A 72,089-nucleotide genomic window follows, 5' to 3' on the forward strand; every position below is an offset into this window, starting at 1 on the left:
GTGGTGACTGAAGAGCATTTATACTGACAGACATGTCAGTACGAATCTATCAATTCATCGCCTGACGTTTTGAGGAATTCCTCACGCACCAAGTCAAATTCCTTGTGTGTGTAACGTACTTGGCAATAAATCGATTCTGATTCTGACCACGTCGGTCAGGACCTTCAGCTCGTTGTCTGAACATTTAATTTTCCTCTCTGCCATTGTTCTGCCGACTGTGTTCTTTAACATTTACACTTACCACATGCATAAATGCAGTAAGAGGCAGAAAAATGGCAAATTGCAAAACTTTTTTGCACTTTAATACCATTAGCACAATATCTTTAGTGAATCGGATCTTGCGAGTGAGGCACAATTCATTGTGCTGTCAGCAGAATTCACCCCTTCGTCTTTCTTATTTTACCATTTTACCAGATTTCTGTGAGTTACTGGAGTGGGACTTGCTCTGATTTGCATGTAGCATGGGAAAACAAAGATGGATGCCATCAGATTTGTACTGTAATATGTAGTGTATGTAAGCAGAAGTCTGAATTTTAACTTGTATTGTATTTCTCTTTCCCAAAAGGTCCATACAGATGGATGTCCCCCTTAATGATATATATTATTGAGTCTCTTTTCAAATGTTAATTTCCATTTTTGGGCATAATTTTTGTCTTGTACTCGTGTTCACTATTTTCCTCTGTGCCTTATGTGTTCGATCATTCCCCCGCTAAACTTACAGTATTTACATTGACTTTATTTACTTTACTAAATAGTCTTAGCAGGTACAGATTAGCTCAGTCTCTGTATTTAACGTGTATACTGCACGACGTACTTCCATTTGTCAGAAAAGCACATTATCATGAAAAGGACGAGCCCCTTAAAGCACCAAACGTCAAAACAACTGTTCCCAGAATGTCTCTATGCCTGTAATGGAACAGGTTCAAGGAAAGAGGAGCTGCTAACGGGAGCTATAGGTCATCTGAAAAAAAACACAATCATTTGTCACTGTAGGATCCGCTCAAAGACCTCAGCACAATGTTTGTGAGAAAAGGCTGTTCTGACGATCACAATCTACACACTTCAGTCTGAGTAACTGTGTGTGTGCTGGGGGGGACTTTACAACCTTTGGTAAGAAAAAGAAAAAAGTAGGTTTGACCTGTTGTACGTTTCTGTAAGTTAAAGGAAAGTAGTTCAGTTAACACTAAAAACCAACCGTTGAGACAACCTTACTCTGGTTACCGTAGTTACACAGTAACCGTGCCAAACCGTCACCGTGTCATTGTGAAGAGAAAACCGCTCAGAAGAGGCAGAAACCATCAACACATTTACATTTACATGGTGAATTATGTCCTGAGAGTTTGTTGTTTGTTGGGGGGAGGGACGCCTTGAATCGGCAGCTCGCGTTAACGTAAAGTTTAATGGTGTTATGATGATGATGGTTCCTTAATAAAAGAAAATCTCGTCAATTTGCTTAAACTCAAAGAATATTCAAGTTTATTTCCTTAAAAAAACTCCTTAAAAGTGTTTTTTTCTTTACAATCTCAGATAATATTCAAGTTGTTGTTGCAAATTTGCAACTTTAATTTTGAAAATTCAGAGTTTTTTTTCTGAATATTACTTACTCCCCCGGCTCAGTATTTTTTATTAATTTTTTTACCTGCAATGGCCCTAATATGCAACCATACCACATCCGTCAGTGTTGGAGAAAAAGTAACGGGATGAAACACAGAAACAGATGATGACACAGTACAAACTATGCAATGATTTAATTAAAGTAGTTTCAGTCCAACAAAACAGGAACACAGCTGGACTCCAGCAAACAGGAACAGAAGTCCAAAAGCAGAACTGAAGACAAAGTGACCAGGAACAAAGGAACTGTTCTGGTAGTCGTGACTGACTAACGGAGAAGTGGGAACAGGTGAGCAGGAGGTCTGGAGGCTGACGAGAGACAGGTGAACTCTAATCAGGGCAGACAACCAATGCCAGCAAGTAGAAACCAGACATGACACAAGGGGAACTTTCAAAGTAAAAGCAGGAAACAAGGAACAAAAAACAAACAGAAGACCCAAAAACTATAATACAAAATGTTCTTGTTGTGCACAGGAAAATGATTTGGTTCCTAAATATATTGGTTTTAATTTGAATTATTCCTTGAATTCAGAGTGTTTCCCCGTCTGCTGATCAAGTGGAGCTGTGGATGTGTTTCCTGACCTGTTTACAGCCCTCCACATGCATTTAATTCTGCAACGCTGGTCATTCTGACTTTGCGGTTCAGTCAATGTAGAGAAAGGCCAACTTAAAGCCTCAGTGGTTCCCATGGACCGGGACACATTAACCCTTCATGCTCATTAGCCACGTGAGCAGGGTCTGAATAGGTGGACAGGCCTCTGGTTGGAAGAAGAGGAAGGGTGGTGGTGGTGGTGGGGAGAGTAAATCAAAATCCACTCGGCTCTTGGCAGCGGCCGTGTCAACTGCTGTGTTGTTGTGCAAAGCAGATAATGTGATTTCCGGCCCACAGCGAGGTAAAACTCCTTAAGATGAACTCCCAAGAGGGGCGATTTTCTAAAAGACACTGGACTGAAAAAAGCTCCCATTCAATAGAGCTCTGATCCGTTCAGGATGCGACAGGCGCCGTCCAGGTCCATTAAAGTGGCAAAAGACTCAAACAAGTGAAGACACAGGAGAAGACACTGTGCTTCTCTTTTAAAGATGGTGTGAGGAGATGAAATGTTGTAGGCCAGTGGAACCGAACAGCACTGACCGAAGTGGGTTGATTCAATTTCCATACACATTTTATAGATGTAGTGTCTTACAAGAAGCCTTACTTCAACCTGCTCGTGTGTGAATCACGGCTCAACATATTCCACCCTGCCACACCCGCAATTATATGAAACACGCAACTTTGCCACAGTTCTATATTTCAAGTTTAATTGAGATCGCAGAGTTTACAGAAATATCAAGATGTCAGGCACAATTACAAGCAGAGTTACTTTATAAAAATGTGCCATTTTCCATTTATTGTGATGGTACAACAATTTAAAACTGCCATCTTGTGTTTGAATATTTTGCTCAAGCTATGGTAGGCCAAAAATAAGAATATGATATTGTTTTACGGATTCAAAAAAGGTATTTGTGTGTATTTGAAGCAATGAAATGGGGGGAAAATAAGGCTATTAAGAGTTTTTAAGAGCTAATTTAACCAGAGGGTGATGTAGTGGCTGATTCACGTTCAGACGTTGGATGAACACACAACCATACCTCCTGATTTATCTCACTTTAACTTGAGTTGAGGTTGATGACGGAGCATTTGGGTTCAGTCTCAACCTTGTATCCAGCCAATCCAGTGGCCAGAAAAAAACACTGACATCAGCGCCTCTATAACTCACCGATTGTTAGATCATTGGTTATAATAACAGACGTTAGCTGTGGAGAGTGAGAGAGGATTCGTTCTGGTTTTAGACCTACTTTGTAAACGTTCGGTGTCTTTGTAATGTACAAGTAATGGACATTCATATACATTAATTATTGTCTGTGTTATCTGGGGTGTGCATGGCTTCCTAACTATTTTATTTATCTGTTACTGTTTGTATTTCTGTATCCTGTAGTCTGAAGAAGAAAAACGGTTATGTCCTGACAACGGAGAGCTTTGCACTCCGAATATGTCTGTGGTGTCTTGAACCGATGTAGAAACAATGTAAACGATACACATTTTTTGATCCTTTGATGACATATATGTTCATACCGCCCAGCCCGAACCTCAACCATGGAGGTGGCAGATCAAAAAACATACCATTAATGTATGAATGTGTGGTTTTTTTTAGGTACAAAGAGAAACTCGTCCACCCTGCATGCCATGCCGTGATGTAATTCAACCCATCACATGAGGCTTTTACTGAACAACCAGCAGTTATAAGATGTGACTTTGTTAAAAGTGCACACAGCCACGCTCACATTTACCAACCCGGCTAAAAAGAAAAAGATCAAACTCCGATGAGTCACTGCTGTTTGCAGACTGTTTCAATTAAAAAAACGTCTCTTTCTGTGGGTGGAGAAGCAGACACCACTATTCCATTTATGCTAATGTAGGTTTCTCTGATGCTTTGACTCAGGCTGACAACAGTGTTTTGGATAATGATCCCACTGCAGCTTTAGAAGAAAAGGCCTTTAGACGACTGGTAAATTGTGTTTGTGTTTTTAGCAATCTGCCCTCACACGCTGCCACGATAGACTCAACTTTCTCCATCAGATGTCGTCTATAAAAGCAAAAAAACACAAAGCACATCTGGTTTACTGGCTCGGCGGTTCTCAGGTGAGATCTGGTGGAATTTAAAACATGTGGATATTTGGTTTAGTTGAACATGAAGGCCTCAGACTGACAATCCTCCACTTTCATCGTCTACAAGCTGACATGCTAGGGGATAAAAGCTCAAAAGAGTTGGCCAACTAAAAGGCAAAAGACAGCATGCCAACTACTGTTGGTTCTAATTCATGTTGGTTTTGTCTTTCAATGACAATTGTTTGCATTAACAAAAACATATATGTTATCCTCAAAGCCGCCTTCCATGGTGTTAATGGGAATCTTCTGTCCTTGTGTTTTCACAAACGCACATTTTATGAGGTTCAAGTCTTGAAAACATCAACCACATTTTCCAAACATGCAACATCCAACAATGTGCGGTTTAGAAGCCTCGAGTTCGGTGATTTGGCAGTCGCCATTTTCGTTTTTGTCCGTCGCCATCTTCGTTTTTTGCAAGCCGGGAACGGAAGTTACCATATTTGGACTGTGAGGGAGGGACGTATCTATAAACTGTAAGAGTGGAAGTACTCGCTGTGTCGTCACTCGTTGGTTTGTGGACTGCGGTTTTAAAGCCTTGAGTTGAGCATTTTGGCCGTCGCCATCTTTTTTTGCAACCGGTGAACAGGAAGTGACCATATTTGGACTGAGGAGGAGTGACGTAGAGATGCCGTATACGTCCCTGGTAGAAACCTGTCAATAACAGTTTAGCCCCGCCCTAAAGCATCCCCTGCTTTATGGTCTGTTTGACTCTAAATGGACCATCATTTAATAAATGAACATCATGCTGTATTGAAGAAGACTTGAAACTAGAGATTGAGACCATAAACTCATGTTTACAATGTTTACTGAGGTAATAAATCAAGAGAGAAGTAGAGTCATTTTCTCATAGACTTCTATACAACCAGAGGAGTCGCCCCCTGGTGGACATTAGAGAGAATGCAGGTTGAAGACACTTCCGCAATGGCTTCATTTTTCAGAACCGAAGGTTGCCGTTGTCAGTGTGTGACAAGTTGGGATGAGAACGTGTTGCAAAGCCCCATGGGAGCTTATGGTTTTTAACTGACCTTGCCAACAAGAATCTGTGTGGAGTGCAAAGTGTGGAGTATGGACCTTCATATGGGTCAAATCCTTGGTCTGAGGGATGTCCGTCCAACAATGCATCGGGCTTTACTGGGCAGCTGCTGGCCAAACTGGGTGTGTTTTCACAGCACAGCTTGAGTCAGCAGAATACCAAAGTGGATGAATGAACGTGTTTTCATCTGCGGTCGGGCTTCGGTTGGAGAAGAGCTGAGGTTTCAAGACTGTCTCTTCTCATGTGATGGAAAGACTGCATGGGACAGCAGAAATCTGCTGGAGCAAAGGGAGACATTCAAGAGACAACAGATGTCCATCCAGTCCGTCATCCAAATATAATGAACAGACTGACAGTAGGAAAGTAACATTTCAATGTCTATACTGCTTGAAAACCTGAATCATGATTCAGCATATTCTTATATATATATATATATATACTTTATTTTATACAGCTAGATGAATGTATACATAGTATACAATACAAAACACAACTGATAAAAAATAACATCAACTGTACATGATGTGAAAAAAAAGAAAAACTAACTGTACAATCTTTTTAGACGGCAGAATTGGTCCTCTGAACAGAATCAGACAGGAAAGTAATTCAATTTTCTGTTGAAGGACGTGTTGCATTGTCGGTTTAAAAGGTTTAAAAATAGTTATCTAGTATTCCGCAGTGTCTGATGCATTGAAGTGTGAAATTGGAAGTGTTGAAGGTTTGGATCTCAAGAAATGTTGAATTGTCTTCTGTCAGTGAATTTGGTAAACATGTAAAATGGTCCAGACAGACTTCATTTTTAAGACTGCCGATGTGTTTTCTATGTAACAATGCTCATTAACCAAGTGCAGTAACCAATGGAAGGAAAACAATCCCATGATGCAAAGCACAGCAATACGTCTCTGATTGTGTTTCAGGGTGGATTTTCCCTTTAATTTCACCTCTGATGTGTTTCATAGAGAAGATTTCCGAAACAGCTCACTAAAAATGGATAACTACTGATGATTCTATAAATGAATGATGTGCATACAATGATATGCTGGCGCGATGCAGAATGTCTGCTCATTAAGGGTGAGGCGATGAAGCAGCTTCCCAGCAGAAGCCTGTGAGGGTTGAGGGAATAATACTAGCCAACATGTTTTTATCCAGCGAAACACAGCAAACACAAAGCGATACTCGAACAATCCATTTTAATGGCCTTAAAACTGTGTTTTAATTTAGCACTTTGAATGCCTAGATTATTGTGATTCAGACGAGAGTTAAACTGAAGTCGGGTATATCTGTGGAAATATTTAATTTATTTAAATATATTTTTGGTATGTATTTATGTATTATTGCCTATATGGCAGTATTTGAGTGCCTTAAAGGTTAAATAAGAATTATGGCCAACGAACAACTGTTGAAGGTTTTTCATTTTTTAAATTAATGAACAAAATAAGTAATTGTTTTGCATCAAATCAGCTTAAACTATCTTTGGTTTTTTATTTTCAAAAAACTAATACATTGTGTGTTCATGTTTGTAAGTTCTATAAGAAGGAGACTTTAGCCGGAAAGGTGATGTGGTTGTTTGTGGTTGAACGCTGACGTTTGTTTGATTTGTTTGTTTGAATGGTCTCCATCTAAAGAGGCGGATAGTTATCAGGATCAATCAAATTAATATAAAACTAGGGGGCGACATTATGACACCAAAAAAATATCAAATATTGATTTGTCCCCTTTTGGTTTTACAATTTTCCAAAGAAGACAGTGATTTACGGAGCACATGTTGTAGCAGACAGAAACCAGCTCAGAGAGGTGTCTCTCACCGTACGAAGGCTTTTCAAAAGTTATCATTCTTTGGCAACAGAGAACCAACAGCTGAGCGTTGGTCGGTTTTGTTTTTTTACTCAGAACAGACAAAGACGCAGTACGTTTGAACCACAGAAACATTCACTGAATACAATATGGAACATCTTAGGTCTGAACTATTTTTACACTTATAAAAACATTTCTACTTTTTTGGTCACAAGAAGTCATTAATATGGGCTGATCGAGTGCGAAGGATTTATTGTTAATTTTGGCTTTTTTTTCTACTTTTTTGATAATCGATTAATCTGTTACATTATTACTTTGATTAATTATTAATACATTACTTATCCCTTATATGTTTGTACAGTGTTCTTTTACTAGACATCCCCAACGCAGCCGTGCACTGAAAATCATTTGTATTATTCTTAATTTTTATTTATATTTTAGTGTCTACTGCTTTTTATTCTAGTCTATTTGAACTTGCTTATGTTTATTCAGTTGTGAAGATTTTAAGGATTCACTTCAGACTCCATAACGTCAACTCTATAGACCTTTACAACAAAATTGTATTGCTAGGCAACAGCTTGGGTCCATGTTTACTTCCTGTCCGCTGATGTCATTCACATAAAACTGCAACTGGGACACATTTGGAATGTTTTCTTCTAAATCTATGAAATGATACTCAAGTGTCTCTCCGACTTTATTTCAGTTAATAAGCGTTGGCTAAATCTCCGGCAGATTTGTCCATTTTGACGGACAAACACACGATTACAGGTTGTAAATCTAAAAAACACGTACTTTCTGTCTGTTGTTCTCTACATTTTGTGATGGACCAGTGAAGCCAGACGTTAGCTTTATCAGGGGTTAGCGTTACAACAGCATCATCAGTGATCCATCACAAAACGTAGAGAAAACTGAGTATATCTGTCCATTACTATGTTTTTTAAATTATAACTTGTAATCTTTGTGTTTGCCTCTGTACTTTTCAAATATTTACTCCAGAGATGGAGACGGCGTCATTTCCCATAATTCAGCACGTGAGCTACAAAAGCAGCGGCTGGTTGACTGCCCGACGGAGACGTTACCAAGGCGTGGATCGTTACATAGATCCAACTGATCAACGGCAAAATTTGCAATTAGTTGTTTGCAGCCCTAGATTATTCTGTATCAGAAAACCACCAATAGCACTGAATCAAGAACAAATAAAACAACAATACGATGTAGAAACTGCATGGACCCATCAGGTCTTGGATGTTGCTTGAGTGATACAGTACTGTGTTTCACATTTTGAGAAGTTTTTCAGTGAAAAATGTCAATTCACAGGTGAGATTCTGAGGTTATACCTCACCGCGCTTCCTCTGTTTTTTGTCCTGGACTTTCAGTTCTCTTTTGCTTTTGCGAGGTCATCCCATGCGAGTAACGATACCAATAAACCACGTTTGTTTGCAGACGTGTGTGATCACTGTCTCTGCATCTTTGCTCCTCCGTGACTCTGTACATGCTCAGGCATCTGTCCTGGTAGAGGTAGACCAACCGTGAGTCAAACCTGAGGCAGATGGTTTGACAGTTTACAAGAAGACAGCTCTCCTGTCTAAACAGATGTCTGTCTTTTTTAAACAATGGAGGGAGACCCTCTCCGTCTCCGTTGGATTTCTTCGGTGTAGCAGACGCCCCTTCGGGCAGCATTGGAGAGTGTTTCCAACCAACGCAGCCGTGGGATCATTATCACGCAGATTCAGGCGTGAAGGTTCGAGTCAAATCGTCAATTTGACAAAAATAAGTCCCTGGGCTGGTATCTGTGTCTGCTTTAACATGGCTTCAGATTGCAGAGGTCCAGCTCCTGAGGCTTCCTCCTCCCAGAGCAGTGGTCTCTGGGTAGATTCAGGCCGTTCTCTGTCAAGCAGCGCACCGGCCGCCTTTTGAAGCCCCTTCCGCATGACTTGGAGCAGTGAGACCAGGTCCCGACGTCCCACATGGGGCACGAATCCCCACACGTTCTCACCGTGACAGGCCTGTCGGTGCCGTCACAGTCCACCGCCGGACGCCCCTCCGTGCTCTGGCAGTGCACCTCTCTCTTCTGCAGACCGTTCCCGCAAGTCACTGTGCACGAGTCCCAACTTCCTGTCACCCAGTGACTGACCGGCCTCTTACTCATCATCTGCTTCTTGGCCTCCACCCTGTTGCTGTCTGCCAGGACGCTGTTGTGCGCCGCGTGGCTTTTATCCTCTTTCCGCAGAGTCTTTTCCTCCTTGCTCTCCTTGGCGATGTAGAAGGAGTAGCGCACCCTGGGAGGAGTCATCTTCCCCACAGACAGCACCTCCACAGTCAGAGGCTCCTGCAGCGGTCGGGTGGACTGAAGAATCTCAACGGATGTGGAGGTGCCGCTGTAGCGCATCAAGCTGCCCTTCACCAGCAGGTCGCGCTCCACGGCCGACACCACGTAGTTGCCGTTCAGCAGGTACTTGCCGTGGCGGTTCTTCACCGCTAAGTAGTTCTCATCGCTGACCATCCCTCGGTAGCCGCGCTGACGGACGTCGATGTTGGAAGCTCCGACGGGCAGCATCGCCACGAAGTTGTAGCCGTGACTAAAAAGAAAAGCGTGGAGATGAAGAGCATTAATGATGCTGAATGGCTACTCATTAGTCTTTCAAGACAATGGATGTAAATAGAACTTAAAATGTACTTAATGTATGGTTAAAGATCATCAATGTAAAGGATTCCAGAGACTAGGGATGCAACGATATCGGTATTGGGCCCGGTACTGTACTCATGTACTTGTCCTTGCAATACTACACCGATAGAACCGATACTACTATGGAAACACGACACCTCTTGTCAGTTGAGCTTAAAAAAGACACACGAGTGACAGATGTCAAAGAAACGCTTCTAAAAACTCTTGGGAATTGGATTTTAAAAAAGAAAACAATATCAGTCTCCTATTCATTGTCTATGGAGCAGCTCCAGTCTTTATACAAAAGGACATGAGACTTGGTGGTTTCTGGCTTCGAGTAGCTCATGTTCGGAAATATTGATTGAACTTTCTTAGACGATGGAAATAACGTATTGGAATTCTTAATTTAGAGCCAGATATAGTCAGCTAAACTTTCCTCAAACCATTTCTCATTAGCGTTCTGAATAAAGCAGATTTATTTCCATGAAAATATTGGGAATCACTGCATACTAAAAGAACACACTGCCGAAAGGGCCGATCACACCGAGATGAGCGGCTGCAAAACGACTGTTTTTCTTTTGTTTTTCAGGCGTTTTTTTGACGTGCATAAAAGTAAAAATATTTTTCAGCACCAGGCGCGTAGTCGCACCGCTCGTCTACGTCAAACTTTACCGGAGGCAGCCAACCAAATCAACCAAATCAAGCTTTACAACCTTACCACTGACTTCCTGTTTTGATACCGGTAGATCATTGATATTAGCGTTTTTTTATTACAATTAACTATATAATTTCTGCTTCACCAGCTCATCAGCTGTTTTGCCTCTCGGTGTGATCGGGGCCTACGTGTGACCTAAGTGTCGTCCATTTATACCTCTATACTTGTTGAGGGTGAAGATCACATTTAGTTATTTCTTCCTTTTCAGTAACACACAGACAGCAAAGACATCTCCATTGCAAACCTGATCACCGCAACATAAAGTTCACCTCTGCGTCGACCGAGACGCAACACTAAAGAGCGGTACGGCGGGTGCCGGCGTGCTACTTACACAGGTTTGGTGAACATTCCCGAGACCTTCTTGCAGCCCTGGTTGTCACCGCCACACACGCCGCACTTGTCAAACTTCCTGCTTGAGTCTAGCTTGCCATCGCAGCCCGCCTTGATGCATTTTCCTTGAACGCATACAGCCGAGGTGTCGGGAGAGCAGGGCGTCCCGTCCACCACCTGCAGGGTTTCAAGACATTACATCTTAAAGGTGAATAACATGTAAGCAAGAACAACAACAAGAGGGAAGGAAAGAGCGAGACTTGCCACATATGTGCTCCACCAAAAAATACTTTATTCTTCTAACTAAACAAACATAATGAACCAAAGTGGTACATAAATAGAAAGTGAAAAGTATCACCAGAGGGAGTGTACAGTGAACGTTAGTGTAAACGAGATGTTGGACAGCATCGCTGCTACAAGCTTGTTTCCTTTCTGGTTGCATAAATAGTTGCTGACAAGCCACAGCTGTGAGGTGATACTGTCCCTGCATATTTCCCTTTCTCACCACTCTCACCGCTCTCTATTAAGGCACCAACATATCACCTCTCACTTAGGAATAAAGGAACAAATCACACCAGGCAGTGACACGCCAAACCTTTGTGAACAGAGAGCTGCTTCTATGAAAGTTTCAACTACACCTCCTGTGAGCTTTTGACTCACGATGAGGTGTTCAGTGACAAAGAGTTCAGATTGCATTAGTGAGTACAACAGTTGATACACACTTAGCTCAGAATATAAATCCCGTCTCGGAGGCAACCTCCGGTTCTGAAAAGTGAAGCCAAAGCTTCATGTGTTAAAGCTGCATTCTCTCTAATGTCCACCAGGGGGCGACTCCTCTGGTTGTATAGAAGTCTATGAGAAAATGACTCTACTTCTCTCTTGATTTATTACCTCAGTAAACATTGTAAACATGAGTTTATGGTCTCAATCTCTAGTTTCAAGTCTTCTTCAATACAGCATGATGTTCATTTAGTAAATTATGGTCCATGTAGAGTCAAATAGACCTCTACCAGAGATGTATACAACGTCTCTACGTCACTCCTCCTCGATGGCCAAAATGCCAGACTCAATACTTCAAAACTGCAGTACACAAACCAATAAATGACATTGTGACAGTCTACGGTCTTAGCGTTATATACAGATCTAAGTGTGGCAGGACTTTGGTTTTCGCCCCCTGATGGACATTAGAGAGAATGCAGGTTTAAGACTCTGCAGCATTGGCTTCACCTTTCAGAACCGGAGGTATGTTTTATTCATAGCAATAAAAGCTAACAGCATTACTCTACGCATCGTCTACAGGCTGTAACAACGTGCACTGCAGCCAGCAGTTATCAAGTACTCAATAGCTTGTTTGGCTAGAAGTAGTTTCTGTACTTTCCTAATGCAAATATATGATAAATATGATCAAAATAATCTATGTTCTTGAACTTATTCCATGTTTTTCAATGATTAGAAAAAGAGTTCATTACTAAAACAGATTTGATGTTGTGGCCACTCTGAGGAATAGTTAACATATTAAATCAGCTACGTACCTTTGGAGCGAGGACGTAGAAGTACCCGGTCCCATTGGCGCGGCAGATAAGCTTGCATTTGTCCTTGGGAGAGATGCCCGAATATTTAGGAACCCAAACCACAGTGGAGCCCAGTCTGTTGGTGTTCAGGTTCAAACCATTGAACGCTTCACACTGCTCCTCGCGGAAACTCTGACCTGGAGAAGAAAAAAACCAAAAACCTCCCATTAGATTGACAACTCAACAACACTGTTGACCTCTTACAGGATGTGGTTGCAGTTTTGCAGTTGACCACTCACTTTGTTCTTTCTGTTCTTGCAGAACATTATGTACATTTTTCAAAGGTGATGGCGGCAGATTTGAAAATTTTGAAATTTTTCCCAAAAAACAGGTCCTTGAATTCAAACAGAGGTAGACAACAGCAACTTTTAGCTAGCGAGCTAATCAAGCTAACGTTAACTCTAAGAGTTGATGTCAAACACTGTTCTGGCAGACTGGCAAACGGGGTCCATAGCTCCATAGCTTACATAATTGTTCGCATTTTCAAACTTCACTTTTAACATTCATCCAGATCCAAATCCTCCAGCGGACGAGTCAGTCATGAAATGTGGCTTTTCTTGACATATCCTGGAACCCTTTGATTTAACTTTGTGGTTTGGAGGTAATGCTAGGTTACGTTACTACTATAGACCCTTTTACAGTTTGTAAACAATGATGACGTACGCAAGTGTCATCTGTGCTTATTATCTTAGAATAATACAGTAAGTTACTATGACAACCATGCATTTGGCTGAAACACCTGTTGCCCTGAAGCGGTCGTGATCGTTGTCTGAACTGTAGAACCGCTTTTGGAAGATTGATTCTGACAACCCAACATGCAACAAGCAGACATCTTGATGCTGGTAACAGTTTCAAATCAAATGTTTAAAGCTTGATAATTCATCTGGATGGCCGGGCCAAAACAACATTAAAGTTGATAACATGCACACGCTTATTTTAGATGATTGTTGGCTGTAAAAGGGTCTGCAGGTTGGAAGCTAGTTACCTTTTTTTTACATTAGGACCGATAGACACACAGTTTCATTCATTCCTTACAATTTTGCTCACTTGTTTTTGGTTGCTTCAACTTCTTCAAAGTTAATTGTACAATCACTGTTTGGGGAACATGTTTTTTGTTGAATGGTCACAGCCCTGAAAGTGTGTCTTGCTGTGTGAACGTACTCAAACAGAGACTAGTGTACCTGTTTCAGGACAAGTGTTGAGGTTACAGGAGCGATATTTGACGCGAAGGCCGTAGCAGTATTTGCCTCCATTCTCAGGAACGGGGTTGTCACACTCCCTCTTGGCCAGCTGAACTCCGCCACCACAGCTCCGGGAACAACCTCCGAATGCTCCCCACTTCCCCCACCGGCCATCCACCTGGGACAAAAGAAAAGACAGGCAAAACGGTACATCAATCTGTGATTAAGAAAAAAAACAACCACCATCAGGACCGGGCTCGCTCTCTGCACACAATCACCTTGATGTGCATGGTGTTGTTCTTATCCGTGCAGGCTCCTCGGTAGCAGACCTTGCCGTTGCCGCAGCCGGTGCCGTCCGCCCAGGGGAAGTGTCGGGTTTGGCAGACCAGCTGGCCGCGGGCCTTCCCGGTGCACCACAGCTTGGAGCAGGGCTGCATGTACGGGCAGGGCTTGGAGCCGGGGCCGAAGGCCAACTCACACTGGCGGTGCAGGCTGTAGCTGGAACCGGGCAGGTTGTCTGAGAGAGACAGCTGCTTTTGTGGCTGGTCCAGCAGACAGTCTCCTGAAGACACAAACCAACAATATTACAACCAATTAGACAGCATTCACATTGAAAACCTTAAAAGCACCAATTTATATTTTTGTATTTAATATGAAAGGTGTTGCTTGACGAACCCACAGCATATTGTCTCGTTTTGCCTCAGCTCTACATGTAGTTTGTGCAACTTTCAGCTCAATGTTTTGGTTTCAAGGCTCGCAACTTTACTTTGCTGCAGCTCGTTTCCAGCAGCAGGCAACTGTTTTCAGTGCAGAAGCTCATAAACCTGCTTATCGCTACATGTTTAGCACCAAACAGCAAACCAGCAGGTGGTAAAGATCCAGATACTTCCCTCGGGAGTTGAAGGAGAACGAAACCTACAGTAGCTAAAGGAAAGGGGATTATTGGAAACAAAATGCTGCTGTTTGCTAACCTGTTCGCCATATTAACTTAATAATGTGGTAATATGTCAATGTTTTGTTTACAGCTTGTTGCACTGCAGCCATGTGGCCAATAAATCAATAAATGTAGCATTAAGGAGAAATTAAACATCTAAATAAAACAATTAACTCAATTAACTCTACTACCACAGCATTTTGTGATTCACCCGTCCATAAATATTAAAGAATCTTAAAGAATATTAAAGCTTGGGTTGATGATGTTGAGGAATAACAAGAGTAAACTAGATTGTTTTAAATAATCCAACCTAAAAACCCAGCCCAGTGTTGCCAACTCTTCTCCAATGAAAGTAGCGAGCAGCACGAGCTTCAAAAGTTGTTAAATGTAGCGAGAACGTTGTTAGTCCATCCTGTCAGGCCTTCCTCTGAAGCCACTCCCCCCAAATTATGATATGAATGTAAACAACCAACATGGCTGCTGTTAGTCCTGCAACAGCCACAGACACCTTTTTCTTTGGTCAAAGCGTTTGACCGATTGATTGCTGTCGAGATGTATTGAGAATTTCAACAAATATAACAAAAAGTGTTTTTGAAGAAGATTACCAACCCTTAAAACCCCTAAAAGACTAAAACAAACTATGTTCATCATCAAGTGGGAGGAGTGCAGAATGAAGTTTGCTCCTTCAAACTGTTGCGCATCAGACGGCTGCTCTGGCTCGTCCATTTAAGGTAATGTTGACTGCAGGTTGTGCAAAGCTGCAGGACTATAAAACGATGGATTATAACATTAAAAGAATGCTCATGTATGAGCTTTAAACTGTTGGTACTGAATGTTCAGTAACTTTTTCTTCAGTCTGCACGAAGCCAGAACGCAAGCTGTCGATATGAGACCGTGCAGGCACCAGATAATGTTTAGATTAACCACATGACTCATGTAGAACAGACAGCCGTGTTAAACTTAGTCAATGCTCATTTGCTTGTTAAAGTAAGTGGGCTGGTCGACAGTCACTTATTAGAGTTTACACACAGACAGAAAAAGACTTGGCATGAAGGAGCCACTGAGGAGAACAAGCAGAGTAATATATTAATACACTTTGGAATGTTTTATTGAACGTGGATACTGGAAGCGGATACTCTGTCATCATCAGCATATGAAATTACATCTCAAGGAAGAAATACTTCCTGGGATACACTTCATTGAACTCCAGCGTAATTCTGCCACAAAGTGTTTCACGTTTCTGTTGAGACTTATTCTCTCTGCTCTCGTCTACCACTGTACAATAGTTACTTTATATCTGGATGTGACAACACCACAATACGAAACAATATACTCATATTACATCAAAAATGGCCTTTTCTTTTTTTCTTTTTTTAGCTCTGATCAGCATATGACGTAAGAGATTCTGTCCTTGTGTCATTCGCAAGCGTTTCCCGGAGCTTCGCCCGAAGCTGTGAGGAATGAGCTGCGTGCTGCATGTTGTTGTTCATGATGCAGATCCCATGTAAGGTCATTTAGGTTTTAATGTGCTTTGGGATCAATTATTTCCTAATTTCATCATGAACTTGTCTGTTAGAGAAAATATTCCTTTTTCTTCAACAGGTCTGCTATGACGTGACAACTGCTGTACAAGTGGAAATCGGCCAGACGTTGCGTCCATCAAACAAACGTTTTCTATCGGTCAGACGTTGGCGTCCACCAACCAAACAGACCAGAAGTCAGCTGTGTCCACATATGTGTGTCTGGGGGCGGGCCTGTTGTGTTTCTGGGCACCTGCTGAAAGTCAGTCACATTCACCATCTGTTTTGGTCCTCATCAACTCCCAAGATGAAACTCTGCTAAACGTTCCACTAAGTTTGGCAGATAAACAATAACTTTCTCCTGTTTTTTTTTCCGTCTGAGCTTTTTGTGGTAAAAACAGCTGCCTGCTGTGGCAAGAAACAAAGTTGGTGCGACTGAGCCAAGAACTTGAAAGTTGTCGGCCAGAAAACCAAAACAATGAGCTGAACAAAGCTGCATCGCCACAGGTGATCGCTGTCACGTTAAATAGTGATCGACATATTTAAATAGCGATTTATTCATATAAAAAAGCGAGTAGGTAAGTGCAGCTTTAAAGGGTGTTTAGTAAACATGAACAACTCGTATAAAGTGTGTAACATGGATGTGTGGCCATAGACAATGAATAAAAGATGTTATAGACGACACTTAGAGCAGCCGGGTGAATAGTAGAGTGTAAAGTACATATAATACGATACACTAAAGCTCCTCTGGTTACAGAAACACAAAATCAGTCTCCCATTCATTGTCTATGAAGCAGCTCCACATGATACGTGATACTTCATACTTCCTTTTCTGGTTTCTGGTTTTGAGAGAGAGCAGCTCATGTTCACAGATATTGATTGAACTTGCCAAGACCGTTGAAAATCTACATTTACAAGGTTATTTATTGACATTGTACAACACAGTCATGCAGCGAAATGCAGTTTGTCATCACATTTTGCTACAAAAGTCTTTATTATTGATTGATTGTCAACTTCTACATGGTGTTTAGTTGATATTATGCTGTTATCAGGTGTTGTCCTCTTGCTATTGGATTTCACTGTATTATTTACTGTGACGTGTGTTTGAAAGAGTTGACTCTGCATATAACTACTTAGACTTCTATTCCCAAAACATTTGGTGAGGATTAGGCACGAATTAACAGTCGGCTGAGCCAAGAAGCAAAAACTGTTTTCATCCAAATAAATACTGTATGTTCACAAAAAAAAAATAACATGATTATTTCTTTATATCAGAGTAAAACATAAAATAAGTATATGTGATCTCTTCCAATTTGAAACCGATATTGAAATTACAAATATAACCGAGACCGAATAGAGCCAAGGTCTTTTTTTTGTGAGCACACTTAGATTACAACCAGCTGAGAGCACGAAGCCTGGACAGAATTAGTGAGTCCAGAGACGTGTACAGGAAGTGTTTACTAACCATGACCTCTGTCCAGGAACTCGGTAATGATGGCGGCGCTGCACACGGACCAGGGCCGGCTCCTGTCGATCTGAATCAGTGTGGGAGACATCATGTGGTTGTCCTTTAGTTTCCCAAATACCTCCTCGCATGCCTTCACGTTGTCGTGGGGCATGTTGAAGACGTGTCCTGAGGGACGAGGGGGGGACAGACAGAAGGTTGTTAGAGCCAAGTCGTTTTTTAAGTAGTAAAAACAAAAAGTTAAGTTTAGGCAACAAAACCAACAGTTGGGTTTAGGCAACAAAACCACAAAGTAAAGTTTTGGGAAAACCACGACCATAAAACCACTACGCGGTGTTGAACAAGTCTTCGTCTGTTTGTTGGATCCACCTCCCCTCTCGACCAACAATTATCATTTTTTTTGGGATATTATAAAGTGCGTCACTTGCTCTGACTGTTTCTTAGTCACGTAGATGCATTTAATTTGTGTACCAATAAGGATCCTACTTGACCTTCCATTGGCATTGTTTTCATACTGACAGACAAAAAACAAACAAACAGACAATTCGTGTTCATGTACATGAAACTGCCGTGATACTGGGCTGGACCATTCCACAGTCTAGGAGCCCTGACTGCAAAGACTCCGTCACCTTTATGTAAGAATCAGGACAGCTCGGTACTACAAGTTCGACGCATCCAAGGATCTCAGGCTAAATTGGCAATAAGAGATCTGATTGATCAAAATCAATTTTAAAAGCATCAGGAAGCTGGTGAAAGTAAGCCAGGAGCAGACGTGGTCATGTCTGAGTCAATATCTTAGCTGCAGAGTTTGGGACATTTCTGCTGATGCTAGAGAGCAAAGACGTTACAGCAGTTTAATCGACTAGTTTTGAAGGTTTTCCAGATTTTTGAGGGAAAGAAAAGGTCTGATTCTTGAAATGTTTCTGAGACTGACCCTCTGTTTTAACACGTTTGTCCTGGTTGATTAAACAAAAAGAGAAACTTTTTACCAGACACCTCAACACACATGTAAGTATGAGGCAAAGCAAACTGGACTGATTTGAAGCTGATGTCATAGCAGACAGGAATGCAGCTATGCATGGGAACATACAGCGTGGCGTACGTCCATGTTCTAAACCGGGCCTGACGGGGGAATTTAGTTCCCAAGGAAATCATTTCACTCCTTAAATACGAACATGAAGTACTTTCCAAAAGAAAAAAAAAACAGTGTTTTTCAATCATGGAACAGGACCATTTTGGGAGGAAATGACTTAACATATATGAGGACAGTGTAAACCAATTCCTCTCTGGGGGCCCCGGGAGTTACTTGTGCATCTGGTTTCAGGGGTCTCGCTTCTTTTAAAGCCTCAACCACTGATTATAATTTGAAAAAAAAAAAAGAAATGTCACTTGTATTATGAATAGGATTTGCCTTAACGAGACAGTTTGTCAAACTGCAGAATACACGTTTAATACCACCCATTAGGTTTTATTGAAACAGTAGGATATCAGTGTTCAACTTCAGCTGCTTTTACATTTATTTTCACAGACTAAAGACGGTCGTTTAAAGCTGAAACAAGGAGATTTTTGAGTTAAACTGCAAACATAACGTCAGCCTAAATTACAGATTAATAGAGAAAAAAGATGTTTTGTCCAAATAACAGCATGTACACTCACCATGAAACAGCTAAACGTTAGAGCAATCAATATCTGCTCATGTTAGCTATTTAACAAGAATTTTAGAAACAAAAATCGAAAAGAATAGTTCATGATTTTAAGATAACTGATATCAATCTCATGTTTGTGGGTTAAGTAAGAAGCTGGAGCCAGCTTAGCTAGCCTAGCTTAGCATTTAAATTGTAAACAGCTAGCTAGACTCTGTCCAAAGTATAAAAATATACACCTTAAACTGTCTGCTTTCCACAATGTATCTTGGTGGTTTTATAGCTGTACATGAAAGTATTTTTAAAATGACAAACAACAGTTAATCCATCTGAGCAGTACTTCATTGTAGCATCTCCGGCTAAGTTGCAAGATACGGTCGATTTTGGCCTCTGAATCGGTTGAATGAAACCTGGCAACCTCACTGCGACAACAAGACTTTAGGAAGCATGTAGCTGTTTGTATGCCACCATGTTGAACACAGTCGAGCCCAAACCAAGCACCGCCCATCAGCCGCAGCAAACATGTTTCTGAAAACATTCGAGACGAGAAATTAGCAATGCAGTAGAAGAATCTGGATTTATATTTGATCGGCGCTGCCTAGTTTTACAGTTTGATCGGAGTTAACGAGCTTCACCAGCAGTGATCGACAGCTGTGATAAGAGACTCCTCGGCTCTGTTTGGTTCTTTTTCTCGGGCTGTGATGGAATCAAGCGTCAACTTCCTGAAGTCATTCCTAAAGTGCCTTAAACCTGCATTCTCGCTAGTGTCCACCAGGGGTCGACTCCTCTGGTTGTGTAGAAGTCTATGAGAAAATGACTCTACTTCTCTCTTGATTTATTACCTCAGTAAACATTGTAAACATGAGTTTATGGTCTCAATCTCTAGTTTCAAGTCTTCTTCAATACAGCATGATGTTCATTTAGTAAATGAAACCAAGATGGCGACGGCCAAATTGCCGAACTCGAGGCTTCAAAACTTCAGTCCACAAACCAACGGGTGACGTCACCATGACTTCGTCCACTTCTTGTATACAGTCTGTGGCTGGAATCTTGCAAATGGGAACCGGATTTTCTTTCACAGATAATCTGTCTCATGTGCAGCTGTCAGATTATATTGACAGTTTGAGCAATTACGACAAAAAGTTATCTTTATTTAAATTATCAACTGTGCACAAATATTTCACATTGTCAATCTTATCTCTCTCTCAAAAAAATATGCAAATAAGAATATTTCCCAAAATAACTATCCCAAAGCCATTTCAACGCCAACTGCCATAATTCATGCCTAATTTGGCAGATTATATACATGAGTGTGCGCTCAAGCACGCTGTACCGCATACCATGCTCTTATAGAGGATTGGACGTTTTAGCCTGAAGTGCAAACTGTCTCCTAAAGAGCAGCGAGGGTTCTGTTCTGTTATTTCTTTTGCTCCATTTATCCCTTCACATCACAGACTAACTGGAATGTTCAAAGATAAGTGTACATTTGTTAGTATAATGTTATCGCGAGCAATAATTCATGCCGTCAGATTTGTCTAGCTGTTATCTCTCGCCTCCCATGTGCAGCCGCCAGTGTGCAGAGTCACGTTGTGCAGCTGTGGCGTCCAACACAAACAGATTTCCACCTTGTTCTCAGAGACCTGCTGGTTTTGATTGTGCCTGACTAATGAGGGAGTGATTTAAACATCAGGTAAATTAACTTAAATAGTTGCAGGGATTGAAAGTGCTCTGGGACCAGGACTGAGAACCACAGCCCTGTAGATCATCATGAAAGTTACAGAACTGTCGGCCTGGGCCAGTTTCCACGCTGATTATACGTCCGTCAAAGCAGAATTCATTTGACATTGTGCGCTTACGTGCAGCTCTGGAGCATATCTCCCTCTGAGGCCACAGCAAAAGTGTCATTGAGTTCATAGAAATAGCTGCAAATTGCAATCTATTGGTTTCATGTACATGAACACGAAATGTCAGTTTTTTGTGTTGCTTGTTGTGGTGGACACACAAATGAAATACATATACGTGACTAAGCAACAGTCGGTGCAAGTGCCATACTTTATAATATCCAAAAAGACGACTATTGTTGGGCGTGAGTGGAGGTGGATGGATCCAACAAACAGGACTTTAACCGCATTCTGGTTTTATGGTTGTGGTTTTGTTGCCTTAACCAAATTGTTGTTGGTTTTGTTGCCTGAACCCAACTGTTTGTGGGTTTTGTTTTTAACGTAATGTCGTACCGAAGAAGAAGTCGTGCTGAGGGACAATTCATGTCCATGTACACGAAAACCAATAGATTGCATTCGTGACTATTGGTGGAGGCCAAACGAGCATCAGCATCTAAAATGCATAACGTGAGTGTTCAGTCCCCTAAAATCACAACTTGCTCACCAAGTTCGTGGGCTGCTGTGAAGGCGGAGGGCAAGCCGTCATCCTCGATGACGGAGCAGCTCCTCTTCGGGTCACACATGGTCCCGACGTCAGCCATCCCCAGCGTATCACAGGTCGTGGCCCCGCAGAGATCCTGGAGACACAACCGGTCATTTCAACTGTTATTTCATACAAATCTTGATCAATCCGATTGGAGACTTGGAGTCTTTGTTTCCAAACATGTTTTGTGTGGCTGTGCCTTGAGCTACAGAATGAGCCGACCGCGAAGAGCACTAATACGAAGCACATGGGACTATGGTTTGTTTATTGGTGCTCTGTTCTTAAAATATATTATGGCAGAGGGTCAGGGGAGAGATAGCCCAGCACAGAATTCCTCTTGGTGTTTAGTTAAAGAGGTAAGCAACGATGTTGTGAGGGACGAGATGAGTCCCACCTGCATCTGGCTGGGTCAGTCCACAACCAACTTTTACCCCAATAAGTATATCTGCCAGTTTTTAGTGTCGTGGGATTAACTTTGTAATTGTAACCAATTTGGTCCAGTCAGAAATATCTCAACAGCTTTTCGATAGAAAGCCCTGAAATTGTATACAGTACACTCGTGATCCCCAGAGGATGAATCCTAATGACTCTGTTGATCCCATGGCCCTGTTTCTTGTCTCGACAACTGTTTGATGGATTGCCATGAAATTGGGTACAGACATTCATGTTTCCCTCAGGATCCATTGAATTAACTTTGGTGATCCTCTGAATTAGGGCTGGGCGATACGGTCAAACTCCATTCCAAAAAAAGGTAATTTTATTTTTCAATATAAATCACGATATAGCATGTTTTCTGGTAATTCCGTTAATAAATAGTCTTTATATGAAATAACCAAATAGTTTTGTAAACTCCTGTTTAAATTAAATGCTTGACAAATGAAAAGTAAGTCAGTATTTTCTCATTTACTTAAAAGAACTTTAGTGCAAAACAATCATATTGTTGGATTTGTAGTCAGTGTGTGCTGGTTATTATCAATTTAGGTCGTTTTTGAATCACGATATTTGATATTTGATTTTATCACGATATATATGTCCATTGACAGATGATACATTATTATATTGAATTATCATACTACTCTGAATTCTCATCTATCGCCATCATCAGGTCAGAATTTCAATTCATCCAGAGCTTCTGTTTGTGACCAGCTACTTCCATGATATTCACATGACGCTCCTCTGGTTGTATAGAAGTCTATGAGAAAATGACTCTACTTCTCTCTTGATTTATTACCTCAGTAAACATTGTAAACATGAGTTTATGGTCTCAATCTCTAGTTTCAAGTCTTCTTCAATACAGCATGATGTTCATTTAGTAAATGATGGTCCATTTAGAGTCACACAGACCATAAAGCAGGGGATGCTTTAGGGGCGGGGCTACACAGTGATTGACAGGTCTCTACCAGTTCACTGGTTGCAAAAAAAACAAGATGGCGACGGCTAAAACGGCAATCCACAAACCAGTGAGTGACGTCATGGCGACTACATCCACTTCTTATATACAGACTATGGTTAGCATGCAAGCATTTAGCTCAAAGCACGACTCCCACTACAGTACATGGAGAGTCTCTGAAGCTGCTAGCATGGCTGTATCTATCTAAAGTAAACAATTTAATTTTGAGTGAACATAGCCGTGACTCCTTGGTCATCAGGAAGATAATGGCCTCTTACCTAAAATTGATTTTGCCTCTGTGTCTTTGTGTTCCATCACAATGACTTTATTCGGAGTGAAAACAAACACATAGTGGACGGTGAACTTGTTAACCCAGTGTTACGATGAGGCCCAGTCACGCCACAAGCACCCTCTGCCAGCCATGTGTATTCCACACCACTTTCTCTCCATAACCTATGACAAGATTTTTTCCATCTCAGCAGCTGCACCCATTGTGCCCTACAAGGACAACAACGCCGGACCTGGACTTTCCTGCATTTAATTGCCCTCAGTGTAAATAAGGGATCTTCTTCTCCATTACTACGGTGATTTTTGACCTTAAAGGGATTTTGCATGTCGCTGTGCAGTCAAGAAGCGAGCCCGCATATCAGATGGACAGCCAGAACCAAACTGGACCTAATGGAAAGCAGGCATTAACAACCAGACAGAGGGACCTGGCTCTGCTGCTCTTTTCCAGTGACTCATTGAACTAAAGGAAGGAGACTATAGCAGGGCTGCGCAGTCAGCAACACACAGGTTAATGGATGGATGACTGAACACAGGGACAGTTCATATTTATTGTTGTAAAGTCAATCAAATGACTGCAAACATATTTTACAGGCTTTTAAAGGTCTGCTCCATGGACAGGACATCAGAAAGGGGTGTTGTGGTGACGTCCCCCATTGGTTTTGTGGAGTTCAGCATATTGGCCTTTTGTTTTTTTTGCAACTAGTGAACTGAAGTGACCATATTTGGACTGAGGAGGAGTGACCTGTCAATCACTGTGTAGCCCCGCCCTAAAGCATCCCCTGCTTTATGGTCTGTTTGACTCTAAATGGACCATCATTTACTAAATGAACATCATGCTGTATTGAAGAAGACTTGAAACTAGAGATTGAGACCATAAACTCATGTTTACAATGTTTACTGAGGTAATAAATCAAGAGAGAAGTAGAGTCATTTTCTCATAGACTTCTATACAACCAGAGGAGTCGCCCCCTGGTGGACACTAGAGAGAATGCAGCTTTAACACACTTTGCCACTGGTTTCATTTTAGAAAACCAGAGGTTGCCTCCTGGTCTGCACCCGGGGGCCCATTGTCTCATAACCCGTCCATGCACAAGTTGTGTACAACTACAGCATTTTCTATTCTATTCTATTCAATATTCTATTCTTTCCACCACCAGTGTGAAACATGACAGCTGGGTGTGACCTGCTTACCTGCTTGGTGAACAGTATGGCTGTGTCCCAGTACTCTGGGTGCTTGTCGCTGTGTTTATTCTGCTTCTTCTGCCAGGAGCAGAAGTTGCGCAGAGTCAGCGCTGCGTTAGTGGAAACCTTTGGTCCCTTGTCAGCTTCTTTTATCACCATGAAGTCCACCACCACTATGTTTATGGAGTTGAGGATGCTGGGGTGCTTGTAAAGCCTGGCTGCCACTGACATCAGGGTCATGAGGTAATGCTTCAGGTCATCACCGTGAAATGCAGCCATAGATTCATCTGCCACCACCAGCACCTCCACGAACCTGGGGATGGAGGCGAACCTCTTTGACCTCCCCAGGGTTTTCAACACCGTTTCAGCTAAGTCATCAATCTCCAGTCCGCTCAGGTGCTTGTACTTCTCCAGGGACACGTTGAAGTTGGCGTCAGGTGTGACACCGCACCTGCTGGTGGAGTTTGCGCCCGAGTGCGCGGCGCGCATCCAGCGGCGGATGACGTGCGTCCCGTTGAAAGAGTATCCAGCGTCTCCGGTCCCGGTGTGGCTGATGAAATACTCCATGCCGTTATAGGAGAACCCACCCTGGAGACCTTTACACAGGCTTAGCGCGGCGATTGAGTCCGGTTCCGCGTTGACGGTACCGGAGTAGAAGCATTCCCGTAAATCCGCGGCTGCAGAGGAGGCGCCGGATGATGAGGAGCCGCTCACGGGCAGCGAGCTGCCCGGTGCGAGGAAGCTGGAATCCGGCGTGAGGTGGAGGTAGAATTCCTGTTTGAATGCACTTAATCTAAATACTATCTGTCTGTCATTCATCTGCTCCGCGCGCCGGTGCAGATGCTTGTCATGCTTCTGATGATCCACGCGGACAGGTACGCAGAAATCCACCTCCGTGCAGTGCGTTAGTTTAAAATACAGCAGGAACTTTGTAAAGATAATCAGAGAACTAATGAGCGCAGCCATCGTTGCTCGTGCTCAGTAAAGATCCCACTCAGAGACTCGGTGCGTCCGCACGCAGTGAAGATGTTGCGCGCAATGGCACGGAGTGTGTCCGCGTGCGTCCCTCAGAGAACTAAGCATCCGCACTGCCCTGACAGCTTCTCTCCCATCGTGCACCGTTTTCCACTCTGACCACCGGCTCATCTGAGCTGCTGAGCTTTTTAAAGTCGCGCTGTCGACATCTGAGGGTCGTGCGCGCACGAGAGAGAGAGGGAGAGAGAGAGAGAGAGCTCATTGGTCATGCGTCTGGGTTTGTGCTGCAGACCGCAGCCACTTGTAACTCTCCAAATATTATTGTTGCTGTACGGCAGGCATATGTGACAGGAGCTGCAGCATCACCCCACCCCCCCCCCCCCCCCCCCCCCCATTCCGCCGCCCAGACTCCACCAGCGGACAGACAGGCAGACAGACAGGCAGACAGACAGACAGACAGACAGACAGGCAGACAGGGACAAAAGCCAGCTGGTTTCTTACATTCATTTAAAACTAATGCACCTGCACCAGAACCATCCAACTGTAAAGCTAAATCTATTTCTCTCTGTGTTTTCGTATTCCATAAAATATATTTCTTGAAAGACATTACATTTGTTAAATGAATAAAAAACACCATAATAATAATAACCAGAACGTTAACACTCACTTATTTCCCTGCTCATCACTTTGCACAAGAAAAAAAGTTGAGAGACGCACGTGCGAAATGAAATGCGGGCAAAGAGCGACACCTGTTTGCGGAGCTTAAGAGCGTCTCAGCGGCTCTGGACGCGGGTGCTGTCCTCTGGCGCCACCTGGCGGTGAACGTGTGAAATGACACTTTCCGGGATCATTTCTTTGTTTCACAGTTTTAAAGAGCTGTTATTCTCCTGGCACGCGGAGTGAATGAGGTGATATACGTGGTGCCTGGCACAACATGTGTTTAGTCTTGTAATGAAGCAGAAGCCTTTTCAGAAAAGCTCTCGATCAGCATCATGAACACAATCATTCTGTTCCGTAACAGTTGCTGGAAAGAAATATTCTTTAATACAAAAATAAATCTGCAGCAGTGAATGCAAATGAAAGACTTGGACACAATGGGTTGTTTGTTTTAAACATGTTTAATAAAAGAAAACATACGTTTGTTTGATCCATTGCTTCTTTTTCATTTAATATACTTCACATTATTTCAATTGTTCTTTGGCTAAATCTGATTTTTTCCCTCATTAAAAAAAAATGTTTTCTTTTTCATAATATTCAAAGAATGCTGCTCTGCAGAAAATGTGGCGCAAAACAACAAGAACACATCATTAGAGGATAATATTCCTCTCGAAGCTTCACTAATGTGATTAAACATGTCTCAGTGTTCCATGTGGCACACACACACACACACACACACACACACACACACACACACAGCGCCTTTTTCCGTCCAGCGGTGGTCTTGTGTGGGGATAAAGCGGGGGGGGGGGGGGGCTCCGTGGGGGCCTGCCACTCACTCACACACGGCTCCGAAATAACTCGAGGAGCGGACTTCCAGCTATGCGTAGTGTAGATGTCCAGCACGCCGCCTTAAAGCACGCTGGGTTAATAATAGGAGCGCGGTTGTCGAGCTATTTCAGAAGGGGGGAGTGTCGGCTCATTCTCATTGGATCCGTTTTATCCGCGAGTTCTCATGAAGTGCGAGTGGGAGGAGAATTTCCAGCAGCGGAGGATATCAAAAATAAACCCCCTCATGTCCAGAGAAGAGCAGCAAGTATAAATACCCCCGATGTGTCCAGACCGCGGCGGTGCTGGTGAGAGGTACAACAAGGGCTTAGCTTGGTTAGGGAATTAGAAACGACAACTCAGACGGACTGAAATTAAATACCAGACACACTTTGACTGGCTGGGGGGGAAATACTCTTAATTTGGAGAGATCTCTGGTTTAAGGAGATTCTTATTCGGTTGGAGGAGACGCGCCACATACCAGAGATAAAGGACATACATTGTAATAAAAAAAACTGTTCATTGCAGAAGATGCGTTCCACTGTGTGTTTCACCTTCTCACTCCTGTGCGTAATGAGCGCGGCGCTTTCCACCCCGTTTGAGTCTGAGGATGTTGTACCTGTTCGGATAAACGCGAGAATCAGCGGCCGCTTTTGGAAAAGAAGCGAGGAACAGCCGAGGTTTACCCTCAGCGCATTTGGCAAGGACTTGACCCTGAATCTTATCCCAGACACCGGCTTCCTCGCGCCGTCCTTCACCGTACAGCGCGTCAGAGCCAGAGACGTTGGTGCTTTACGCAGCGCCTCAGGTGCCCGGCCCGTCGCGGATCTCCAGACGGATGAGAGCGGAGGACAGCTGAGGGGTTGCTTCTACTCGGGGATCGTGGATCACGACCATAGCTCGGTCGTGGCTGTCAGTTTGTGCTCCGGCATCTTCGGCTCCTTCATAACGGAGGGGAAAGAGTATTTCATTGAGCCCAAACTTCGCGGCGGACTGGGGCCAGACTCTGCAGAGCAGCTGCATGTCATCAAGAGGAGGACATTCACCAAAAGCCACGGTGTTCCCCTCCGGTTTGATCACCCGGCGACGGCGGAGGCGAAGCAAAACGGGGAACGTTTTACGCACGGCGACGGTGACGCACGGAGGGAACTTCGCCGGAGACGCTTTGTTTCCGCGCCTCGGTTCATAGAGACCCTGGTGGTGACGGACTCAACCATGACCCACTTCTATGGAGATGAAATAAAGGTCAGACACGATGAACTCATTTTTTCCCGCACACACTGTTGATAGGACCCTAAACAGACCGTAGATTGGCCCATAAACAAACGTCGAGGACGTCATCTTTTGTCCCTTTATTTCCCATCCTGCTTGAAGGATTCTCTTCTCCTTCACACATATAGCGACACGGGTTCGTTTTCTCTGTGCTGCTTCATAAAACACGCTTTGGCAGAGAGGGGGCTTCGGGAGGAAGTCGGTGGGCTCCCTGTTTTTCACAGGCTGAGTAAGAAGTCAGGCAACAGAAATGCAAGCAATGCTGAAACGCATTCCTTCGCACTTGGTCACGATTTGGCAGCTGAGTCACAGCATCATGCAGAGAAGACCCACAAGGCTTTCAATAGCGGCTCTGTTCTGTATTTACTCATCATTGTGATTCAATTAATGGACCAATTCCTGCTGTTCATCATAACAGCCACGGCTTAAATTCAGCAAAATATGATGGATGGTGACACTTTATGAACAAATCATGCTCCATTCCTAAAATCAGTCAGCCTTTTAAACAAAAGTTGGATCCATGATGCAGCAGTAGCAGCCAGATTCTAGTCTGTTTGTACTTAATGAGCTCCTCCGCTGCCAGACACTCTGCCTCCTCACACAGTAAAGTGAGTATCTAAAAGCTAGAGAGATGAGTTGAGTTTGCATCCCATTTTTATTTAATTAGATTAGACTTATTTCAAATATCATCACCTTGGGTGTCTATGAGCAGGGGCAGCTTCAGGGATTTAAAGGTCGCAGGAAAATAAGACAAAAACATGTGCGGCTCATGTGGAAAACTTTTGTGGGAAAATCATCCCACCCTAGAAAAAGTGAGTTCAGCAAGCCTGATGGAAGACACTTTCCCCAACAACATCCATTGTGATTTACCAACTCTCCACTGAAACACACACAACCATGACGGCGCTGTGGAAAACCCGCCTCTTATGACACAATCACACAGTGAACAGAATGTGGAGGCAGCTCTTTACAGTTAATGAAGGCCAAATGGAAATCTTTTTACTGAATTCTTCTATTAGAAGAAGAATACAATATGGAGTAAAATAAAGTGCTTTCAAACTTAAGATGGAAATACATTTTTGCAGTTTAAAGTTCATAAACAGTGAAATACTGTATATTATATGCAGGAGAAATACAGGTGGTGTAGCACAGTACAATTATTATGACATTGTTTTTGTTATATAAATAAATTTAGATATAGTGACAGTCATATATGTGAAAACAAATTTCATAAAGATTGTGTGTTTAGTGATTTTGAAGAGGTCTCTCTCCCAGCAAATTTTGGCTTATAGCAGATATTTGGTGTTGCCCATAAGTAACAGAAATTGCAATACTGAAAGAGCAAAATATGTTTGCAATAGCATAGATACATACCGTGTCCATCATAGTATTGGTCACAACCTGTCACGATAACTACATTTGTTGGACGATAAATTGTCCAACAAATAATTGCCATAAATGATAATATTGTAATTTTAAGACCTGTCAGGCTCTGTTAATGAAAATGTGCAATGTCTGCACAAACACAAAAAAAAACGTGCAACTTGTACACAACAGGCAAAATAGGGGGCAGCAAAAATGATCAAGAACAAGATAACTCGATAACATAAAAATGATCGAGGTCAGGTCCATTAATCGTACGATAACTCAATGATGAAGACATTATTGAGGTCATTTCCATGTATCATAAGATTAGGATTAGTTAATAACTTAATAATCACTGGTCCTGTCAATATATTGTTCATTAAGTCGATAACTTTAGAATGGTCAAAGTCATGTCCATATATCGTACGATAACTAGATAACGTAAACGTGATCGAGGTCATGTCCATAAATCGTACCAGTGGCGGGCCGTGCATTTTATACCTGGGCCTTCACTGCTGAAATACCACCTTATAACCACATGATGGCGCCACAGCAAGGGTTATTATTCGTTTCTTGGGCTGTAACTATATAACGTTACATATTTGTATTAAACCGTTTGGTACGAGGCTTACAAACCGAACAATACGTTTGAATAATACTACATTTGGAAAATACAGAAGCTTAAATTGTAGGAAATATAATGTTTCCTGCGCTCACTAGGAGACAGCGGTCTGTGTGACCGCTGTGTGACCTCTGAACCAGAAAAAAAGAACCACAACAAAAAACAGCTGATGCTCTGCAAGTGTTCTGGGAGGCTAGGCTAACTAGCTTAACGGAAAAACAACAGCAGCAACACGCATTCTGCTACACACTCAAGGGCCATTCAGATATTAGATGTAAAAAAACGAACCAGTTGACTTACCAAATGCTGATCACATCCTCTTTTCTTTGTTGACAAAGATTAATCCCACAGTTAAATCTCAACTCACAAAAAAAATTAAAAATCTACACCAAGCAAAATGCAAAAAATATAATAATTTCATTCATATCTTCCAATATGAACTCTTACTACTCGACTAAGCCTCTGCAGTTAAGTTTCGTTTCACGACAGTCACGTGCTCGCCCACTGACCAATCACAGCACAGAATCTCACTGCAGCGCTGCTGCTAATGCTGACGTAGCCGTAGGCCTGCAGGCCGCTCTGGTAAGAATGTCAAACTAAAGATCTGGTTGGTTGAAGACTATGACAATCAACAATATCGTCCCCATTCACTTAACCTGCACATGGATTCACTGGTGAGTCTGCAGGCCTGGGGCCTCTCTTCTACCTAGAGACACAGAGGTGAACTCTGATTGGATAAAAGCTCTACTTAAAACAAGCTGCACTGGAAGCAGAGCAGCTGAGGAACACAGTAGCTGTGCAATGAGAAAATAAGATAATGGGAAACATATTTTTCGATATTATGCTACAAGAAAAATTATTAAATTATAAAATAGCTCTAACTTTGTGATTCTGTTTAGGCCAGCAGAGAAGGCTTTGCAGGCCCTGACGGCCCACCACTGAATCGTACGATAAGTCAGGTTTTGTGTCAAATAACACGATCAGCTACAAAAATCTAATATCGGTTTTGTAGTCAATGCCGGCAGAAACAACTTTCACGTTAAAATTGGTACTTGCGCTGCGTCACCCTTCACCCTTTTGGTTTGAACCGTATCATGAGCAAAAAAGTTCATGTTCATGAAAGTTTTAACTTTTTAAATGTCACGCCCCCCCCCCCCCCCCCCCCCCCCCCCTCCACAGCAATACGTTCTGACCCTGATGTCGATGGCTGCCCAGCTTTACAAGCACCCCAGCATAAAGAACTCAGTGAACATGGTGGTGGTGAAGATGTTGGTGGTGGAGGACGAGGAGGTCGGCCCGCAGGTCTCCAGCAACGGGGGTGTCGCTCTGAGGAACTTCTGCTCCTGGCAGCAGTTCTTCAACCCACCAAGCCAGAGGAATCCAGAGCACTACGACACGGCCATGCTCTTCACCAGAGAGGTGAGGGCAAAGACAACACACCATCATCTACAATGTTAAACATTTGATGAGCGAGAGATATTTTCCGGAACTTTTGCAAAGTTAATTCTTCACCTTGGAGGCTTTAGTTTAACAAAAAAACGGAAACGTCTTAACTCAAGGTCCACTTACCAGCTTTCCAGAGGTTTCCTCTGCCACTCACAATCTTCTTCAGTCACTCAGGACTAAAATAATGGCAATTTAAAGTCAATTAACTTTTTTTTTCACGTAATGTAAAGAAAATGGACAATTTATGTCCCTGTACGTGAAACTAATAGATTGCATTTCGTGACTATTTCACAAACTGCGGTGACACTGTGTTGGTATTATTCAAATGTAGAGTCCACTCATGATTGCCTGGAATATTTTCTCCATTCAGAAGGCAATAACTCAGCAAGGATGAGTCACAAATTAAGCCCATGAAGGAATTCAGTCCCAGGCCAGCTGCAGTACATAATGCGGTTTCTGAGCAGCAGGCTCATGTAGAGGCTTACAGTAACACAGGTGCATTGTGGGCTCCCAGCTGAAAAAAGAGCCCCTTCCTCTGGGACTGTTGTCACATCTTGCTGTTTTTACAACCCAGAAACACACATGTGTGGGATTAGAGGTAAAGGAAAGCCTTTCTATCCCTTTGGGTAAAGTGAGGATGCTGAAAGGGGAACGTTCGAGATGGAAGACTTGTAATCTTTTCCATGCAGAGGGAATGTCAACAGAAAGCAAACAAACTGTACTTTATGGATCCTCCGACAGGAAATAGGTCCACAAGTCCTCAGGGTTTGAGTTGTGATTGGCTTGTTCTGCTGTACTCGGCTGCCTTCTTCCATCTGGTATGTGCGTGTTGACGAGGCGTGAGCAGACAGTGCATAAGACTTCTCTATTGTCACATTTCTATAGCTAGGTGTCCCGGTTACAGCTTGATTCGATGACACGCTTGGCATCTGCCTACTGAATTCCATTAGCATGTAAATCTGACCCTGGGTCAGGGAGATGATGAATAGAACACATGGATCTTCTGCAGTCTTGTCGTTCAGTTGTGGAACCCATCATTCACAAAAAAAAAAACAGTTTGTGTTTGTTTTTCCACTTCAGCGGAGATATGCTTTGAAGTGTGGAGGACGGAAGGCTCCTCGTGGATGAGCTACCTTTAGTGCCGCCACAAATCAGACCCGGACATGATTGAGACACTTTAAAGGGTCAGCTTGAAGTCTGGGTTTAAAAATGGGTGTTATGTCTCCCACAGTCTACTACTGGCTGCTGTGAAACTGAAAACTCTGTAGCATGTAGTGGAAACATTTCTGTGGTCTCATACTGTATGCGTGTCTTTGTCCGTCTGTCCGCACTACCTGCAAAATGCTTTGACCCGTCTTACTTTGTGTCTGCACACATGAGTGATGGATGCAACGGTGGAAAAAGGTGTACAAACACGCTGAGATGCGTTCAAGTGGCAGCCTCCAAGTCCAGATGTGTTTTGAATCACGGCGGGTTCAGCCCAGCGGTTTCTTTTTTTGGGAGGGGGTTCTGAGGCGAGGCCACGGACCCGTTCCGTCTCCGTCCTACACAGCCAGTCTTCTCGATCAGGGGAAAGAGTTCTGATACACAACGCTGTTCATTTTCCAAAGTCACAGTTCTGGACAGCTGCATGCTGAGGATATTTATTTGTTTGGTTTTATGACGGAAACACTGAGCAACATGTTTTTGATTTCTTTCGTTTAAAAGCGGCGGAAAAACAGCCGGACACAAATAGACAGTGAAGGATCACTGTGCATGATTGATAAAACATTCACTCAGTGCTGCCCATACACTTAATTTATTTACCATTTGACAGAGTAATGTTTTTGCCATAGTCCACTCTGCCAGCTGTTTCTAAGCACACGGTCACGACTTTTTGAGGGAAAACGACCTTAACCAGGTTTAGAACAAGGTATCGAGCCAATATTGCTCAACACTACACTGATTGAGCGTGACAGGACCCGAAGCTGAACGGAATCGAATGCGAAAGATGGATAGATTCAAGTATGCTTCTCGGTTTCAGTGGAGTTTCTTTTTTATTGCACGACAAAAGACAAAAGACATACAGAACAGCAGGAGGAAGACAAGAGCAGTGAAAACATGCCAATAAACAACATTTTTTAAGGTAATAAGAGAACAAGTTTGTTGTCGTAAGTTGATGTTGATGGCGACTCCTCTGGTTGTATAGAAGTCTATGAGAAAATGACTCTACTTCTCTCTTGATTTATTACCTCAGTAAACATTGTAAACATGAGTTTATGGTCTCAATCTCTAGTTTCAAGTCTTCTTCAATACAGCATGATGTTCATTTAGTAACATTTTGGTTGCCTAAAAAACAAGAAGGTGACCATGCCAAACTAGAGGCTTCAAAACCATCGTCCACGAAACAAAAGGTGACTATATGTCCACTAAACAGTCTAAAAGTGCTCGGTTTAGCACTGTTAGCGTTGTTTGCACTGTTAGCTGCGAGCTGCCGGCTCAGCCATCGCCATGTTGAGAGCCGTGTGGAGGCAACATGTTTGCTCTAAATAGCAAATAAAGCACATTTAAATAGATACAAAATATAAATGAGTCCTGTTGGCCTAGCTACTAGAAAAGTTGCGTTACATAGAACATGTAGGTGGAAAGTGGAATATGATAATCAGTAGTGATATACAAAGATTGGCAGTAAAAATGAGTGGCATACAAACCACCCCATTTTATACATTTTGTCACTCTGTATTAGATGCTTGTTAACCTTGATCAAATATAATAAATAGTGCAGTTTGGGTAAACACAAATGCTCATAATTTTAAGAAATGTGTTGCATGAAAACGGTCAAAATTATGATTTTGAACATCTGCCTTTGTATACTTTGGTTTGTATCAGCTGTCTCAAATCCCACATCGTCGCCCTGACCTCGGTGTTCCAGTCTCAGTTTGTTTGTTTGTTTTGCAGGACATCTGCGGACACAAGAGCTGCGACACGTTGGGCGTTGCCGATGTCGGGACGATGTGCGACCCCAAGAGAAGCTGCTCGGTTATCGAGGACAACGGCCTGCAGGCCGCCTTCACAGCTGCACACGAGCTCGGTTAGCCTGCGTTTTATTTGCCATACGGGTGGGCTGTAGTGACTTATCTGTGCATCTGTGAGCATGTGTTTCACCATCATTGCATCCTTTTTCCCACTGCAGGTCACGTGTTGAGCATGCCTCATGACGACTCCAAGACCTGTGAGAGGCTGTTTGGAGATCTGGGAGGACATCACCTGATGGCTCCTCTGTTTGTCAGCCTCAACAAGACGGCGCCTTGGTCTCCCTGCAGCGCTCTGTACATCACGGAGTTCTTTGACAATGGACACGGTAGGAAATACTTTAAGTAAATGGGAAAGTAAGCAGCGCTCCGTAGAGACTTTCTGCCAACGTGGACGTCTGCCACGACACCGTGGCTCTGTCATTACGGCTGATTCAGAGATGAATAGAACACACTGTCATTCCTCTCGCGCTGCTTTCCTGCTTAAACATGTCGATCCCCTCAAATTATGGGCTGTAGAGATAGTTTATCTTGCCCTAAATGTTCTCTTTTTTCCTTCCTCTTTGTCCCTCTCCCTCGTCTCATGTTGTGCATTGTTTGGATCCTTGCTAGACCTACCGGTGAACCTTCTTTTCCACTGAGTCACGCAACGGACTTCTTCCTGTTCTTCACCTCCTCAGCCAAAAGCAACAGCTGGTGTCAGCAAAATATGTTCTTTATCAGTTTTGAAAAAAACGGTGTTGCATTCTGAACCGCGGACGTCATTGGCGACTCCAAAAAAAAGCATATTGAATGTAATGAAGAATCATTCGGGGGAAAATAAATCATTCTCATGGAATAGTGGTCCAGATTCAGAACTTTATATTGCCTATAAAAGTGCACTCCATTAGTTAGATTTACATTTTTCATTTTTATAGTCAGGACACAACTTGCCCTGAATATTTCCCTCTGTTGCCTCACACGAACGTCACATGAACTGTCACAGCGCCGCAAAAGTCCATGATCCGCACAAACCGCAGTATAATCGGTCTCATGCAGCGGTTTGCTTCGTATTGTTACCACAGGGGACTGCCTGCTGGACGTCCCGGAGAGCACCATGCCGTTACCGAGAGAGCTGCCGGGCACCAAGTACAGCCTGGACCAGCAGTGCCAGCAGATGTTTGGAGAGGAGTTCGTCCAATGCCCCAACTCCTCGGACAGCGATGTTTGTAGCCAGCTGTGGTGTCAGGAGGACGGGACGCTGCAGTGCTCCACCAAGAATGGCAGCTTGCCCTGGGCCGACGGCACCCCCTGCAGCCACAACAGGACCTGCCTCCACGGGGCGTGCATGTCGACCCAGGAGGTGATGCAGCCGCTGGTGAGGACGCTTCTTTATTCTGGAAAGTTGAATTCGTTGACGATGAAACACTCTTTGCTGCTATACAGCTTTAGTAGGTCCGACCCAGGCGGCATTTTGGACTTATGTTCATCTGGTGACCATTAATAAGACTCCAGAATAAGGCTCATGTTGCTCTCCATCTGAGGGACTGGCCATTGCTCGGATGGCCCATTCTTCAGAAACCCCAATAGTCCAAAAAAAAAACATTTGACCGTTACCTCAAAAACATAGGCCGATTGTTGGGACGGCCCATTAATACACACTCTCCTTGCAACAAACTGAAGATTTTTTCATCCTGTGATGGCGAAGGCCTGACCCGCCCTACTCTGCCTCTGATTGGCTAGCACCATTGACTGCCTTGGTTGGGTTTGTTAGGTTTAGGCACGAGAAGTGAGATTGTTCAGAGTAAGAATATCAGGTGAAGCCAATCAGAGGCAGAGTATGGCAGGTCATACCTCAGCCATAGTAGGGAAAATAATATATTATGACTTGGGGAGATCTGATAGGACAAATGGGCTTTTGTTTTTGGGGTTTTGAAATGACGGGCTGTCCGAAAAAATGTCACGGCACCCTTAACTGCTGGACTTTTGCTTATGCATTAGCCATACCAAGCTTATGAGGCCATAATGTGGTATTATACTTGTTTTAGTTCTAAAGAATGCAGCCGTAAGACCAGAGAGTAAAACACAAAACAAGATTAAAGCTGCACAAGTATTGGCCTCAACAACCATTTAATATGACGTCAGTTCACTTTTTCTTATTTGCTTCCTGTTGCATGTTTTTTGCTGACAGTGGTTATTTGCTTGCACTCGCTGGCTGCTGAGAACTGGTTTCGACGAGTCACTTCCTTTGAAAAATGTAATTTTTAAAATTGTGGGCAAACCCCAGTTACAGATTGCGTGATACAATTTAAAGCTCCAGAAACAGTTTGATCCGGTTCTAACCACAAACAAAAGACAAAAAAAATTCCATGGAGAATCTGCTGTGTGAGGGTAAATACAGCGTCTCAGTTAGCGGATGTTTTTTCAGCTTTTGCAGCTGTGAGCAGTTTTAAGTAGGAATACATGAATGAGAGGTTCGGGCTCCTGCAGTAGTAGTAGTATGGATTACAGCACTGTAACCCAGTTGCTTCATGATGCCTGTTTATATTTCCTTAAAGAACATTTAGAGTTTCATTTTAGCTTGCATGCCTTGATATCTTCCCCTCGTGTTATGATCACACATCTGTTTATGAACCCAGACGTGCTGGCAGTTGGGATGTTAGCTGGTCCAAACTCATAAAACTTCTGGAAAGGACGCTCACGCCAGCAAACACACACACACACACATACACACACACACATACATACACATACACACGTTGAATTGTGCCTCACAAAGCTGCAGCATGGCAGGTTCCAGTAGTGGTGAGTGACACATGTGGCAGGAATGTCGGGTAGAGGCAGACAGCGGGCGCGTGCCGAACTTCAACACAGATTTAGCCCCGGAGTCGCGTCACGCCAACACACTGTGCGGCCTCAAACCCAGAAGCCCAGACTGTGGTTTTAAGCTGCACAGCTGAGATTGCCTTTGGCACTGAGCGCTAACCAACTACTCCTCTTTTCCCTCGCTGGGTTTTTTTTGTACCGCAGGTGGCTGTGGACGGCGGCTGGAGCTTGTGGGGGCCGTGGCAGCGGTGCTCCAGAACGTGTGGAGGCGGGGTGGAGTTCTCCTACAGGGAGTGCACCGACCCGGTGCCTCTGAACGGAGGGAGGTACTGCGAGGGACAGAGGGTCCAGTACCAGTCCTGCAACACGCAGCCCTGTGACGACAACGACGGTGAGGATTCACCAGGCGGCAACCTCCGGGTGTGCCGAGTGAAGCTGATACGGAAATGTCTTAAAGCTGCATTCTCTCTAGTGTCCACCAGGGGGCGACTCCTCTGGTTGTATAGAAGTCTATGAGAAAATGACTCTACTTCTCTCTTGATTTATTACCTCAGTAAACATTGTAAACATGAGTTTATGGTCTCAATCTCTAGTTTCAAGTCTTCTTCAATACAGCATGATGTTCATTTAGTAAATGATGGTCCATTTAGAGTCAAACAGACCATAAAGCAGGGGATGCTTTAGGGGCGGGGCTTACTGTGATTGACAGGTCGCTGCCGTTACCAGAACTGTATCTCTACGTCACTCCTCCACAGTCCAAATATGGTTTCTTCTGTTTATTGGTTGCGAAAAAACAACATGGCAACAACTGTAATCCCAGATAGCGAAGCCAAACTCGAGGCTTCAAAACAATGACTTAATATCTCAAAATACAGAGAAACCTTCTCAGAATAATGACTTACTTATATAATAATAAAGACTTTAAAGAGAATTTGTGAAAGCTTCTCATTGACTTTCATCAGATTTACAGGATCTTTTGTCATTTTGACGGGACTGGGCTTCCATAGCTTACCACCCTTCATTTTACTGCACATGTTGTATGAACATCAATCAAAATGTTCTCAAATTTTATTATGACAAACAGAATCAATAAAAGTTTAAGCGCCACACTGAGGTAATGTTTGGTGGTTTTACTTTGAAAATGACTTAGACGAGGTTATCAAAGTAGTGCTAAATGATCTGTCAAATCAATTAATTTAAATTAATTAATTCACTAATTGTTGATTAGTAAATTGATGCAGGACACAGCAGGTAATCCATCAAACCGTATAATCTAAATCACTACTATGTATAAATTTGAATATTATTATTTAAATATACATATTCACTATATTTGACTGTAGGACTATTTTAAAATAATTATATTTTGGCGGTGTGGCTTCATTTTGTGATTGTGGACCTTTGTACACTAACCTTTCCTCCATCTTTGACCTCAGGAAAGAGTTTCAGAGAGGAGCAGTGTGAGAAGTACAACAGCCCCAGCTACCTGGACTTCAACGGGAACATGAAACAGTGGATCCCAAAGTACGCCGGTGTTTCTCCCAGAGACAGATGTAAGCTGTTCTGCAGGGCCAGAGGCAGCAGTGAATTCAAGGTGTTTGAATCCAAGGTACAGATCATTGAAGCACTCACAGCTCATAACACAGCTGAAATGAATAATAACCTAGTAGTAGAAGGGGAATAACGGGTTAATCCTTCCGCGATTCACAGAACAATAAAGCACGTAATCATTGAATATCAATGTTTATCTGTACTGCAATAAGTAATCTAACTAGACGCATGGAGAATTAACGTTAGCACGGAGAATGACTGGAGTAAAAGTCAAATACGTATGTGTAAAGACACTTTTTACTCTTTTATCACTTCAATATGAACATTTGAACATAAATCTTAACTCAAGGTCCACTTGTCTTTGCAGACTTCTCAAAGCTAATAAGCTTTTTCTTTCCTTCGTCAAAAGGCATTGTACCTGCATCTTAACACCATTGAAGAGATCTACAACATGCAGGTGACTCTGACTGTTGCTTAGCACTTGTGATTAAAAGGACTCAACATCACCTGCTTGTTGTGTCCCTGCAGGTGATCGACGGGACGACGTGCGGCCCCGACACCACGTCAGTGTGCGTCCAAGGCCAGTGTGTGAAGGCCGGCTGTGACCAGGTGATCGGATCCAACAAGAGGGTGGATAAGTGTGGAGTGTGTGGAGGAAGCGGGCTCACCTGTAGAAAGATCACAGGCTCGTACAACAAAGCAACGTAAGTTAAAAAAAAAAACATTTCTTGCACTGCAGTTGCAGAGTCAAAAAAACGACGACAGAGGCTGGTTTTGCTGCTACTGAGCACTATTGTACTGAGCGCTGCACAAGCAGCTCGCTATCATCACCATCTGAAAGCACAAATTAAATCAGCTGTAAATGCATATTTGAACGTTCTCTAACCTGATGAGAGATTGCAGCGTGGAAAAGCCTCGCTTCCCTCCCGCTTATCTTGATGGGAAGGTTTTGCAGCAATGAGAGCAGTTACTTTTCAACGACCAAAAAAAAACATTGGAAAATCCCACACAATACTGTGATTCTATCCACGACCAAAGAGGTTCCACCAATCTTTGCATGTAAACTTTTAATATAAAATTGATGCTGTGTTTTTTAAGAATCGATACAGTTTTACAAAAACATAATATCAATATTGTGTTACACTACCTACCACTTAACATCTCGGTTTTATTAATAAATCGGATGGACCTGAGTCAGATGACAAAGATTCCTAACACTTCATGGCTGTGTGTTTAATGTAAGCCAGTACATCTAGTTCCTAAGTGCATGGAGAAGAGAAAAAAGTCAGAAGAGGTAAAACTCCAACAACACTTGTAGTTTCCTGAAAGACTTCATTGTTAGACCAACGAGTTTCAGCTTGTGGGGTTCAACAGAGTCGTGCTCGTTAAATGAAAGCCAACAGTCAGCCCGTTAGCTTTCTTAGCTAGCCTGGCTCTGTCTGTTAGCGTTTTTTATCCAACATTTCAAACTCTTACATTAGGTAGTGAGCTTTACGGGGATTACTCGGCATGTTTTTGAGCATTTGAGAAAGCTACGCTCCCTAGAAAAAGCAAATATCACCCGTATTGTTGAACAGTATCTTTAAAGTAAGGAAACAAAGTGTGAACATTATTTAAATCCAAGTTCTTTGTTTCTTTTCTCTACCAGCTATGGATACAGCGACATTGTCACAATCCCTGTTGGCGCCACTAACATTGACGTCAAACAGCGGAGCCACAGGGGAATCAAACACGACGGGAACTACCTGGCCATAAAGAGGGAGAGCGGCGGTTACATCCTCAACGGTAACTTCTCCGTGTCCACGGTGGAGCAGGACATTCCCGTGCTGGGCGCCGTGCTGAAGTACAGCGGATCCTCCACCACGCTGGAGAGGATCCAGAGCTTCAGGCAGCTGAGGGAGGTCATCACCATCCAGCTCCTCGCCACCGCCGGGGACGCCAACCATCCCAAGGTCAAATATACTTTCTTCATCCCCAGAGATGTGACTTTCAACAAATCCAAGGAGAGGAAGGGCTCGTCGCTGTCCTTGCACATGATCCATCCGTTCGGCGTGCCCGACTGGCTGCTGGGGGAGTGGTCGGAGTGCTCCAAGAGCTGTGGCTCCGGGTGGTCCAGGAGGAACGTTGAGTGCCGAGACAGCGCGGGCTTCCTGTCCAGCCAGTGTGACAAAGACCTGAAGCCCGTGGACATCAGGCCCTGCGGGGATCTGCCGTGTCCCATGTGGCAGATGGGACCTTGGTCCGTCTGCTCGCGAACTTGTGGCCAGGGGGAGCGCCGCCGCAGCGTCTTCTGCATAGACTACACGGGGAAGACTGTTGAACCAGAGAAGTGCGACGCAAACAAAATCCCAGAGCCCGTCTCCGGAGAATGTCTCAACCAAGAGTGCTTATGAAGAACATGAGTATAGGGAGCTTTCCGTTTTTTTGGTCCGACTGCACTTACCAAGCAATGGATGGATTACTGAATGGGCACACTGGGCACAGGCGGGGGGGCAGAGACCCAAAACAACCACAAAGATACACAAAACAACCACAAAGAGACATAAACTGAACACCAGGAAACACGTTAACAAGCATAAAAAGACATAAAGTGAACACCAAGAGACACAACAACCACAATTAGACAAAGAACGACTACAAAGTGACACATAACAACAAAAAGACAGATAACAACTGCAAAGAGACAATAAACAACCACAGATATACACAAAACGACCACAAAGACACAAAAAACGACCATAAATGAACACAAAGAGAGACGAATGACTACAAACAGGGGTTTACATGCCTGTGCCTTTGGGCCCATTGCCTCATAATCTGTCCGAGTTACCAGCTGATTGCATCAAGTCACATCAGGGGCATTTGCCTGAATATTGTTTTTGTCATCTTTTATTGACATTTGACAACCACTATTGAGATCTGAAACCATGGAAATCTACCTCAGGATGTACATGTGATGCTATGTATAGATGCTAGATGAAGGTGCTGTGTGTGCGCTTTCTCCAGAAAGAGAAGTTTTCATCGTCCCACTTTAAACAGAAACTTGATCTTTTTGGATGAAGTCTGGTATAATCTGCAGTACGTCTTTCTGGGTGAGCTATCATTTAAAGTGGGGCTAGATTAATGGCATGAACACCAGCACAGTGTAAATATACCTCCAACTGTCCTCAACCGAACTCAAACCCCGATAAAGCTTTGATCGAGCCATTTACCCGTTATTGAGGTAAGAACATACGATTGATGCGTTGGAACTTTAAGCCTCTGGGTAATGCGCTCCTGTGTGATGCTTCTCATTTCTACACACGTACCAACGTTTCTTTAAACGATTGTCTTGAAAATGAGCATTTTTTGAACTGTAGGAAAACCATTCAGTGAAAGTAAATCTGACCATATTTAAGCTTCTGTCATAACAGATTGTTTCAATGCCGAACCAGACGTGTATAATTTATAGACATTGATATAATTTGAGTTTACACAATGTGTAAAATAAATTAGGCTCGATAATGACTTTCCCTCTGCCCTGCAGTTTCATTTTAGAGCTTTTAAGGCGCATTATAATGCAGTTATAATGTGGTTATAATGTTTCTTTGGAGGTGTTTTTTGTAAGCTAGGTGATAAGCATACTATCTATCGTGTATATATAAAAAATAACAGACTTTTATTTGTTAATGCATCATATGCAGAACGCTCACAGTTGTTTTCAGACTCTTGTATGTATATTTGATTTCTTCATTCCTGTTGTTAATTTACATTATGTCATAAAACAAACGAGATGGAGCATTAGGCCTATATCCCTTCAGTGAAGGACCATGCTATTTTTATTATTACAGCTTCCTTTTTAAGCTATTTATTTTTGTAATATTGTAATTAACATGGCAGATGCTGCTGTCTTTGTGATTTTTGCCTATAAAAATGGTCAAATAAACACATTTATGTCAACATATGAGTCTCTTTTCCTGTTACGTTTGTGCGAGACATTTTATCTTCATTACTCGAGGATCCTTCTGTCCAGACTGGTAAGTACTTACATACTGACCTATAAATTCCAAACAAATGTTAAATCTTCCATGTTTTCCAGAGCACCATTTCTAGGTCATCGAGGGCCAGACTGATGGAATTCTTGGAGGCGGGTCGGCAGCTTTTAAAAGTAGGGCGAGGCAGATTTTTATAGCTGGTTTGACAAACTGAAAGCTCTGAAGATGTTCAGTGAAGTCCTCCCACTTTGGAATAACTTCTCTGCTCAGACGGTTGAAATAAAGGCAGCCAAGTATTACTGACAACATTCAAATATATACATAAAATACTTTATAACAGGCTTTATCAGGGATAGAAATCAAGTCGCATAGAGTGTTTTCACTGTCGATCAAGTTTTATCAAGATGGAGAAAAGCATTCGATGTCTGACATTGAAGAATATTTTAAAATAGGAACTAAAATAGGACACAAATCTTTTCAGGAAGCAGACAAGGTACAAAAAAAAGTGTCATAGACGCCTCATTAAAGACAATGGTTGTGTGACATAGTTCAAGATGTGAGTGTTAGTCAACTAAGAAGTAAAAAACAAATGTCACCTTTTATTAGGAAATACTATAAAGCACCAGACCTGGTCTTTGCCTTAAAGGTTGGAAACAATACATGAAATCTTCAAATGAATAAACAGAATAAATGAGAAACAAGAAAATAAATATTACACAAGATAAAGGCCAACACAATATACAATAAGTTAAAAGAAAATGAGAAAAACACATTCCATGTTCAAGTGTCCCAAAGAGGTGTAAATTATATTTACTGTATAAGTATATGAAAATATAAGATAAGATTTATTCAACAACTTTATTCATCCTGAAGGAAGTTCTTGTCCCAGAATGTTACTAAGATTACAACAGAAGGAGAAAAACTATCAAATTAAATAAACATATATAACAATACAATAACAATCATTAAGTTTAAAGAAATAATACTGACACCATTGTAAAATAGAGCACAATAGCAACAAGCGTAAAAGGTAAATAAAGTAAACAAAATCAACTAAAATAGAAACAAAGAATAAATACAAGAATACAAAATATAAAGTGTATGAGAATTCTTCAAATGTTAATGTGAAGAAAAGAAAGGTGTTTAAATGTTATGATCAGATTAATGCAAATTAATACAAACAGTGGGAACTCCTGAGAAGTGCTCGTTACATGTTGCTGAATGTGACACTTCCTGTTTCTTACTGTACAGCACCGTGAGAGAGATGCGCGTTGCATTGTGGGAGATACAAATACAGAGCAGGAAAAAAGAAAAAGAAAAAAGAAGGGGGACAGCGGGGGGAAGCACAAAGGAATGAAAAAAACAAAGCACCTCGGGAAAAAAAAACTAAAACGTTGAACTTCCACCTGTTGTGATGTTTGGGCGGCTTTCGCAGGCGGACAAACTGCCTGAGAAGCGCGAGGAATGTGAGTGATCGGAGCAGAAAGCGGCTGGGGCGCAAATCGCACATCGCTGCTTTTTGTGTGTGTGAGTGAGTGTGTGTATGTGTGTGTGTGTCAGTGTCAGCTGAGCTGTTCGCATCCAGAGGCCCTGTCGACATCACGGGCTTCATCTCCAGAAGGTAAAGCCCCCCCTTCGTTAGATAACCGTTACCGTGTACTTTTAATACGACTAGCTAGTTGTACAAGTATCGATGAAAGGAAAGGGGAACCAACTGTTAGTGCTCGTGTTGCTGTGTCGGCTAGTGCTAGCTTGGTAGCTAACGGTTGTTTTTTTTTAGCAGCTGCGTCGACGTTTCCAGGGTTATCCGCGGTCAATCCGGAAATGTGGCTAATTCGGCTTCAAAATAAAAGGAGGGATTTTTCTATACTTGTTAATTGACATTTTGTTGTTGTTTGTTTAGTAGTGGTTAAATAAAGATAAGATAATCCTTTATTTACAGGATTAGAGTAGAATATAGTATAGTGCAAACAAGAGACATAGTAAAAAAACAAGTTCAAAACAAGTATTATAAATAAGTAATATTAATAAAACAGTGAAGAATATAAAATAAGTAATAATAATAAAACTGTAATAATAATAATAATGAAGCAGTAAATATTAAATAAGTAAAAAAATCCACAATAACTAAAATATTATATATACAGACAGAATACTTGTGTTGCACGGTGTACATTTATGTGTCACTAAAGTGGAAAGGAGAGTATATACTTTAATATCTCTCACGAATAATTAGAACAAAACCAGTGTAGCAGCATATGATGAGTAGACTTTACATTTTGGATACCGCTCAAATTTATGGCAAATACAACAACTATTCTGTCTGTATATATTATATTTTTAGTCACATTTTAGTTATTGTGGATTTTTTACTTTTGCACTTATTTAACATTCTTTACCGTTTTGTTACTTATTTATAATACTTGTTTTGAGCTTGTTTTTTTACTATGCCTCTTGTGTGCACTATCCACTATGCTGCTGTAATCCACCGCGGGACTAATAAAGGATTATCTTATTTTATTGATAAAGAACTACCGTGTGGTAGTTCCCCCGCTCTTTTATTTTGACAGTTCAAATCGGATGTGCTTCTCATCTCCTCGCGGGAGACTTGACGCGCCAGCTTGTTGAAGCTAGTGTTCGCCAAACTGTGATTGTTGTTGCAGACGTTCGTCCGTTCAGCGTGTTCTTCACACCGGACTGTCACCCTCCATGTCTTAAACACACACGCAGCCTCTCTGCTCGTTGTGCGCACGTTGACCGTGAGCCTCTGCTGTCTGTTGTTGGCTCGTGCTGACTTGTTTACGTGATGTAAACATAGTAAAAGTAGCAAGAGGATGAAGGCCACGCCTCCTTCCCCCCCCATCGCCATCATGAGTATTATTCTTTTATTGTTGTGTGTTTCAGTAGTTTGTAGGCATTGATCCATATGTTGATCCGTAAGTATATAAATATATATAAATATATATAAATATTAACGAGTTATTAAGCTTATTTAGTCTAAATCATAGAAAACTAACTAAATCAACACATCCTCACATTTGAGAAGCTAAACAATAAGGTTCTTATTTTTTCTTGATACATTTTGTCATTAAAATATGTATTCATGTATGGCTATATATCCAGTATAGTGCTATATATTTATTGTATATAAGCAATATAAATACTCTCACCTTTCCCGCTGTGGGATTAAATTAAATTAAAAATTAAATGTCTTATTTGAGCCGCACATGCCCTTCAAGGTTTATCTTTAACGAGGCATTTGACCAAGTTTTAGACCCTAATTAGAGGAAAAGAAAAATCAATAAATGTTTGTTTTACACGGTGGACTTTAATCTCTCGTCCCTGTTTGCTGGTTCAGACCAGGCTCTCTCTCTCCTGTTGCACCTCTGCAGCCCAGCTGTGTACTTCATGTTGCCTTCACTGGACCAGCGTCGCCGGCAGTATTTTCCTGTGCTCTGTGTCTGTGCGGGTGAAGGGGAGCAGCGCTCGGCTCTCCCTGCGAGAGCCCCCTTCACTTGAGCTTTTGTTTGATGGAAAATCTCATGCCTCAGAGGATCCACATGTCTCGCAGACAGCTGCTGAGCATCCTGTAGTGCACTGGCCTCCACATGGGTCTGGCTCGCATCGCTGCGCATCTGCTTTGATTGTTACATAACTTGGCATTTTGTCCCCCGTGCTCCCCCCCCCCCCCCCCCTTACTTCGCCTTCCTCTCAGAGAGGACCTCAGCGGTTTCCTCTACCTGAACCCACTGTCTCCCACAATGCACTTGCCTGTTTGTTTTTTTAGGACATCTCCTTTTGTCTTTGTACTTATTGATTTCTAACGGTTCAGTGAGAGTCCACTGACATTTCACACCTGATTCTTTTACTGCCACGCCTGAGTTTATTTTAGTGACGAGTGAAGTCAAAGCTTCACGTGTTAAAGCTGCATTCTCTCTAGTGTCCACCAGGGGGCGACTCCTCTGGTTGTATAGAAGTCTATGAGAAAATGACTCTACTTCTCTCTTGATTTATTACCTCAGTAAACATTGTAAACATGAGTTTATGGTCTCAATCTCTAGTTTCAAGTCTTCTTCAATACAGCATGATGTTCATTTAGTAAATGATGGTCCATTTAGAGTCAAACAGACCATAAAGCGGATCAGTCCAAACATGATAACTTTGGTTGCAAAAAAAAGCCAAGATGGCGACGGCCAAATCGCCAAACAAACCAACAAGTGACGTCACGATGACTACATCCACTTCGTATACACAGTGTTTGACACATAGAATAACAAACCCGAACAAAAATATGGATTTTGACGCTACAGTTAATTAAAACACAGTTCATGTAGTTTATCTTTTGCAAACTGAAATGATTTTTCTTCTCCGTCTCTCTGCAGGAGGCATTTCCTGTAGACAGTCCTAAACTGACTCCAACATGGGGGTCAAAACCTTCACCCACAGCTCGACCTCCCACAGCCAGGAGATGCTGGAGAAGCTCAACGCTTTACGCAACCAGGGCCACCTCTGCGACGTCACCATCCGGGTCCAGGACAAGCTCTTCCTGGCCCACAAAGTGGTCCTGGCCTGCTGCAGCGAGTTCTTCCGCTCCAAGCTGGTGGGCCGGCCCGAGGAGGAGGACAAGTTCGTGCTGGACCTCCATCACGTGACCGTCAGCGGCTTCGCTCCTCTGTTGGAATACGCCTACACCTCCACCCTCTCCATCAGCACGGAGAACATCATCGACGTCCTGGCAGCCGCGAGCTACATGCAGATGTTTGCTGTCGCCAGCACGTGTTCGGAGTTCATGAAGTCCAGCATCCTGTGGAGCCCGAGCAGCAGCAACAACAACAACATCGCGGCGGACAAGCCGCACGAATCGGCGCCAGAGAGCGCCTCGTCGAACTGTGCCCTGACGCCGCTGGACGGCAGCGTGTCGCCGGTGTCGTCCGACTGCAGCGTGATGGAGAGGAACGTCCCGATATGCCGCGAATCGCGCCGGAAACGCAAAAGCTTCGCGACGATGGCGTCGCCCGAGAGTCCGCTCAAATGCACGACGCAGATGGTCACCACCTCCCCTCAGATCCCCAACCCGTCCCCGTCGTTCTCGGACGGCGCGGCCCAGCCCGTGGAGTCCTCCCTGGCCTTCCCGTGGACGTTCCCGTTCGGCATCGACCGGAGGTTCCACTCGGACAAATCGAAGCTCCCGGAGAGCCCCCGCTGTTTGGAGCAGGGCGCCGCGGGGACCTCGGAGGTGGCGGTCGGCCGGCGGCTCAGCGACTTCCTGACGTGCGAGAGCTCCAAGGCGGTGTCGTCGCCGGTGCCGGCGGAGGAGGAGGACGTGAGGGTGAAGGTGGAGCGGCTCAGCGACGAGGAGGTCCAGGAGGCGTCCTCGCAGCCGGTCAGCGCCTCCCAGAGCTCGCTGAGCGACCAGCAGACGGTGCCGGGGAGCGAACAGGTCCACGAGGAGCTCCTCATCAGTCCACAGTCCTCCTCCATAGGTGAGGGCTCTTCTACTTCCCTAAATCTGTCACAGCATTTAGAATCGACCGCTAAACACCGACCCTGAAGGTTGTCCAATCGTAGCTTAGCAAAGCAACGCGTTTCCTGCGTAGAGATCTACGATCAGTCATTCGTGGAAAACACTGTTGTCATTTGTAACAGCTAGAGAAGGTGCTGCCAACTCTGCCAAAGAGGAAGGAACCAGCCGTCTGTTTAGAGACAAACTCAAAAGTCTGTCGCTGACTGACTGAGTGATGAAATTACACCATCAGTCAGGATGAGTATCTGCCACAGAGCTTCAACCGGCAGCATCTCTGTGACCACATAAAGCCGATGAGATCAGTGTTAGTCTCCTAATCTCTGTTTTTAATATTCAGCATATCTGCCACCGTTGGTGCAAGTTAACCTCTGATCCCGTTAGTTTCAGTTTCGTTTCTCTCTGTGGTTTTTATTTCCACTCTAACATAAAGTCCTGCTCCTCTATAGAAACAGAACCATCAGGACTAGAAGCAGAGACTCAAGCATGTCTTCAGTGCAGAATAACAGTTAGAATGACATCAATCATAAAAAAGAAAAAGTTGAATTTCTTAGATAATTTATTTCAGAAAAATTGGAAAACACTAGAATCTATAAATCCAACAATGTTCCAAGTTTCCACATTTGTTACCAATCCTCTCTCCTCTCCTCCCCTCCTCTCCTCCCCTCTCCTCTCCTCTCCTCTCCTCTCCTCTCTCCTCTCCTCTCCTCCTCTCCTCTCCTCTCCTCCTCTCCTCTCCCCTCTCCTCTCCTCTCCTCCTCTCCTCTCTCCTCTCCTCTCCTCCTCTCCTCTCCTCTCCTCCTCTCCTCTCCCCTCTCCTCTCCTCTCCTCTCCTCTCCTCTCCTCTCCTCTCCCCTCTCCTCTCCTCTCCCCTCCCCTCCCCTCTCCTCTCCTCTCTCCTCCCCTCTCCTCTCCTCTCCTCTCCTCTCCTCTCCTCTCCTCTCCTCTCCTCTCCTCTCCTCTCCTCTCCTCTCTGCAGTCAAAGTTTCTCTGGTTTGTAGTCACATGACTGTTGGTCTCAGATGAATCAATCATGTCTTCATAGTTTCACTGAGTGTTCCTCCAGGTCTCCCCATCGATGCTGTAATACAGTCCATCATATTTATTATTTTACACCATTTGTAATAATATGAGTCAGGGTGAGCCGGGCCCAAAACAATCTTTATTAATCAACTACCTGACCTTCTCCCAAACTGACTCAAGCAAAAGACATCCAGCTCATCGAGCTCCCCCCAAACAGGAAGTAACAAAGTAAAGATTAGAGCAGCATAACGTTACAGCTACATGGACTGTTGTTTATAGGATGTGATCAGCGATCCCTGTCGCGGTGCAGCAAGGTCCAGTCGGGGAGACGTGAGGGCCTCCACAGGTGCCTTCTTATGTCCCGCCTCCCGAGTCCTCCGTCCAATCACCTGCCAGTTACAGGATACAAAGAAAACGGTCACAATACACAGCGCCACCCTCAGGCAGGGAGGCGCACAGCATGTATGATCCTATATAACACCGAGCAGCTCACAATTTAATGTTCATACACAATCTGGTATTCAGCTCATTATTCACTATCAGAGTCTCTCTGTGCGTTGAACACAGTTAGTAGAGCTGCAGTAGAGACGATGTCCAGAAGAACAGAAGGAGAAACATCATGAAGGACTTCAACAGGTTTATATGAACTAATTAGTTAGAAGTAATGAAAGAGGTCCATCACGTCCTCCAGCGGTTACTTTAACAGGAATATTAACTTTCATCAGCCGTGTAAACAGCTTATTAAGGATATTGTTCTTTTCAGAATAAGTGGAATATTTGGTGCATGTAAACGAGCGGCTGTCCTCCCACAAGAGCTTTATTTGTTCTCAGTGGAAAGTTTTATTGTCTGGCGGCCCGAACGCTGTTTAAAAAAGCCTTTTCTGTCCTGCTATAAATAAAAAGAAAATGGAAACACTTGCAGGTTTTTTTCCTAAACTGTCGAATAGCAGACAGTGAAGAGGAATGTAGCAGCATCAATCCCTAAATATGGGATTAACCCTCAAAGCCCACAGTCCAACCCGCCCTCAGACTGAGCTCTGCAGTCAGACGTTCAGCTGCCAAACGAGTAACGAGCTTCCTCCTCCTCCTCTCAGGGTCGATGGATGAGGGCGTGTCGGAGGGCTTGCCGTCGATGCAGAGCACCTCGAACACCGGAGGACACGGCGAGGATGACGAAAGGTATCGTGATTTGTTACGACTTGCAGCAAGGCAAGTCCCGAGCAGTAGAGAACATATAGACAAACCGCACAGCCGGATGTCTGAGCCTGAACCTGTTTGGATCATTAATGCAGGCGTCATGATGTCATGATGGGATGTAATGACGGCTGTGTGTGTATCGTAAAAGCCTCCAGACACAAACATGACTGGAAATCTGTGAACGTCAAACAATCTGACACATATCACTGTTGTCACTAACAACTCTGTGTTAGAGCATCAAATGTTCTAAAACATTTAACAGCGTTGATTTTAAATATACCAGTTTAATGTAGATTACAGTTGGATCCTTTTTTTCCTTAAAAACTCACAAGATATTATTTAAATTCAGGAACTCAAACAGATGAATCTGAGTTATTTTATTGTCACAGTAGATTGTTTTTAAAGTTGGTGCTGCACTCAAGAGCGTTGACAAAACAATCATCCAATCAAATGAGACTTTGGTCATTTGAAACTGTATTTCAACATTTGTGGATCATAGTCATGAGGCAACCTCCGGTTCTGTGTTAAAGCTGCATTCTCTCTAATGACCACCAGGGGGCGACTCCTCTGGTTGTATAGAAGTCTATGAGAAAATGACTCTACTTCTCTCTTGATTTATTACCTCAGTAAACATTGTAAACATGAGTTTATGGTCTCAATCTCTAGTTTCAAGTCTTCTTCAATGCAGCATGATGTTCATTTAGTAAATAAAAAACCATCACGGTACAGAAGCTAAAGACGCTCGAGTATTCCAGCTTGTTTGTGAATGAAGTCTGCCCCCTTTTAAATGAACGTCCCGTGTGATGTTTCCTCTCTCTGTGTTTCAGGTTAGAAGGTATTCAGTATCCGTACCACCTCTACATCAGCCCCTCAGCCCGGCCCGGAACCAACGGCCCCGACAGGCCCTTCCAGTGCCCGACCTGCGGAGTCAGATTCACACGCATCCAAAACCTGAAGCAGCACATGCTCATTCACTCCGGTACGTGAAATGAGGAAAAAAAAAGAAGTATTGATCTTGGGATACTTTTGGAAATGTAACATCTCTTACGTCTCTTAGTTTTAAGTCAGAAACACTAAAGGTAGTAAAAAAGTATTCATTCACCACCACTCACACCTCTACGATGGCGCGTTAGTGCAAAAAAATAATACATTATGGGGGGGGGGGGCTAATATTCCTAGAAAAGGTCTGAATTTTCGTAATTTCGTAATTAATTTGTAAATTTACCAGAGAAAAAAACGTGGATATTCTCTGAGATTAAAGGGCTACACTTACGAGAAAAGAGTCCTCTTAGGTACAAATAGGTGTTTTCTTTCATTAACATTAATAAATATAATTTATATATTTTGCACTCGGTGGCTGACTTTACCGCAGTAAACGGCAGATAATATGGCCGACATCCTCACAATAAACATGAGGAAAAAACATTGTCCATCAGCTCTGACTGTGAGCACCAAGCATCATGATGTGAACACAGAGTCCTCCTCCTCTGGTCCAACTAGAGTCCTCCTCCTCTGGTCCAACCAGAGTCGTCCTCCTCTGGTCCAACCAGAGTCCTCCTCCTCTGGTCCAACCAGAGTCCTCCTCCTCTGGTCCAACCAGAGTCCTCCTCCACTGGTCCAACCAGAATCCAACTAGAGTCCACCTCCTCTGGTCCAACCAGAGTCCACCTCCTCTGGTCCAACTAGAGTCCTCCTCCTCTGGTCCAACCAGAATCCAACTAGAGTCCACCTCCTCTGGTCCCACCAGAGTCCTGATCCAAGTCCAGCTTGATCCTGAACCACCATGGATCCAGGTCTCTGTGAAGATGTGGGCTCAACAGTCACCGACCTCCTGCTGCTTTTCATCCATCTTATGTTTCTGAGACCGGGACATCAGACAGCCAGGATGCATGCTGGGTAGTGGAGTAGCCTCAGGTCCTAGCTGGGTTAGCTTAGCTTCCATCTGGACTCTCCTCTCTGGGGCAGTTTGGTGGAGTTTGGTCCAATAGGCCACGCCTCCTTTTCAGATGTTGATGAGTCTATTCTGTCATGTGACATGAGTGATACACTCTCAGCTGACCTGTGTTTCTTCTTCTCCTCCCTCAGGCATTAAGCCTTTCCAGTGTGACCGCTGTGGGAAAAAGTTCACACGGGCCTACTCCCTAAAGATGCATCGGCTGAAGCACGAAGGTAAACGCTGTTTCCGGTGCCAGATTTGTAGCGCCACATTCACGTCCTTCGGTGAATATAAGCACCACATGAGGGTCTCCCGACACATAATCCGCAAGCCGCGGATTTACGAGTGCAAAACGTGCGGGGCCATGTTCACCAACTCTGGCAATTTAATTGTACACCTGAGGAGTCTGAACCATGAGGCGTCCGAACTAGCAAACTACTTCCAGAGCAGGTGAGGAGTCCGAGGGCGCTGACACCCCCCCACCCCCCCCATCATTTACTCAGAATCAGAAAATATCTTCAGTTCAGATTCTAATACCTGGGGTTCATTTCTTTTCTGACTTTGGTTGTGTGGAATTGTTTTTGAGATGATTTGAATGCACAGATCAAGTGTACCTGAAGTATGTCACTGTATTCATTGGGGGGCTTTTATTCAACCTAAAGGTAAAGTTTGACTTTTTTGTCCCAAGAGTTAGATGAGAAGACTGACACCACTCTCATATCTGTTATGTAAATATGTAGCGGGAGCTAGTCGGTTAGCTTAGCTTAGCATTACGGGCCGGACTGTTTCTCGTGGTAATGATGAAATTGCAGTAATTTAGCAGGAAACCTCACTGATTTAACTAAAGAAAAGTCAAAACAAAGATAAAATATGAACAATTTATTTCTACGCAGTTTGCAGCTGTCGCCTTAAGAGCGTCGCTCTCGTTTTTTATCGCGCCTTCCGACTTTGACCCCCCCAAAAAAAAATGTCACGTGATCATTTACACAGTTTTTGTACAACGAGATAAAACATGTTAATCAGCTTTAAAGGTGCTTTAAAAGGTGCTGGTGGGCGTATTTTGTCACCTTTGGACAAAGCTAGGCTAGCTGTTTACAAGTCTTTATGCTAAGCTAACTAGCTTCACATTCACCATACAGACATGAGTGATATTGATCTTCTCTAACTCTCGAGAAGAAAAGCAAAAGAAAACTGCGTATTTTCGCAAAAATGTTGAACCGGAGACGTCAAACACCTCAAGTCTTTCTTGGATTAGTTTACCGACTAAATCCCGAGAGATGTGAAGATGAAGAGGTGACGAAGGTATCGAGTAGTCAATATTCAGTGAGTTAAACCCCAATGATAGATCCACAGTGTACAGAGATATTTGAGAGGACCACTTTTAAAACGTTGTGTTCAAACACACTTGCATCACTTTGTTTCTATATGAATGGATTTTTCCAAATCCGAGTGTGTTGTTTGTTTTTTCTACCAGCAGCTCGGCCCACAAAAGCCTCGTGAAAGTCAGAACACACTGTCTTCGTAAAGTGTTTTTTTTTTATTACTTTTTTTTTTTTTATTCCCCAGACTTTTCCACTTCTTAATCACCTCAAGCCCTCACAGGTCGGCGGGACTCAAACGGTCCATTGACTCCTTAAAAAGTTTATAGTAGAAAAAGTCTTCGCCTGAGATCATAACAGGGTGGAAAAAATTCTCTGGCAAAATCCAGTCAAAGACTCTTAACTCCCCGTCCTCCACCTCCACATAAAAAGATATGTTAACTATGTATTTTTCACATTGGGCTGCAGACTACACTCCACTTCAGCTATTTATTCTGGATCCCGAGCTCTTAATTCCCTCTGAGATTGATAGTAGAAGTGCTGCAGGATAAATCTAGTTTACAACCGCGGTCACACTCACACTACAGAGAAATATGAAGGTTATTGTCACATGAACTGAGTATTATTATTTAAATAATGTGTGTCTGTCCACTATATATAATAGAAACAGCCACTCTAACACACTAATTACACTTTAATGATCACAAAAAAGTTGCTGCCAACGCATCTTAGATTCCTCGGTTAAGTCTGTTGTTTGACTAATTTAAAGGAAAACTTTGGTATTTCTCAACATATGATTACATTTTATTTCTTTAGGCTCATAAAACCTTCACAAATGCACATCACTAATTCAAAAAGCCAAATGTTACATCTTTTAAATGTCTTATTTTAACAATAATAAGCATTATTTATATATCACCTTTCATAACATACGATGCAGCTCAAAGTGCTTCACAAGATAAAATAATACAATAAAAAATAGGATAATATTAGGAATAAAACAAGTTGATCATGGTAAAAACAATTAAAATGTATAAACTCCTAAAAACAAGTATGAGAAATGTAGAATAAATGACTTAATTAGATAAATCATTTGTTCCTAAACTCCCAAACCTTTGAATAAGATCATTTATTGGCCTTAAACAGAAATCGATCATCAGAAGAGTTGCAGACACGTTTTCTGTTGATCAACTGAACAATAAGTCCAGAGTGGCTCCATGTTGTCAGACTTATGTTTCTCATTGATGTGAACATTTAGTTGGTCTGTTCTTGTGGTTTTAAGGTCGACGACATAACTTCCTGTTTGGAGGCAAATATTCCTGAAAGACATAGAACGTCACGCTTTGAATGGATTTTTTTGTCGTATCAAAACGTGTTTAGGATGCAACGTGTATTTCTTGTATCTTTGTGGAAAAATCGCTAATGTAACATTGAATGTAAAAAGGTGTAAGTAGCCGATGAAAGGCCGTTGAACTCCTCCGGTTCTCCTTCGTCTCCGCAGTGATTTCCTCGTGCCCGACTACCTGAGCCAGGTCCAGGAGGAGGAGGAGGCGCTGGGGGTCCAGTATGAGTTAGAGGACTCGGAGCACCACCCAGTCTACCCGGGCAGCACCTCCGCCGCCGCCGCCAACACCGCCACCGCCGCCGCCTCGTCCTCCTCCTCCTGCTCTGTCCAGATGCCCGTCATCTCCCAGGTCTCCTCCTCCACCCAGAACTGCGAGAGTTCCCCCGGCTTCCTCTCGCCCGAGCCCCTGCTGGACCCCCTGGAAGCCCCAGCCTCCCTCAAGATGGCCGCCGACCAGACGGCCGCCGCGACGGGGGAGACCAAGATGGACGACGATGACGACGGCGGCGGTGGCGGCGCGGGAGGCAGTTCCCCGGAGGTGTTTGAAGAAGAGCAGCAGCGTGGTGCCCAGACCAAGGAGCTGGCTTCCATCACCATCGAGTGATTCAAGCCTTCTACTTGGCCGCGCGTCTTATTTTGCAGTCATGTCAAACGGGGAATATCCGCTTGGCGGCTATAAAAAAAGGGACAACTTGGGACACGTTGGGAAAAAAAAGTTCCTCTCGAAGCCTTGATGATGCACTTATTTACGTTTCACGTTCTAAAACCAAATCCAGCAAAAAGTCAAATGATTTTTATCTTTTGAAATGATTTTCCCCTCAAACTTGTGAGCAGAATTCTTGAAGAATCAAGTATTAGGAAGTTATTTTTTATTTCTTTTACTTCCCATATGACGTGAATGCAGCACTAGCTAAAGTCATTTTACTGTCTTTTGCCAATCTGAGGTCTGTTGAATCTATAAAGCCTCGCCCTACTTTTTGGAAAGTGCCTGAAGAGTTCCCGTTTTAACGAAGAGGTCTTGACTTTGCCGACGGCGACAAATCAAGTCTTTGCAAACTGAGCTGAAGAAAGAAAGAAGAAAAAAAGAAAAGTCCGAAGTATTTGATTTGTGGTGATGAAGCTTGTTTGTTTGGGCAGAGACTGTGTTCCTCCTTCAGTGCCGTCGCTATAGGCAAACTGTTAAATGTCAATATTATCTATATTGCAATAGCTTGTACTGTAGTTTTACTCTTTGAATGCTGTGTATGTTGGGTGTTGTGACAATATGACATGTCAGGTGTGTGTATGTGCATTTCTTTTCTTTTAATCTATATGAAAACAGTACATTTCATTTTTAAGTGTTTTAAAAAAAACTTGAAATTATATTGACAGAGTATTCCCTTAAAGATGTTTGTGCAGTTTCTTTTTTTCCCGCCTTTTTTTTTTTTTTTTTTTTTAATGAACACTGTTGTGAAATGAAACCTTGCGTCTCCAAAACGGTTAATTGAGTTTATTTTAAGCTTTTGTTTCAAAGTCCAACGAAGTTAATGATAATAAAAGAAAATGTAAAATGTACATTTTTACAAAAATGTAAAAAAAGTGGAGTAACAAGGTTTTTTTTTTTTCTTTTTTTTTCACGACTGCGGTTAAATTCCCAAATGTGCTCCTAAGATACGATAATGTAGCATTGCTTATCAAATGGTTTGTGTTCTGAATATTTAAATAGTGTTTTTGGTTCACTGCTGATATTCTGAGAGAACGATTGTCTTTTTTTTTTAAACGTAAACCAAGAATATTAAGTTACAGGTGTGGATCAGTCGGCAGTATTCTGTTTGTTTTACATCATTTGTCACAAAGGGAGAAAAAAAAAAAACTACATTGTGTAAAATTCCCAGACTAAAATATAATTAAAATAAAAAGTAACAATGTCTGCAGACCGGGGGAAGCAGGAAGTGATGCAAACAGATTATGAATGCTGTCTGTGATGGCCAGTTTACAGGTGTGGGGGGGGGGCGTGTGATAACGTTGCTTTAAAAGCAACAGGAGCACGCTGACGAGTGAATGCAAAATACTGTGAGTTGAATCATTATAAATGATGAATATATATATATATATATATATATTGTGTAAAGAAGAGAGCTTATCATTTCACCGTAAACTGATTGAGCACAGTTTGGGCTTTTAGAAGTTTTTTTTGGTCTTTATGTCGATGCTTCCAGCTCCTGTTTAGGACGTTGTTGTTGTTGTGCCTGTATTTCTGGGAGTTAATGACACCCGTGGTAATAACCCATGAGTTGAATGCTACTGACTGTGACTGGGTGTGTTGTTTATCGTTTATTTCCTGTCGCCCCCCCCCCCCCCCCCCCACACACACACACACACACACACACACACACACACACTTTAAAAGTAGTCCAAACAGCCGCCATTAATGACCATCACAGCAGGATGTAAGACCTCACACACAGGGTTGATTGTAAATGTAAAGATGAATATCTCGCTGTGATGACGGCGTCAATATTACCCCGATCAATGAAATTCACTGAGAGCTGTCTTAACAAGAGCTTGAGTCACCCTGCGCCAAAAGTTTTGCCATTTTGCCCCTTTTTGTTTATTTATTTTTTATCCGGGTACAAATCGTACAGGACCAAATGTTCTCTATCTCATTGGGGATTTGCCATGGCAATCAGTAATTGCACATAATAAAAAGAGAGATAATCATTCTTTCAGTGGTCCATGCTATTTAGCAAAAAAGGGGGTCCTGCTGTTTTTGCCCCTTAAAAACAAAAAACACACACTGTATAGGATGTTGTGCATTTAAGAGGCTAGCCTTAGTAAACGGACCTATCGACTCTAGTTTGCACAATATCAAAATAAAAAAAAATTAAAATTAAAAGAAGTTTTCTATTCTCCATTTATACGTCATTGCTTTTCATCATGTCGTGTTTTCGGTGTCTGTATCCAAACAACTTTTTTATAATGAAATATGCTGCTGTTTTGTTGAAAAACGCAAAAGTGCCCAAAATATTTTTGTGACCCGATGGTTGTGCAATAAATGGACAGGTGTCGTTTTTAAAAGATTTCATTTTGTCTTCAGAATGGTGAATTATATATATATATATATATCGATACATATATATATATATATATATATATATATATATAAAAAAAAGAATGTATAATTTAGTTTAAATGTGATTGAAGGTGAATCAAATAGGCGAGGACCCCGTTTGATCTGTGAAACAAGGAACAAAGCTTCGATATCAAACGACGGTTTGTTTCTAGAGTTGCATGTTCTTATCGTTCTGTGAAGTGAGAGAGAGCATGTCTTCAGTTGGCGACGCGTTCTGTCGCGGCCTTATTAGTCGATGGTTCTTCATCCAGCGTAGCTCGAATCTGTTGTTCAGCATGCCCTCTTCTTTTTCTGTACATTTATCCCTTCTTTTTTTATTAATGTGCAATGTTTTTGTTTTTTTTTCTAATCTCTGATTATATACAGGACATGCCTTTTCAATGTACACTTGATGTTGTATATGTTTTCCAGTCCTTCTGGTTTATTTAAAAGAAAGGAAAATACAAGATTAAACACATGGTAGCTCTTCATAACGGCATATATATATATATATATATATTTTTGGTGACTTTTTTGTATTATGGTTGCTGTTTCATGGCATCTTTGGATATTCTTGTTAAATGTGAATAGAACAGCTTAGTGTGGGAGTACGGGGGGCCTTAGTAGTCTTCACTTTGTGACTGTCTGCAGTGTGTGTATATATATATATATATATATAAATATACAGTATATATACACTCATACTATGTTGCATATTCTTTATACTGTAGGCTACTTGATTACAACCTGCTTTGAGACAGATGTTGTATTTTGTGTCTTTGATACTGTATTTAAACTGTAGTTTGGAGAAACTGTACAAAACATCCCAGATAGTAATGCAACCTGCACATTGTATAGGGAGAAGTGACGTTTGTGGTGTTGAGTGTTTTAACTGGATCATATTCCACAGTTGGCTGTTTAAAAACTGACAAGACCACTCTGTATTTTAGAGTTCATGGTTGTTTCTGAATCTTTGCTAGTGTTCTGGCTTTGCAGTCCTGTTATTAAAAAAAAGAGAGTTGTTTTTGTAAAAGTATAAAATGTAAATAAAAAAGAAAAACCTATGTCGGAATACGTCTAAAAACTTGTCTGAATTTGTTTTTTTGAGTTTACTTAATCTTTTTTGCTAACACATAACTTAACATTGTTAATTGTTGTCATGTTAATACATTGTAAGTGTTATAAAACACATTTAGTTACATAAATACTAACTCGTTAGTCGACTGCTGACGTAGAAACAGAAAACGTAAGTTGTGTTTCAGACGTCTATCAGACAACACCGGTACCATTAGCTCGGCTGAAGGCTAGCCGGCCTTTGAGCTAGTTTATTTTGTTAAGTACACTGTTAAAAAAATGGGGAATGAACTTCATCTTTAAAATTGTTAACATTGTCGTCTTCACTGGCCCTGTGAGGAGTTATGTTGCCAGGTCAGTATTTAACATTCATGTTAGATAAAACACATCAGGTAAAGATAACGTTACATTTGGAACATAGCTAAGTCAGCTAGCTAGCAAGCCAAGCTAACGGCCATGTTGGTGACGTACATTGTACATCGCTCCGTTGACCACCATTCACATTTTTCCCAAAATATACCGGAAGAGGAGGGACTTCGCCTCTCTATTCGATGCGTGCAAGGCAGAAGGCAGACAGATTCGGTAGAGCTGCCTTTTTTCACAATTACTATATTTCAATATTTGTTATTTTACCTTTTGAATATATATTTGGATTTAGAATATCCGTTGACAGACCTACAGTCCACCAACGGAGACTTTTACCAGTGTTTCAGAGATGCACAGATGCTCAGCGTGGCTCCGATCTATTGTTATAACTTGGTGTTACCGGTCAAATTGAAACTTCAGAACTTTGCACCATAAGGAACAGCAATCTCAGCAGTCCACAGCATGGGATGCCATTATGTAGGTCGGCACCGCTGTCTTTCTAGGAAAACAAAGGCATCGACGGAAAGACGTAAAAAATATGTTTACCGCTAATCCTTTCAACAGTGAACAACCTCGAGCCATCCATCTGTTTCTTCTTCATCTGCATTTTTGTTGTTGAAATTTGAGTTCTTCGTCTGATTTGATGACACTCGGCTGCCAGAGCTAACTACTGTGTTTCTCTTTCATATATAACAAGAAAAAAAAACCTCCACAGTTATTGTCTCCATAAACAGAGAAGGCATCAGTCCCTGTGTGGCTGAGGATTTTATATGGAATGTGTTTGGAATAGAAAAGGCTGTCAAGAACAGGCTGCATAGATGGGATCAGTATTTATAAATCAAAAGAGATTTAGTTACATAATCACGTTTAAAAAAAAGGAAATGTTCTCACTACTTCTCAAACATGCATGTTATAGCTTAGACATGCAGTTTAGCTATATCTGAACTATTTAAAACACCGGCGCATAAAAAAAAGTCAGGACGAGTCTGAATTATTTTATATAGTAAGATTTTAGCGAAGACGAATGTGTTCAGGAAATAGTGAGCATACGATTGAATAAACGAGACTTTGACTACACGACAAGAGCTGTGTGAGAAAGTTAGCTTTAGGCAACACAACCACTTTAAGTAGGTTTAGGAAAAACATGGTTGGCCTTCAAATAACTTTGTATAGATAGAAAAACTCTTTGGAACATGTGGTGTCACAAAGCGTTTTTTGTGTTCCGCCCACAATAAGTGCTCAATATTTAACTCATCACCTCTGATTGTTGCGTCGTCACGCGAATGCGTTTCATTTGTGTGTCCACCATGAAAAAGGATCCTATTTGACTTCCCATTGGCTTTGTTTTTGTGCTGAGCGACACCAATGGATTTGTCTATTTCAAGACCTGCCATAATACTCGGCTTGACTTTGATGCAGGAGAACAACTATTCCCATCTTGTCTTAGACCTGCAATTAACATTAATTTATAATGTGTTTATGAACATCATGCTGTATTGAAGAAGACTTGAAACTAGAGATTGAGACCATAAACTCATGTTTACAATGTTTACTGAGGTAATAAATCAAGAGAGAAGTAGAGTCATTTTCTCATAGACTTCTATACAACCAGAGGAGTCGCCCCCTGGTGGACACTAGAGAGAATGCAGCTTTAACACATGAAGCTCTGACTTCACTCGGTTGAACCGGAGGCCTGGCTTTAATCTACAAGAAATAAAGTTTCCCCAAAGCAGCTCGAAGACGAGGCACCTCCTGAAAGTCTGGTATTTTCAACTTGATCGCACCGAAATATCTGAAATGACCACAATCTCTGCAGCGTCAAGTAATGTGTTAAAGTGACGTGTCACCATATTGAAAACGATGTTTAGGTTTAATTGAAATGTCACAAATGCAACTTCATAATAACGCTTTGGGACACAAACACTGGTCTCCTGGTTGAAAGTCCTGTTTGTTTGACTAATTAACCCTCCTTCTCGACCACTGTTAGAGGTCTTTGTTGATGTTCATGCTGCGTCACTAGCTTGTTGCATCTATTACACGGATACGTTTAATACGTGTCAACCAGGAAAAAGGATCCTAATTGACTTGGCGTTGTTTTCGTGGTGCCGTCACGTCATTTTAACACATTACGTGCCACTACCATGTGATTTGCTGTTTTACAATGCATGAATCAGCAGCTAGCAGACTTTTGTTCGTGAGTAAATTAGTTAGTTAGTTTTTCTTATTCATAGCTCTCCACTCTTGGTTAAAATCATTGCATCTCCCGACAGAACATCCCCTCAGCCTGCATGCACCTTTTTTTTTCAGCACAACATTGTTGAATGGAGAATGAATGGAGAAGTTTCCACACTTCTGACCTATTAATCCAAATATGATAAAATATATTGCTTTTTTAAAAAGCAGCATTTATCTCAAAAATGTCTATAAAGGGATCTTTAGTTGAAAGAGCATGATTAACATGTCAGGTCTGGTTTTAAATCTGTGTTTCGTGACCAACTGTTACTGGAACTCTTGGTGAAGAGGACAGAAATCGCTGGATGACACTGAAGCTGATCTGTTCCATTTCACAGAGCCAGATTTTTGTTGATTTTGGCCTCTGGTAGGACTGTCGACTCATCAAAGAAACTTCTCTGTTTTCAAATTAAGAGAACAGAATCTTTTTATTAAATATATAAAAAAAATATATATTCCTAGAGCCCCTTGCTGTCCTTTCAGTGTTCCGCATTGTTGATAGAAGAAATCTCAGAACAGCTGCAAGCGAGTTGTTAATTATAAAGGCTAATGCAAAGGTTTATCCTTGAGAAAATACAGGTGGATGCACATGAATACAGGGTGATGGAACTCATCATTCATCTGCCCCTTCACCCTCTGCATGCATTGCCTCCATTACGACCCCTCCTATTGTGTAACGCTAGGGCTCTTATTTTGTTCCTTGTAAACTTTTACTGCAGAGCCAAAAATGTGTTTGCAGATGCGTTCATGACTTGTTTACATTTCGAAGCTTATCTGTTGGACGTGCACGGCCCGGAGGGGGATTTTTTAGACAAAACTGGATACAGCAGTTTGTGAGAGAGAGAGAGTGATAATGCTGCGGTGAGGCCTCGCTGCCAGGAAAAATAAAACACACTGCATGACTAATACACGTGTCATACATTCCCAATCAATGGAGGGGTTGGATTCAACGGAATATTCCACAAATCACATCCTTGCCAGATTCATTAGGCTTTTTTGTATCCACAGAAAGAAACACTAGTTAGGACATTCAAACGCCGTATTTCAAGACGTGACCCCGTGGACCTGCCGGCCCATTCTTGAGGCTGTGAATACATTTTGTTCCAGGATTCGGGGGGGAAAGCGATGACAGGAGTCTGTAAAGTATATTGACCACGCTGATTTCTTCCCCTTGTTTTTTTCCACAGCTCAGCTCATGTCTGTCCACCAGTAGCTCTACTGTACCACATACCTGCTAATAGAGGCAGTAAGGGAATCAATTCATCCCGTATTATGTCAGTTTTCTCATGTGCTTCTCAGAACTTTTATTCGCTGATTCTTTCCACTACGGCTCAGAAATGAATCTGCTCTCTAGTGTGGGAAAAAAAGCCTCGTCTCAGCCAGACATGGAACAACCAGCCTTCATTCCAGTGTAAATTCCTTCGGATCACGTGACGTCCTCCGCAGCGCGTGGACGGAGGAAGGAAGAGGAGGTAAACATGTGAGAGGGATGTCCGAAAGGGCCTGGAGCAAATTGACTAACAGCTCACACCTTGTTCCCGTTGCTCCACATCGCATTTTTGGCTTTTTAATGACTGAAAATCGCTGTTTTCTACATCCCATTATTGTGATGCCACTGGATCATCCATCCCTTGGGGAGAAATGTCGAAAGAATGGTGCAATCACAAACTGTCAAACACATATACGAACCAGATGGCAACTTTCAGTTCTGAAAAATGAAGCCAAGGCTTCATGTGTTAAAGCTGCATTCTCTCTAATGTCCACCAGGGGGCGACTCCTCTGGTTGTATAGAAGTCTATGAGAAAATGACTCTACTTCTCTCTTGATTTATTACCTCAGTAAACATTGTAAACATGAGTTTATGGTCTCAATCTCTAGTTTCAAGTCTTCTTCAATACAGCATGATGTTCATTTAGTAAATGATGGTCCATTTAGAGTCAAACAGACCATAAAGCAGGGGATGCTTTAGGGGCGGGGCTACACAGTGATTGACAGGTCTCTACCAGAGACGTATACGGCGTCTCTACGTGACCAGATATGGTCACTTCCTGTTCAATGGTTGAAAAAAAAAAATGTAAGCTCGCCTCTTATGTTGCCTTTAAGTTAATAATTAATTAATTTGCTTGGTTGTGTGCATCTAACTCTTTTGTCATGGTCGTGCGGCCCGGTTTGTGACGATGGCGACTGCCAAAACGCTGAACTCGAGGCTTCAAAACGTCAGTCCACAAACCAATGAGTGACATCACGATGATCACGTCCACTCTTACGTACAGTCTATGATACTAAAAAGTTTTAAGTGAATGTGCAAATTGCAGTAAGGTGTGCAAAATGCTTGTAAATATAATTCAGAAGTTCAAAAGTTAATGTGGGAATAATCGCCCAGCTGCTGAGGTTATTTTTTCATATCATTCAAGTTAAATGCTTCCTGTTTAATTTCACATCACTTTTATTTCTACCTTTGTGTGTTTTCTTGCCAGTTCAGACCGTCTGCCCTGATTAATGTCAGCTGTCCCTCGTTAGCCCTGCACTCAGCTCACCTCCTGCTCACCTGTTCTCACTTCCCCAATCAGTCGCTCACCACCAGCCCGGTGCCTTTGTTCTCCTCGTGTCCAGTGTTCAAGCCCTTCTTCCTAGAGTCTTGTTGTTTTAGTGTTTAGTTTTTACTGCGCTAAATGCTCCCTGGTTTTTGTCCCCTGTTACCTACCTACCTCCAGGACCTTGTTTTTTGTTCATATATTTTTTTCAATAAATCATTGAACTCTTCCTGCTGCGTCTAAATCTGACTCTGGTAGAGACCTGTCAATCACTGTGTAGCCCCGCCCCTAAAGCATCCCCTGCTTTATGGTCTGTTTGACTCTAAATGGACCATCATTTACTAAATGAACATCATGCTGTATTGAAGAAGACTTGAAACTAGAGATTGAGACCATAAACTCATGTTTACAATGTTTACTGAGGTAATAAATCAAGAGAGAAGTAGAGTCATTTTCTCATAGACTTCTATGCAACCAGAGGAGTCGCCCCCTGGTGGACACTAGAGAGAATGCAGCTTTAACACGTGAAGCTTTGACTTCACTTTTCAGAACTGGAGATAGTCCCGAAGTATTTATAGGAGTGAACCGGCTTGACACCCTCCCCCATGGATGAATACAGGGTACTGAGGAGGTTTAATCCTGCGGAAGTCCACGATCAGATCCTTCGTTTTGGTAATGTTCAGAGTAAACAGGAAGCGGGAGGGGACAGTCCTCTGGGGGGCCGTTTAGCTCATCAAAGTTCCATCCAAGTGTGGCAACTGTGGCCTGCTGGTCAGGTTATCTGTTACCCACGTGGAGTGTTTACCTGCATGGCCCTGAGCTCGTCTCCAAACATCAGAAGTTGCAAGATGTTCGGAGCACTGGAGGCCCATGAGATCGCTCTCAGGAGGGCTATCTGATTGTTCAAATTGTCCCCTGGCCCACATTAGCATTACACCGGCCAAACAAAGCTCTCGCCGTATAATTCTCGTTGCATCAGTTTAATTTCTGCACCTAAAATGTCAGATTGACAGAAAAGCCAAACAATATATGCTCTGAGGATCATATGCCTAATTAAAAACTAAGGTCATACTTTCCCTGCAAAACGCCTCGTATTGCTGTTGCAATGTGTCTGATCATGATGTTCCAGACAATTCCCTTTTGCCATTTAAAATAATTTATCCCTTTCTTTCTCTGCAATTAGGTCATTACTGTGATGTTTTTGTACTGCATCGCCCATCAATCAAGCAGTGTCAGCTCTGTGATGCCCTTTTTGGAGCCAAGTATGCCTAGAAATTATGTTCCTATTTCATAATCCCGCACCTCAGGATGTACGATCATTGCCAATACAGGGAGCAGTGTGCCATTTAAGTAGCAAGGCAGAAAGTAAGGCCCCAATCCCATTCTTCACACGAGGGTTTTTAGGCCAAGAGTCCACAAGGGTTTAGTTCTGTCTCACTCTCAAATCCTTCAGTATTTGAATCTCTCTCGCAGACATTTTGAGCACTTTTATTAACACTTTCCTTCAGTCCGCATTTCTGCAGACTTTGCCCGGGGGACTTACCCACAATTCATAGCAATGTGACGTCAAACACAGGGTTATCAGTGACCAAAAAAAAGAGGATGGCACATTTTTTTATTTACATACAGTATGCCATGTGAAGCCGAGGAAGTGTCTTAAAACCTGCATTCTCTCTAATGTCCACCAGGGGGCGACTGGTTGTATAGAAGTCTATGAGAAAATGACTCTACTTCTCTCTTGATTAATTACCACAGTAAACATTTTAAACATGAGTTTATGGTCTCAATCTCTAGTTTCAAGTCTTCTTCAATACAGCATGATGTTCATTTAGTAAATTATTAGAGAGAATGCAGCTTTAAGACACTTTAGCATTGGCTTCGCTCGGCAGAACCAGAAGTTGCCACCTGGTTTGCGTCCTTTCAGACTTCTTGGCGATGCTACTCATGGCGTGGTTATATATGAATTGTTTGTTTGGTCGGTGCCCCAGTTTGTTCAAGACTGAAGGAACAAAATCTGTATGTATTGCCATGACAGTTTGTAGACGTTCATGGTTCCCAGAGGATGAATACCACTGATTTTGGTGACCACAATCTTCCTATTCTTAAATATTTTTGTTGCATAATCTTAGCCATACCTTCATCAAAGTCTATTTGCTATAACAATTTTGGTTGCTGTTTGGGTGGATTTCTGCTGCTTGTAATTTGCGTCTCTGTAGGCAGAAGTCTTTCCCTGTGAGCTGTCATTACTGCTCACGCGAACTATACAAACTCTTCTCCTCTGTTTATTCCACACAGAAGCACATGGCCCACAGTGTGACTTATACTTTCTACATGCAAGGAAAGACAAGATGGCTTGCATTTGCCAGCGGTCAACGTAAAAAGCTTTCAATTACTGTTGAGTGAGAGTAAGTGGTAAAACATTTATTTATATGAAAATGTTTTGACTCGAAAAATTCTATTTCAGATACTGTTTCCAAACTTTATCCGGCCACCTGTCTATCCTGAGGCCAGTAGCACATTTTTCTGAAATATCAGCGAGCCATCCAGTCAGTTGCATAACAAAAATCAACCTTTGATGCACGTCTTTGTCACTGTACAGCATGGTACAGCACGACCTCTTTAACTCCTGGGTAGGTGGCTTCCTGCCCTGAGACTCATAGGATTTCTATGAAAGGAGTGCGGCCTCTCGTACAGAAGCAGAGAAGTCCTGCTGTGTGATTGCTGCCCGCGTGCACGCCGCATATTTCTGCTTGAACTCAACACATACTTCTTGTTTTAAAAGAATCAACGTGAAGCTGCTCAGCACGGTCCCGTCGCTGTAATTGACCCGTACGATCAGGGGGCCGTTGCTGCAAGACTTTGTGTGGCTCGCAGGGTTTGGACTGTTGTTTTTTCAGGAAAATAGTTCCATGTGTCTCAGTGTTTTTACATAAGTTTTTTGCAGACAGGAGCAGTTAGTCTTCAGCATTAACCCTGCAGTGTTTAGTCTCAGCAGAAGATTTGTGTCATTGGATGATTGCAGCAGTCTCCTGTGATTAAACAACAGCTTGTTCTGGGTACCCTGCAGCTTTCCTACTGACCACTGTTTTCCATTTCAAACTTTTTTTTAGTTTTGAACTGTACAGAAATGACAAGCTACATACTGTAAATATTAACCAATGTGTATGTTTTACTTTCTGTAAAATTGAGTGATAACACCTTCTAAGAAAGACAGAAGCTTGAGCTTTACATTGTGTGGTGACAGATAAAATAAATACGTTTCATCTCCACTGTGTCACCTTTTGGGTTTGTGGACCGCCGTTTGGAAGCGTTGAGATCGACATGTTGGCCGTCGCTAGCTTGTCTTTTTCCAACCAGAGAAGACAAAAAAAAAAGAGGCCATTTAGGTTTTCACGTTGGCCAACATAGTTTCACAGCAGTTTCAGTCGGTTACAATCTGCAGCCTGGCTGCTACATGTTGCTGTTAAAACTATTTTTAAAGCTGCACTTATCAATATTTTTTATTTTAACATGGATCACAGACTGTTTTGGTTTTCTGGTCCACAACTTAGCAGGCAGCTCTTTATTTACTTATTCATTTTTGTGAAATTTTGTGAAAATCCACTATAAACCCCATGTGCAAAACATGCACAGCAACAAACAAAGCCAATGACCAAAGTTAGCTAGCTGGCGAACATATTCACGCATTTAACAGCAAAGGGTATTTGGACATTCACCAAGTAGCCAGAGACACGAGTCCATATTAATGCTAATGTTTGCTGGAGGTGTAATTAAGCCACTGCTTGCTGACACATTTACCACATCAGTTTTATAGTGAGATCTTTGTCACTTCCTGTTGGTTGAGATGATGCCCTGCCGTTCTCTCTACATGCCACATTTCATTTGGACATAATGAGGGAAATCTGACGTCTTCGGTTGGATTGGGTGTTCTTTTCCATTTCAGCTTTAGGCTGATAGAAATATTGTCTAGTGTAATACCAAACTTTGCCAAGAAGCTTGAAAACAGACATTAATGTTGTAGAAAATGCCAAAGCCTGGTGACTCTTAAAAAGCACAGTGACAGCGGTGTTGGGAGGTGATCTCAGCTTCAGATTATACACCGTTCTTCACTTCAGCCGCATCTTTGTCTTTGTTATGCAACTGTTTGGCAATTTAGCCGTCTTAAAACGTCAGATATCTCTAGAACCGTGCGCCGATGTTCTTGCTTCTTTAAGAGTAAGACATGCTTTATGAGGCTGTCTAATAGCAGTCCCAGGTGCTTACGTAAGCTTGATTTATTGAGGAGGCACTTGGCTCGAGAGGACTCTTTCGGTTGGTGTTAAGTTCTGCTGTCAAACTGTACGGTGTGTTTAGCGGGACTGATCTTTGTCTGAATAGTGTCATCAACTTTATTGGAAAAGTGTGTGCGTGTTTGGGTGACTTGTAGGGGCTCTCCTCCCTTAACCGGCGGGATTTCACTCCAGTGCATTCCTTCAGTCTGCTGCCTTATAAGGTCTCTCATCACCAGGTTACGGGCACATTGTCTGACTGCCTGCTTATTCACTTCACGCTCTACATAGAGTTCGGTTCACACAGCGAAAAAGCATCAACACTGAGAGTGCTGCGACACTTGGAACTGGCTGCCCGCTTGCAGCATAACGTCACTCGGATCTGTCAGTTATTGTTCCAGAAGCCTGCACACCGTCAGCTCGGTAACCGTGAGCTGGAAGTGACGCCCTGTTTACACCACTCTGGGTGTTCATTTTTGCAATAGTGTCACCGGCGATACGACAGATCTTTACCCTCAAATGATTCTGCGGCCACGAGTAAACTTTGGTAAAAGCTTTACCAAGGTTTAAGTTTAAGTTCTTTTTTCTCTAGATAAACTACTGCTTGAGACTGTCTCATCTAATTAAAGTCTATCTATAAAAGTTCACAACGGAAACACAAAAGAATGTCAGCATTAATATTTAAGTATGGAAATTAATCTCAAGTGTGAGACGTGTCTTCACTCGAGCCAAAAAGCTTCACCAGTTCCACTTAATGGTGGTGGTGGAATTGATATACAAGCATAGAAAGTAGGTGCTGACCAATGTTGAATTTTGAGCTCCTGCCATGGAGAGCTATAGCATTTGCACTGAAGCGTGATGGACGAACCCCCGTTCTCCCAGTATGGCAACTGGCCTTTTTCCAGTAAAACCACCCCAACCTGCTCTGGAGTATCACTTACGTTAAAGAACAGAGTTGACATTTATAAAGAGTACATTTTATGGCCCAGCGCTCTGTATCGCAGCAGTGTATTCCATTAGTGATAATGCTCCGGAGCCGAACGGTTTGCTATAAGGTGTTTCCCTGGAGGTGGGAGTGAGGGGAGCAAGCCTGTGGGCAACGACCCCGGGCAACACAACAGGGTTGAATCGCAAACTCTAGAAAGTTACGCCTTCAGCTGACATGGAGCAACAGTATTTCATAACCTGATGAGCGTAGGACTAAAGTTCACGCTAATTTTAGCTTTATTTTTTGCCTCCAATCGACTCCGAAAAAACATCTGGCTCTTTAGCTGCCTCAAGTGGGGCTGCCTATTGTTCTGAAGGCCCATTTTTCCGAAACCCCAATAGTCCCAAAAAATTGCCCATTGGACCAAAAATCGTTTAATCCCACAATTCAACGCCCATTGCTTCAAAGCTACAAACTCTCCGTGCAACAAACAGAAGCCCATAGGTATTTATTATGGAGAATACTATAGAGTGCTGCTAGGATGACTTGTTTTTGTTGGCATTGCACTGGTTGCCCAAAACAGAAACCCAATGGGACTTTTCCAATGGAATTTGGATTATTGCAGAAAATAAGATCTGTGGAAACAAACACTTGTGGTACATTTTGTTCAGCAAGATAATCTTCTCGAATGAACACCACTTTTGTATTTATACATTTATTGCAACATGAATGCATTTGGCAGACATTAAACGCTAAGGTTTGGCTATAAACAAACTACACCACGGCCACCTGTTAGCAACCACCCTCTACGAAAAGCTTCAAAATCCTTGAGTTGGAAATACACAACGTATTTTATGTTGTAGAACAAAATGTTAAAATCTCTTGTGGTAACCACAGACCTTATTTCAGGCACCCAAACCAAAAACACATTAAAAAACCATTGACTTTGAGATAAGGAAACTGGAAGTGCAAAAGATACTGACTCATGTTCGTGTTTTAGGACTCATTCCTGCAGCAGTTGTGTCGTTACTCTCTGCACATTCATGAAGGAAACGTATTCTTGCACCTCCATGAGGAACGAAGAATCCGGAAAACAGAGTAAATCCTTGATGAATCAAAGTTAACGGGGGTCCAGGTTTAAAAACAGCAAAACTACATCAAACACTTGTTTACAAACTCATAAAACGTGTGCCATATAATCCAATTCTTATTTATCCAGTCGCATGCTCAGTACTGCCGAACTAATACTATTTAAAACACTTTGCGCTACTACAGTCTCACTCTTAAAGACCCCGTTTACCTCAATTCATCGAGGATTTACTCTTGTTTGTGAAGTTTTCCATTCACAGTGGAGGCGTGCAAGAAAACGTTTTCCTGGAGGATTCCAGGTGAAATGTTGGCAGTGAAGTATTCCGTACGGCTCACGGGAGCTGCAGCAGAGCTGCGTGATAATTCTGTGTTGTTTTGTCATTTGGCACATTGTTAACATAACAATATTGATCATATTGATGACAATATTGCCGCTTTAAGGACCAGATGTGACTTATTTTGTTTCTTGGAACCGCAGTTCCCTTAAAATTAATTAAGCAACGTCTACTTGTGACTCCTTGACACGGGTTTCTCCTTTCATGTGGACATGAGTTGTGAGCAGTTATGCCAAACCCTGATTTTTCCTCTTGGATGGTTTCATTAAAAAGGGTTTTAGAGGCCCAGGAAAGAGGAAAAAAAACAGTTTTGTGTCATTTTTTGCAAGATGTTGATAAGATCTATGGTTCATATCTCTAATAATCTTGTAAACCACAAATTCATCTCTTAGAAACCACTGGCTTGAATCTTTGTGCGTTACATAACCAGATTCCTACTTGTAGAGGTGCCATTCCTCACACTGTAAATGATGCATCCTTTAGTAAAGCTCTTGATAAGGCAGATACGATGACTAAGGGAAGATAATAATGAACCAGACGCTAAACAGCCCAGTATCATGGTAGTTCATGAAATAGTCACAAAATGCAATGTATTGGTTTTGTGTACAGGGACATGAGTTTTCCTTTTTTTTTGTGTTGCTCAGCGCGAAAACAATGTAAATGTAAAGTCAAAGTGATGTTGGTGCCTCAACCGAACTGTTTGTACTCTATACCCCAACCATGATGTTTCTCCTAAAACTAGAGTGTTTTTGTTGCATGAACCTAACTTTACAAACTTATTTTAAACGTTTTTACTAAACTTAACGAAGTGTTTTTGTTGCATTAACCTAACTTTCATTTTGTAGCAGAATGTGGTAAAGACCAGCCAAACA

At 42.4% G+C, this 72,089-nt stretch overlaps 3 protein-coding genes across 5 annotated transcripts; 2 read left to right on the forward strand and 1 right to left on the reverse strand.

Annotated features, from left to right (window-relative positions):
- Positions 1-5,786: 5,786 nt before the first annotated feature.
- Positions 5,787-25,419, reverse strand: LOC306701432 (A disintegrin and metalloproteinase with thrombospondin motifs 15-like; the record flags this gene model as incomplete). The annotated part of the gene is made up of 8 exons (XM_079166738.1): positions 5,787-9,724; positions 10,857-11,032; positions 12,388-12,563; positions 13,608-13,785; positions 13,886-14,169; positions 17,527-17,694; positions 21,555-21,687; positions 24,463-25,419. The coding sequence occupies 8 exons, from the start codon at positions 25,417-25,419 to the stop codon at positions 8,947-8,949; spliced, it is 2,850 nt and encodes a 949-aa protein (XP_079022864.1). The 3' UTR covers positions 5,787-8,946.
- Positions 25,420-27,237: 1,818 nt separating this feature from the next.
- On the forward strand, positions 27,238-42,926 carry LOC306701270 (A disintegrin and metalloproteinase with thrombospondin motifs 8-like). Its single transcript, XM_079166528.1, has 9 exons — positions 27,238-28,158; positions 31,352-31,591; positions 34,556-34,688; positions 34,791-34,958; positions 35,694-35,986; positions 37,639-37,825; positions 38,871-39,043; positions 39,514-39,689; positions 40,634-42,926. The coding sequence occupies exons 1-9, from the start codon at positions 27,445-27,447 to the stop codon at positions 41,376-41,378; spliced, it is 2,829 nt and encodes a 942-aa protein (XP_079022654.1). The 5' UTR covers positions 27,238-27,444; the 3' UTR covers positions 41,379-42,926.
- Positions 42,927-44,184: 1,258 nt separating this feature from the next.
- zbtb44 (zinc finger and BTB domain containing 44) lies at positions 44,185-56,810 on the forward strand. Of its 3 annotated transcripts, none has more exons than XM_079166239.1 (6): positions 44,185-44,580; positions 47,342-48,442; positions 50,598-50,682; positions 51,528-51,679; positions 52,786-53,086; positions 55,457-56,810. In XM_079166239.1, exons 2-6 carry the CDS (start codon positions 47,380-47,382, stop codon positions 55,902-55,904), a joined length of 2,049 nt encoding a protein of 682 aa, XP_079022365.1. In that variant the 5' UTR covers positions 44,185-44,580; positions 47,342-47,379; the 3' UTR covers positions 55,905-56,810. The 3 variants fall into 3 exon arrangements, with proteins under 3 accessions (XP_079022365.1, XP_079022366.1, XP_079022367.1); XM_079166240.1 differs by having other exon boundaries at positions 44,185-44,425; XM_079166241.1 differs by having other exon boundaries at positions 52,786-52,869; positions 55,457-55,602.
- Positions 56,811-72,089: the final 15,279 nt, after the last annotated feature.

This window comes from Pholis gunnellus (genome assembly GCF_910591455.1).
Source record: "Pholis gunnellus genome assembly, chromosome: 9".
Classification (NCBI taxonomy): Eukaryota; Metazoa; Chordata; class Actinopteri; order Perciformes; family Pholidae; genus Pholis; species Pholis gunnellus.

Excerpts from the sequence above, each read along its gene's own strand:
- LOC306701270 (XM_079166528.1), top strand. The coding sequence starts at position 27,445 with ATGCGTTCCACTGTGTGTTTCACCTTCTCACTCCTGTGCGTAATGAGC. Across the intron at positions 34,959-35,693 it reads GTTCTTTGACAATGGACACG|GGGACTGCCTGCTGGACGTC; the intron begins GTAGGAAATACT and ends TTGTTACCACAG. Across the intron at positions 39,690-40,633 it reads GGCTCGTACAACAAAGCAAC|CTATGGATACAGCGACATTG; the intron begins GTAAGTTAAAAA and ends TTTCTCTACCAG.
- zbtb44 (XM_079166239.1), top strand. The coding sequence starts at position 47,380 with ATGGGGGTCAAAACCTTCACCCACAGCTCGACCTCCCACAGCCAGGAG. Across the intron at positions 50,683-51,527 it reads CACGGCGAGGATGACGAAAG|GTTAGAAGGTATTCAGTATC; the intron begins GTATCGTGATTT and ends TCTGTGTTTCAG. Across the intron at positions 51,680-52,785 it reads GCACATGCTCATTCACTCCG|GCATTAAGCCTTTCCAGTGT; the intron begins GTACGTGAAATG and ends CTCCTCCCTCAG.